A 52,500-nucleotide genomic window follows, 5' to 3' on the forward strand; every position below is an offset into this window, starting at 1 on the left:
TGTTTGCTCTGAGAAGCTCTCAGTATCTATCAGTATTGCAGGCCAGCTGTGGCTTACTGTGCCTTCGCCCTCTATAGCACGACCTTTGGCAAGGGGTTGCAATGTGATGGACAGCACAAAGCATGCAATAGGATGAACAGCAGAGCAGCGAGGACCAAAAGCAGATGATCAGAGTCATAGTGTTTTATCTTCTTACCTTTGGAGTCTGTTCTTGGGTCTGTTTGGAAAAAAACACAAACCCTGTTGAATATTAACACAATTGATAGTTTATCAGTACAAGGGTTGAATGCGCTGCTATGGCTGATTTGCAGCCTTTACTATATGAATAACAAGCTGTTTCGCACAGTTATATCTCCACTCGACCCACTGTTAAAAGAAGAGTTTTGGACGACTGTGTTTGAGGGAGTGCCTAGCGCCGACTGTTTTAAATGACATATACATTTCCACAGTGGGCTGCCAAGTGTAACTGCCTCATAGGTTGAGATGGAGAAGCAAACGGGGTGGGTTTTCATTACTAGCACCAGTGTGTCAACACTGGCATCTGTGTGGGGTTACAAGACAAGACTGATGTTTGAAAATGCATCAATACAAATGATTAAAGTAGACAAGAGAGGACTCAGATATTACTGTAGTCTCAGAAGGAAAGCTCAGTGGACTGTTGTTGCTTTATTTTTGACAGGCAAAGTGTCTTAGTTTTGCTGGGAAATTGTTTATAGAACATTCAACATGCTTATGATGATATTACAATACAACACAAACTTCTAAGAGTTGACAGTTCATGTACTGTGAAAAAAAAAAAGCCAAGCACAGTATGCAAAACCCTTATTTACCAATCCTGGAATTTGACATGGAGGATTGTGTTCCTCTCAAACCAGAATCGTTCTTTCTGTATGTGTTAAGAAGTAATCAGTCATGCCTCATATCCCTCATTCAGTAACAATGACGTAGTGTTTCTTCGGCAGCACATGCTGTCTACAATTAAATGAATGTATTGTAAGTCAATGGAAGGGCTTATGGTTCAACTTCTTTTTGCTTTCTCTCTCTTTTTTTTTTTTTGTCATATAGAGACGATGTTTACATGTGTCACCACAAGAGGACAACATGTTTTTGTACTCTGTCTTTTATAAAGATTTGACATCTTAAGGTCTAGTCTAATGACCCACAGTGCAAGCTTGAAAATCAGAAAACCTGAAAACAATGGCATTAAAAACAAAAAATGCAGCAAGGAACTTTGCACATATTTATATTTATAAAATATTTCGATAATTTATATTAAAGAATACTATTTTTACAAAATGGATCTTGTGTGCTTAACTTTTTTTCAGTCTGTTACTACATTATTACATGCACATTAAAAAAAAAGTGCTATTTAATGATTATGATGCCCATGGGCATGCACAGTGACAAATATAACCAATCACCGCTGTCTATGATAAACAAAAGTCTGAGGCTCACATCATGCCTATATATTCCACAACTCTGCTCTCAGGATGCCACATTTTACATTTTGTTCAGCCCTAATCCAAACTCTTGACACTTTTTCATGCTGAATATTTGTTTTATAGCTTAATCCACATCATACATCATGCCACAATGCCTGTGTAATGTGAAAACATTACAATATAAATTTGAATATTATTTTCATGACCATAAAATGTGAGTATAGCATGGGCTTGGTGTATTGTTTTGTTTACAGGTCCTAGTCATTCTGTAAAGCATTAGCTTTAAGGATGAGACTCCAATTCCTGACTCTTAATGTCTCATTGATTACCCATTCGTTGATTGATTACTTTGCACTGTAAGTAAAAGCTGTTATTAAAACTCTTTCACTTCTTATTGTAATTGACACACAATAAAAGAAGATGCAGATGAAAAAAAAAACGCAATGTCAAATCGAAAATTAAATAAATGATCCACACTGAATTGTCAAATTAAGCTAGATGTTTGAAATCGAAAGATTTTTTTGTCATTATAAGTGTTAGCATTTGAGCAAATAGAAAAACATAATTTCCCTTCAAATGAAGAGTACATACAGAGGCAAGTGCTATTATTAAAGTATTATTAAAAAAGATTGTAATGTGTGTCTGCGCAGTCTTCACTTACTCAGTCATCAAGGCTTTAGTCCTTCTGTATGACAAAGAAGGCGTTGGGAGATATAGATTACATTTTTTATTTTTTAAACATAAATCATGATGATTAATACACACATGCAGACCATAGAGTAATAGTAGAAATAGGTCTGGCCTGTTGAATCATGTTTTCTTTTAAATCCTGTAGACAGCCAGGTGTGTGTGTGTATGTGTGTGTGTGTGTGTGTGTGTGTGTGTGTGTGTGTGTGTGTGTGTGTGTCACTTTCCTTGAAAAAAGATGGCACCAAGATGCACATGAGAACAAGTCATGCCAGCAGAGCAGGATGATGCTCTAATGAATGTACTGCTGGGAAACCTTGCTTACTAGCAATAATGTTCTTTGACACATAGTACCTACCTAAACATTGCTGCAGAAGCTTAAAATCCGGTCAAAACCAGATCTCAAGCCAATCAAACATCTGTGATATGCACTGGACAAACAAGTCAGATACACGGAGGCCCCACCTCATAACAGGACTTAAAGGACCTGCTGCTAAACTCTTGGTGCCATAAACAATAACACACAGTGTTCATATTCAACCATGCAGTTTTTCTGTCAGTGTTGACCAAGTTTACCAGCTGTTGTAGAATTCGTAGGTTGTTTCTTGTATTTGCGCAAGCATAATTTGAACTTGAGGCATCACTTATCCATTTGCACAAAGTACAGTGGAAGTGTTCATCTCCTTCAATTATGTTCCTGCCAGAGCATTGTGGGTAAATTCCATGCTCATTAAAACCAGACGTCCAAACAAAAACCATGGCGTGCTTTTATGAATGAGATGAGAGGGCCTGGGGTGTTATAGAGGGAAAAGAGGTACATTAAGAAACTGCTTATTATTATGGGAAATGCTTGGCCAATGAGGCATACACTTGCTATCCCGAAGACACACACAATGGCAGCATCTTATTGTAATCTAGTGTATTCCGTTCATGTCATATGTCAAACACTTGTTTATGCCTGTCCTTTCTTACATGCATCTCCTTCAAAGTCCAGAAACAAAAGCTGTAGTCACCAGGTCCACAGCTGAAGTAGTCAGAGCCAACGCCCACCAAACACAAAGCCCCAGGGCCTTTGAGTTCCCGAAAACCACCCCCCACTTCACAAATAAAGCATTGTTTGTATGTACACAAAATATCTCACACACGCACACACCAGTTTTGCTCTACATATGAGCCAGGATAGAAATTGTAGAGAGAAAGAAAAATCTTCTGCAATTCAGGAAGTTTACATTTCACAGTTATCAACACACAGTTTAATCAGGACTTTCCTGTAAATCAGCTTGCTGATCTCTTTCTGCTCTCTGAGGGGCCTATTGTAAGCCTCTTGATGGAAGATGTTCACTACTGCAATGCACACTACTGAATTTGTATTATGAAGATTTCTGCAATCACTGCTCATTTCCTGAAGTCAGAACACTTGAAGCCGGACGCTCCAATGGCTATCACGATTATAAGAACTGTTAAGTAGATATGCATTCTGTGTGAATGGTTGTAATTACATTCACCCAGACAGGCGTAATAGATTATACTACTAATGTAGTACTGTACATGGTATCAATAAATGTGCAAGATAAGCACATAATCACTGCCTGTTAACTTCAACTGATGTAGATATTTTGTACACTGAAGGCACAATGCTTTTTTAATAGTTGATATGAAATAAAAACTGGTTTATGGTGTTACACACATTGTAGATACCGTATCTATTTACGTCAGTGGATGTGTAAGAACAAAATATAAATGGGTTAAAACTCTCAGAAATTTACAAAATTGATCTATTTTATTTTTTAATCTTTTTATTTTTTAAATATTTAGAAACGTCTAAAATTTAGATGTTGAATAATACACAGTTTGTCTACAGAGTTTGAATCTGAAGAAGCAGTGTTCTCACTTTTGCTGTGTGCACTCAAAAGAGTGTGTGTGTGTGTGTGTGTGTGTGTGTGTGTGTGTGTGTGTGTGTGTGTGTGTGTGTGTGTGTGTGTCTGTATGTGTGTAGAAGCCTCACTGAGTGACTGGGAGTAACAGGACTCCAGAGGGCTGGTGTGTGCTGGGAAGCAGTCCAGTCCTCTCGTGTGTCAGTCCCATATTGTGGTTGACCTAACAGGAAAGGAATGTGAGGTCATTTTTTTATACATCCTGTACGACTGCAGAGGCTCAGGGAAGACTGTTTTGAGTGTGTGTGTTTGTGTGTACATATGGCAAGAGTGTGAGAGGATGTGTGAAATGTGGAACGTATATGAAAATGAATGCTTTGCTTGTGTTGCATATTTATGTGCATTCAAGAAGAAGAAACTCACTGTATACACAGTGCACCATATGATTTAAAGACACAGTCATGGATTTTGGTAGATGTTTGAAACAGTACATTCAAACAAATTCAACCCCTCCCTTCAGTGTTGTCTCTAAAGCCGCACCCCCAAAACACGTCAGCTAGAACCATGAAGGTATTAACCAAAGAGAGTTGTTAGCATTTGCCCCTATTCATTTTTGTGTGTTTATTCATTCATCACGGCAGTGTTCACACGGGTTCTGGGATGTGCCATCTCTTGTTTTTTGGGATTACTTGCTAGGAAAATAATTTGAGCCAATAAGCCAAGTTTCTCATGGAATATGATGCACAACATTAGAACCAATTAAATATAAGGTGCTAAATCAGACTTGTTCTTGAATTATTATGTCAAAGCTCTTAGAAAAAACATTTTTCTAAGCTTGTTATGTGGCATCCCAACTCAATGATTTTTCATAAAAGAATTACTATAATAAAGTTCAAAGAGACCAAAATGCCGCTTGAAATAATAACCTCAACAGCAAACAAATATCTATGGGAAAACATGCTTTTTGCCAACATTATACAGTTTGATGGTTAGGGTTAGCTGGGTACACCCAACCAATTATACTGTAGTACCACTGGCTAAAGTGACTGAATGCTAATGTAAGAGCGGAAGCTTTCTGAACTAAAAAACAACTTTGATTAGTAGCAAGAACTGCTCCTTGTCCTTTGTCCTTTGACTAATGTTTATTGAAGCTTGAGTCCTTTTAACAGATCATTTATTTACTGACAGTAGCCTAAAGAGGAGAAGAACCTGACCAAATATTGCAAAGACAATCATGAGAGGATTCTCCAAATTCAGCCATGCTAAGCTACTGTTCTAATCTACCGTCTCAGTTCCCTCAAGCTCATTTTGCAAATGTGGCTAATGTGAATCTGCTAAAGCAGTTCAGCTTCACCATCATTTTTGCAGACTCGGTGACATCAGCATCAGGAAACTGCTATGAAAACAGTGAGGAACTCCGTGACACTGTCCAGACAAAACGTGCACAGTGATGCTCACACACCTACACACAACCAGTACACAAATGATTTACATGTGACTAAAATTAGCCTGTTTATGATTGTTTTCCCAGGGGCCTGTGATATCCGAGTGAAGGTCTGTTGATTGTTGATTGTGCTGGTTCTGTGGGAGGTCACCATGTGCAGGTTAGGATGAAAGATTGTTTATGGGAAAGATTTACAATAGGATCTGTGTGGCCAAACAATTAATGGCTTGGGGCCATTATATGAGTGTGAGAAAGAAATGTTATGTATAATGTATAAGTAGTATATATATATATAATCTAATATCTAATGACAAATTTCAAGTTGAATATACTGTATATAAATTTCAAGGTGAAACTATGTTACTCGCACACTGTGTTCCTCTTCCTATTTCTCATCATTTAACTCCTCAAATGCAGTCTATCAGTGTTTGTTAATTGTAACCTGTCTCTCAACGTCTCCCCACCCCAATACACACTTTTACACACACACACACACACACACACACACACACACACACACACACACACACACACACACACACACACACACACACACACACACACACACACACACACACACACACACAAACCCTTCCCCAAGTAACACATGGTTCCCATTCCCTACATACCTCCTGTGCCATCAGAGCCTGGTTTCCAGGAAAGAGGCTTTTTAATTGAGTTGACTCTTTACTGCTTGCATATTGTTTGTGTGCCTGTGAGAAAAAGAGGCTGATTAAAGTATACATAATTTGTATTTGCACAAGTGAGCAAGAAAAAGAAGCAAGAGAAAGAGGTTAAAATTAGTGTGTGTTTGAGAGAGTTAAAATGTGTGTGTTTGTGTGTGTGTGTGTGTGTGTGTGTGTGTGTGTGTGTGTGTGTGTGTGTGTGTGAGAGAGAGAGAGAGAGAGAGAGAGAGAGAGAGAGAGAGAGGACACAGTTAAGTCAAGAAGGGGAGGTAGGAAGGGGAGGTAGGAAGGCAGGAAGGGGAGGTACAGAGCGGGAGCTCATGCTCTAACTCACGTTCCTTTACTGTAAGAACTCATTTCCCCCTCCTTACCACTCACTTTTTTTCTTACTTACTCCCTGCTTTCTTTTCTCTCTGTTTTGAACAATGTCCTGACAACGGATATGTTTTCACTTTAGAGTGTGTATCACAATTTAAAAAAGGTTCATATTTGTGAAGTGTGTAAGCCTGCTATTATCCATTAATGTAATCCACTGTGACAGCCTAAATCAATGATATTTAATCAAGGTGTGAAGATGCAGACATGCATATTATTGTCTTTGTGGGTCAAATAAAGAAATAAATAAGAGAATAAATTGTTTAAAAGCACATGAACTCAATGTGGTGAAAGTTAAAAAATCTAGTGAATTTCACATGATGGAAAAATAAACAGAGTGTCTGGCAAACTAGTGCCATACTAATTGTGCATAGAAATCCTCCAGAGATGTCCATTGTACACTTTGTGAACTTGCACAAAAACTGTCTGTATGTATACTGTCACAATCATGATTTGTCAAAAAACGATATGTGTTTCTGACTTCTATGCTCATTAAATTAAGCCATGATGTGCAACAACTTCACAAAGATGATACAGCTTAACAAAGATATTACAATATAACAACCCAGGAAGGCCTGAGTCAGTGGAATAGGTTGCAATCAAAATATCAAAGCACAAGAGTCAGGAAAAGCTGGCAACTGGCAGAGACAAGAAGAAAGATACTGCAAGCACGGTGCATTCTAGACTTGAGCGGACAGGAAACCAGAGAAATGAAAGGGGCTTCCTGTCTGCTCAGTTGAAAAGAATACAGGTAACACCTGAACACTTGAGTAAAGTTCTTCACACATAAACATGAAACCACTTACCGCATACACCTACAGCACCATCAAAACAACATATGCTAGCTGTACCAAGAAACCTAGTGCAAATGTGTATACAAGCACAAAGCCACATGCAATGAACACACACACACACACACACTCACACACACACACACACACACACACACACACACACACACCTTTGTGCACTGTTTTAAAAAAGGTGTGTGTGTGTGTGTGTGTGTGTGTGTGTGTGTAGTGTGTGTGTGTGTGTGTGTGTGTGTGTGTGTGTGTGTGTGTGTGTGTGTGTGTGTGTGTGTGTGTGTGTGTGAAATAAAAGTGTCAAATTTTTGAACAGATTCATGCATAGACAGAAATGATTTTTTAAATGATGTTTTAAGAGACAAAAGCAAAAGGAAAATATGAGAAAAGAGAAAAATAAATAAAACACTTCTTGAATAAATAGTATGTGAAAAAGCTGTTACTTTTTTTAACATCTGCTTCACCTTTATTCCTGTGGTGGGGGTGATTCAGCTTACTGGAACACAAAGAACTTACCTCAATGTGTAGTGCACAGCTTTTCTATTCAAACTGATATGTGACACGGTTTTTCTCCTCTCTCATTCCCAAAGATATTCGTATAACAGTAACCACAACCCCCATTTACAGCTTTAAAGAAAAACTTGGTTTAGGCCACATCTGAACCCCCGTATTTCCTGAAAATGGAGAAGCCGCAACACTGTGCTGCTTCCTAGATATATGTGATGGCTAGCTAAAGCTTGATCCCTTACAGGAATACTTGATAGTTTGCCGGAATGGGATATGTTTAAACAGCTTAATGCCTTGAAAAAATATTATGAAGGGTGTATCGTCTGAATGCCGATCCTTGTTCCTAGAAAATGTAAAACTGATAACATATCAGAAGTTTGAGACTTGTGGATAAGTCTGTTAAACTGTGTCTTCCTACATTTATGCATCTTTATTAAAAAGTATCTAATGTCTTAATATTCACAGCATTAATTTAACTCCAAACTATATAAAAAGAATATTTAGGTCATAGTGTTTACTTGAGCCAAGTAAAAATATTAACCTGTGCATTTCTGCAAATTAATAATACATTTTTAACATGAACTGTTAAAACTACTGGCAATGTGTCAGCTTGATGCCAATGAAGTGAAATGAATTGTCACCATGTTTATAATTAGCAAGAATAATGCTAGCCAGTGCTAGCCAGTGAAGTGAATTGTGTGATTAGTTCATTAAATCATGCTGTAAGACACCACTTTTATACTTAGTGTTTTGTACTCAGATGCTCACTTCTGCATCTTGGCATAAATAACATTTTGGTCTCTTATTAATTTGACTGGTTTACTCTGCATATCTAAAGAGGTATAAATATTAGCCGCAGCAATGCATCTATAGATTTGGACACTAGCACTAAATGATTTGATTGTCCATTTTATATAAAACCAAGCTTGTGGGTTGAATCATTAGGGTGTATTTCTGGGTATAGAATTTAGGGTTACAAAAAGCACAATAATTTAAGTAGACATATGCACATCAAGTCTAACTGGGATGTAACTGGAATTTGTTTATTTAGATTTATAATCTGAGGAAATATATTTAAAATGGATATAATTTCCATTGCACTATCCAGGTAATACAAAACAACCACTGGTTTGGTGGAGAGCTTTTGCCTGTTCCATCAAACACATAAAGATAGACAAGAAGCAAATGTTGAAATCACACTATTTTTGTCTCTTACTGCTTTTCATGAAATCAACATTTACAATTGCACAAAAAAGACGTGTTTTCTCTGAAAGGTTTCACAATTTTTTGAAAGGTTTCTTCTCTTTTTTGCAATGATGCAAAAAAGTGCTGACGAATGCTGGTGTGGATGTAAGCAGCAACTGACGCAAAAGGAACAACTGTAAGACAATGTGCCTTCCTTCCTAAATACACCCTAAAAACTGTGATAAAAATAGAAAGGCACTCAGACAGTTGTGGATAACACTGAGCTCTTGAAAATAGTTGCATAACCACTGGATGTTGTAGTGTAAAATAGTGTAGTGTATAATACTATATAGTTTTTTTTTAGTTACAAAAAGTCTGTAAACCATTTGGAATTAACTAGATGTCTGCATTAGTCATAAAATCAAATTTTTGTTTTTACTGAACATGGAAATTAACCATCCACAATAAGTCTGTGCTGGGATGAGAAAAATGTTCTTGGCAAAAAATATACAATGCTATTTTTGGAAGAAAAAAAAGCCAAGTACGCTACCACCGAAACCTCTTGTCATCCTACCTATTAAGGATAGTGTATCATTTGGGGATGCTTTGCTGTCTCTGGGAAAGGACAATTTGTGGTTATGCAAATGTGGTGCAAACAGACAAGGACTCAAAACATAAATGCAATCAACACTGCAGTCTACTAAAATGAAAGAGAATTGTGAAGTTCTATTGATATGCTGAAGGAATCTGAAGAGGGTTTTACATACGAGAAAAGACAGACCTAAACAACAAATAATGTTGCAAAGACAACATGGGTAAATTTTGAAGAGAAGATCGCCATGAATGAGATTAATGCAAAAACGAATGCTGAATTAATGCTGAACTCTAAGTAAATACAATGTGCTATTAAGTAATTGTAAATACTTGTTACTCTGCCAGTTTTCCTGGAAACAGTTTACCCAGCATTCATCAGTCAGGCATGTTCCCAGATGCTATGGTTGTTATGTGACAGAATGACTAGAGGTCATTGATTCTTCCCTGTGGCGTGAGGGTGTGTTAGTTATTTAGATATAAGAAGCTCATTGTTGGGAAAATAAAACAAAGCACATTGGAAATGACTTGTTCAGTGAACAGAGCATATTTTCCTGGCTGTGCTAAATGGTCATTGTGGCCTTGGTGGTGATGAGTCATGTTAGGAGCAACAGGAAATTTATGCCACTAACTATGCTAATGTTTACATGCATTGTTTGACACTAAACTAGTTTATCAGTAACACCTCTGTAATTGAAACACTTTTTAAGGTGGACTAATCACATTTTTAATGGACGAAGTGAAGATTCTTGCAAGGTACAAATCTTTGCTGCAAATCCACACTCCAGAGGACACAGCCCCAATGACTCATTCGGTTTTGGAGAGCTGTTCCAATGGCAAAACCTCCATACTCTCAGTGTCAGTGTAGCAGGAGGACTGCCAAGAAGAAATTGTGAATCCCTCTGTCTGGAAATGTATAGAAACCTTCAAAACCAACACTGATTTCTATGGCAACAGCAGGGTTAGCGGAAACACAAATGAGCTCCAGGATGATGCATGATTTCCCGCACTGTAAGGCTGGATGAGTTAAAAAGAGAATGAATACATTGCATTCTGGGATGTTACACATAAAGGGCGTCATCCATGTTTTTGCAATAAAAGAAGAAGAAGAAGCATAAAATCCTTGTATGTGTTGATGCATTGGCATTATCCACATTTTTTTCTATCACAAGCAGTGTGTCTGGACTTTCCTTACATCTTCGAAGTGTTAAGTAAGTTAGTTGTTGAATAAGGTAGGAGTGACATAACTGTGCATTCACTTTAATACTTTTAGCTCAGCTTATTTTAGCTCCACTTTCTAGCACCTCCTATACACTGAGCTACAATGCTGTAACAGCAGATTAGGTACACTGGGCTGTCTGTCACCTTCCTGGTGACTAGGCTCCAGTTTACTTTGTGGCTTTAATTCCGAGTTTAAATAAGGTCATGGCCAAGACTGTGTGGGGGCCATGGGGCAGACTCACAGGCTCCCTCTGACTCACTTTCACACGTGTGATCCAGCAGTTGCACCTCACTATAAACTCCACATTCAGAGTCAGTTAGTGGCATAGTAGAGTACAGATTATATTTAAACCCAGTGAGCAACTACAGACTAACCACTACAGTAGGAAAAAGTAATTAAGACTCTCCAAAAAATGGTAAACTTCTTGCTTAATGTACATTTGATCTATTCATTCACACAAACTAATTGCCTACACTTATTTAGATACACAGGCTGACGCAGTGTGGAAAATTTTCCCTCAGCCTAAAGAGTAATTATTTATGTTACTGGAAATTGGAACTTGAAAGACTAAAGACAACAAAGTCTAAAGTAGCAGAGTAAAAAAGCAAAACCAGTGCTTTCTTGCAGCATTTCTCTTAGGATTATTAAGTTCTTCCAATGTGAAGATGAGCACAGCGCTGCTTGAGATTCGAACAGACTTTAAATGGCTATGAGAGAGAACAAGAATGGTGTGAGTCACCTTCAGGAGCAGATGTGCCCTCACACGCTACACTCAGTCTCCATGTGCGCACACCATGCGTCATTACTAAAGCCCTTTTACAACATCAACATCACTGGAATTTCAGACTAAACTCAGATAATTATTATTAAAATGTATATTTGTGTATAAGGCAACTTGTAAAAGGTATAACTTATATAAGGTAACACTGGTAAAATGCAATGGGTTAAGAACTATCCACTATATACGTATATATGTGTGTGTGTGTGTGTGTGTGTGTGTGTGTGTGTGTGTGTGTGTGTGTGTGTGTGTGTGTGTGTGTGTGTGTGTGTGTGTGTGTGTGTGTCAGACAATTTATTATTAACATGCGGGTTTCTAATAGAGTTTAACAGAATTGTATGAGTTTATACAGATTATAAAATAAACAGCAGTTCCATGGAAAATATGGGAAATATACAACCATATTGTTGTCATCTCAAAAGTCTGCCAATTCTCCTCTGACCTCTCCCATCAACAAATGAGAGAGGTCAGAGGAGAATTGGCAGTCTTTTGAGATGACAACAATATGTTAGCTCAAATAATCACCCTTTCTACAATGGGATGAGCACAACACATCAAACCTTGAGGTACAGTAGATAGACTACAACAAGAGAAGAACACTTTGAACTCCACTTCTGTCGGACGAAAACAGGAATCTGAGACTATCATAGACACGTGCTGACAAACTGGACAGCTGAAGATTAAACATTACATTAAAACCTGGTCTTTTGACATTTACAAACATACAGATTTGGTATATATGCATTTTTGGTATATGCACATACTGTATTTTTTTTTTTCTGTGAAATTTGAGAATTTGACTCACTTGAAACCTCTGAAAGTGACATATTTGTGGTCCGAGTTTCAGTAAGCACTATGATTTTTTTTTGTTATTTTACTGGTTGCTTCATATTAGTGTTACAGTTCTGTGTAAATACTGTATCCTGTTGCAGAAATTGAGTGAGGGGTCATAGATCGTTACTGGATTGAGACACTATTTTCAGTAAGGTCAGTCCATGTTTACTCTGCCAAAAAAGAGCTGCGATAGCTGACTGAAAATACAGAGTAAGACACAGGACACAGGCATTAATATGTCATGTACAGTACTACCAAAATGAACAAAAAAACAAAACGATACAGTGTGTTATTAGGTTTTCAAACTACAAGTATCACTGTCAAATCAAAATGGGACAGGTTACAGAGTGTTAAAAGTTTGATTCTGAGATGATTCATGATTCAAAGCAAACAACCTCGACTGGTACGGCTTAGTCTTGATCTGAATCATTGCCAGAATGAATAAAGCATTGTGTGTACACTTTGTGTTAGAATAAATGAATCCTAAAATTATTTTTTTTTTCACCGATAATCCTTTGTAGTGTTATTTATCTGCTATTTATCGGTTATGTTAAAAAAATCATTTAACTCTTTTTTTGGGAGGTCTTTTTACACTATAAGCTAGTCATTTATATGAGGCACAATGCATTGCCCAAGTTTAACAGCTGTTTCTTTTTGATGTCTGTGTATGTGTGTGTGTGTGTGTGTGTGTGTGTGTGTGTGTGTGTGTGTGTGTGTGTGTGTGTGTGTGTGTGTGTGTGTGTGTGTGGTGGAGAGGAGGGTTGATGGAGAGTAGGAGATGTTCTAACCAGTCATTGCCCAATCCAACCATTCAAGGAATTGCATTCAGACACTGAGAAGATGACTCATACTCAATGTCAGGAAGCCCTTTTCCTTTTTACCACAAAGTGCCTTGAGCAAGACATGTCCTGTAAGGCTAGATTGCTAACTTCAGGCTAGGCTGTGTGACTATCAGTGGGTCACCTTACACCTCCCCTTGTGGTTGACCACACTCCTCCCTTAGCTCTTCTCATTAGGATGATGTCAATGAAACTATACATGGTATAATGCATAGCGCTTTCTATGTATATGCTGCTAATATTTTCCCCAATGTTCATGTATTAATCTCTTTTATTATCACAATATAGATACGGCTGGCATTAGCGGAGACTGAAAAGGCATCTGATGGGGCAGCCATTGGCTTAGCCTTTAAAAAGTCTTTATGAATGGAAATCTGACATACTGTAAGTCTCTCAAGTGACTTTTTGAAAGAGGGTTTAAAGGAAGAGGATATCTGAATCACACCATCCTTTGACTCACATTATGATGTGGAGTTTATTCAGTTATTCTCTGGAAGTAACACAGTATGTATAAATAAAATTAACTGCACAATTAACTGCGTTAATGTGAACAACAACATATCATAAAATCAAGGTTTGTTACAGGAAAACAAAACGCAATGCATAAGATTTACTGGCTGATGGTTTGATTAACATTCGTGGAATGTAGTTTCAAGTTCTCGTTAATCGTTAGATGTTCATTGTGGATGTGGTTCCTTCTCAATACTTGCTGTTTATTTAAAGTATTTCTTTGGCCTGTACAAACAGGATTTGGATTTAAATTAAAGGCAATAAATACAAATAAAATTTGTCCCCATAGCAACATTATTTTCCTGCTGTGCCTGAAGTAATAAGAGATCTGCTGAGAATAAGAAATGTAGAGAGGAAAAGCCACCCGTCCAGCTCAAGCCAAATAAGAATGACTCATGGCTTCCCTGCAGTGCAAAACTATGGCAAATTCCTCCCTCAGGCAAAAGTTTCAGCTATGGATAAACGTTTTTAGCCTGACTCTCTGGTAAGTCTTTAGGAAACCTGTCTGAAACACGTTCTGTTACTGTAGATGGTCAAGATTCTATGCTTTTTTTTTGTTTGGTTTCGGGTGTTGCACTTTTTGTTTTGCTCCATTTACCAAAAACTTTGTCAAATATGTATTTTCATTGATTAAGTAAACTTCAACAAAAGTAATATCTTTTTAGTTTCCAAAGGCTTTTATTTAACCTGTTTATTTATTTATTTATTTATTTATTTACTTTCGAAGTTTGAAAGAATGATCGAGAGCTTGGCTGTGAACTTTCACACTTTAAATCTACGTTTTAGTTTTAAATGACTCAAAGTCTTAAATGTCTCATATCTCTGGCTTTAATAGAGGGAGTGTGTGTTGTTGAGAGTTCTCTATGAGTATGAATTAGTAACTACCATAAAATTGAATACTGCAGACAGGTGTACTTATGTTAACTCAGTAAACCTGTCATAACAAAGGCCCCTCTGGAGTTCCAGGAAACCCTCTTTGTGAGCCCGAGCTGAGGTAATTACATTAAAGTCACTGCAGATAAAGCCAAAGGCATTCCAGGAACCAGAAGTACTTTCAGCCACATTCCTTCATACAGCATCAGCATCTGCCAGAATGACTATAGCTCTGCTGCCACGGGACTCATACTGTTCAACAGAAAAAAAAAGTCAGAATTAAAGCAGAGCCAGAGACTCGGTTTAAAAGTGCACGATCAGCTCAACTAGTATATGTGGAGTGAACTGTTAATAGATATTGATTTAACGTTTTAAATATCATTTTACATTGTTTATGATTTTAACATTTTAACCCATTTCTGCCACATACACTATACTACAGTAAACCTAGTCACAGCTGCTATTTAAATATAAATAAATAAATAAATAAATAAAGAAAAACTTAAATTGGGGGGGCACACCTCCAGGGTTGGGGGTTTGATTCCCACCTCCGCCTTGTGTGTGTGGAGTTTGCATGTTCTCCCCGTGCCTCGGGGGTTTCCTCTGGGTATTCCAGTTTCCTCCCCCGGTCCAAAGACATGCATGGAAGGTTGATTGGCATCTCTGGAAAATTGTCCGTAGTGTGTGAGTGTGTGAGTGAATGAGAGTGTGTGTGTGCCCTGTGATGGGTTGGCACTCCGTCCAGGGTGTATCCTGTCTTGATGCCCAATGACGCCTGAGTTAGGCACAGGCTCCCCGTGACCCGAGTAGTTCAGATAAGTGGTAGACAATGAATGAATGAAAATTCAAATTGTACAGTTTTTTATTGATGTATTAACTGATGCTAACAGATCACAGTCTCTCTAACAGGTTTTTTGCTTGATCGTATAGATAACTTTTTTTATATAAATTACAAAGCACTTTAATAATGTACCTAATAATAGCAATGTATGTTAACATGAAAGCATAGATAAACACTTTTCTACAAACACCTTTGGTGGCTTTATGATGGCTATGATCTTGCCAATAATTCATTGTAATTTCTGTATATTTAAAAAAAATACATTGATGCAATATAGAGAAGTTCCATTTATAAAATATGCATCTAAGAAAAATTAGGATTGAAAGAATGAATAACTGAAATAATTTGGCTGTTAAATCAAAAAGTAAACATGCAGTATGAATGCATATCTCTTGTAGTTTTTGTGAAGAAAAATATTTCGTGCTATTTCCTCTGTTAGGTTGATGTATATACCGTACACCACCTGGGGCGTGAAACTGTCCTCTAACAGTGATCTGTCCTCTAACAGGCAATCATTATATTAACCAATATGTGTAATATTTCAATAGGTCCTGCCTCAGACAGTGTGATATTTAAAAACATCAGGACGAGTTAGAGGTTAAACTGTGTTCCCATTGATTTTGTCTCAGTCATCATTTCAATCATCAATCCTTTATAGCTCTGTGTTAGAGATATTATAGTGCATCCTACTTCCCTGTGCTATAATGGCTAAAAGTTTTATAGCTACCATTTTTGTGCTGCACTTTATTTAGTATGACATTCTTTTGCAAATATGTAAAGATAGGTTTGCAGGCAGGCTTAGACACTGCAACATCGGGACCATTTGGAAGGCTACTAGTGTTGAGTTTGAAAGCAATGCTGCCAGTGAGACCCCCACCGATCCCCCCATAGTCAGTGCTTTATGGTGCACGACTTCACGGAAACCATGTGACTTTCCCACATAGCAAAACAGAAGGAGAAGAGGGGGAAAGGGGGAAGGGGATCAATTTAGGTACAAGGACGCATTTGACAGCTTGGTGTAGAAAACAAAAGAATAGATTAAAATGGTGAGAAGAGGAGATGAGACAGGAGAATCACAGTGCAATACCTAATTTAGAATGAAGGAAGGAAGACAAAGAGACTGTGAGAACGGTGAGTGTAAACTGGAAAGGAGCACAGCTAAGAGATATTTTCAATCCATCATGTTATGGCTTGGAGGATCATGATATGAAAACAAAAAGAGAAATCAAATATTTTTTCAGAATATTTTAATTATTTATTTTACGTGTGTGTGTGTATGTGTGTGTGTGTGTGTGTGTGTGTGTGTGTGTGTGTGTGTGTGTGTGTGTGTGTGTGTGTGTGTGTGTGTGTCTTAATGAGAAGTGTTGAAACTGGAATTGGGGATAGAAATAAAGTGATTACAAGAAATTATACTCCCTTGAGTAGGTAATAAATTAGCACAAGCTCCTAACCAAATGCAATGAATTTAAAATTTAGGTCTGCTATATGAATAAATGAATTCTAAGGCTTTACAGCAGCTATTTATTTTTTTCGTAGGTGAAGGAATGTAAATGTTATAGGAATTAGGGCTGAGTGAGCTTTTAAAAATATTTAGGAATAATTTGGTGGATGACCGGTCTTTTGAGTGCTGCTTGTGGATTACTGAGGAAAAATTACAGTAGAAAAATATAACCTGTAGGAGGACTTAATATTTCTGTTGGGCTAGTAATTACTGCTATATATAACCACTTTAATTTATTAATAGCATCAAAACCTGAAACTGGTTAAACTATTCTGAAAAACTGACAAATAGAAACAACCCTCAGTAACTCAGTAAGCTGAGCTGTCTGCATATTTGATTAATAAAAGCAGTGCTTAAAAATATAATATGAACATTCTGTATAAATGCAAATATTTGCATATTTTGCCTGGCAGTCACATGGATCTGTGCTGTTCGCACACAGCTGAGAAACAATCCTGACTGTAAACCTGTCTGCAAAACAAAGCTGGGTTTGGCACTGCCATTGTCCTTGGAGATTGACTTCCTGCTCGGAACCAATAAAGAAGGGGGAAAAAAACAGTAAAGGCTCAGCAGGTCCTAGCAGATGGCTAGTCTTCTGTTTGTAAAATCCCTCCTGTTGGAAATATATTAAAGTGTTTGTCCCATAAAGTACAGACAAAAGCATAGCAACATGGTCATATTTTTTCTGTTGGATAACAAGTGCATCATACAAAAAAGTTTATTTGTCCAACACAGAAAGCTGTCTATCTATTTACAGTCAGCACCGATGGACAACATTACCGATGAACAGCAGGTGTCAAACAGTAGCAACAGGCTTGTGTGTATGTTCCAGTCTGAGGAAAGGGGTTTTCATTATGCAGGTGACTGACTGTGATGCCTCAGGGTTCTACCGGAAAACCTAGATCTGGTTAATGGCTGTGAAGTAACTGAGAAATGAAGCACAGTATGATTGTGAGATAAAGAGTAAGAGAGCAGATGTCTCACACATTGAACATCTATTTACGTTTACTAGAATATCACGTCATTGCTTTGTCATGTGTCTATGTAGACACACAATGTGTGCTTTCAGAAGGTTCCCAACGTCACTGTTCCGATCATCACATTCACAGTTTAAAAATAGCCACATAGTTTATACTATTATTTTTATAACCATTCATCAGCAATGGAAATGTTAAGCATGCACCCTGGTGCACTAGGATTAGTAACTAATTATCATATTTGATTTTGTTTATCAGCACTACTAGGAGTTTGTTAATTTAAAACTTCCTCATTGATACAGAAAGTGGAACAGCACCATCTTCCATCTGCAAGTGCTCATGTGTGATATATACAATTGTATGGTCTATTTTCAGCCCTAGGGTTTATGGTTATTGGAAAGGCGTCATCCCTTCTCTGCTTTCCGAGAAGGAGTCAATATTTCTCTGTCTCTTCTGTTCACAGTTAATCCAATTTTGTGTCAGAAAAAAACAGCACAGCTGAGAGAGGTCCAGCACATTTCTAAAGCATGTACAGAGTAAGCATGTGGACAAACATACACAAACACATAGGCACACACGCACGCACACACACACGTACACACACACACACACACACACACACACACACACACACACACACACACACACACACACACACACACACACACACACACACACACACACACACACAAATACAAAGACAAGAAACTGTGTAACTGTTGGTTTCTTTCCTCACTTATATAACAGATTAAAAGGAGACTGTCATCATCTTTTACCTCTACCTCAGCAGGCTGCTTCTGTACCTTCTGCTGCTGTGGATGGTACCAAATAACTCAAAGATTGCACTCCTCAGAAAAGTCCAACCCTTTCTTCAATGGATAATCTCATGTGTATACTGTAGATTTGTGCCAAAGAAATGCTTCTGTTAACATAAAGACTCCCCTGTACTCAAGTCAAGACTTATTCATATGTTATGCTGAACTTCCATCCAACACACTTATTGCTGTTTGACTTTCCTCTTCTACAACTGTATACTGTAATTATTTATAATCCAAATTTCTGCTGTCACCCTGTAGAGGGTGGGTGATCTTTTGTGCCTGTTTCCTCTCAGGGTTTCTTCCTAATGCTATCCGAGGATGTTTTTCCATGCCACCGTTGCTTCTGAGTAGAGATCTAAATGTGAATCGTTTACTTTATGATTACTTTAAAGCCCCTTGTAAGAATGTCTATTCAGAAAAGAGTCATAAAAAAGTGTTGCAAATAAAATAAGATTGAATTGAATTATCAGTGTCCAAATTAAAAGTACAAGTTAGAACAGTAAAACAAGAAAGATTATCTGCAATATACAGTCTACATAGTATCTTGAAAAAATATATGACATTGCAGAGAAATTGCAAAGACATTGCAAATTTGTCAATACATTAATAAAGGAATTATAAGGGAATATTCATTCATCTTCAGAAACGGCTTCTTGGAGTCACGGTGGATCCAGAGTCTATCCCAGGAACAGTGAAGGAGATGAATTTTGAGTTGTATCATCAGAGATGCAGATGTTTTCTGCAGATGTTTTCTGTGATGAGACCACCTACACATGCAAAAGTACACAAACCCACACAGAGAAAGGAGAAAGGACTAGAGTTTTAAGAGAAGAAAATAACTGTGAAAAGTCCTAGTTACTTATGTAACATTCCTGGAGAGCTCTGATAAAATAAATAGTCTGAGTCTTAAAGCATTAGTCTGAATTGCTATCACACTGGGCTTTACTATAACTATAACCCTGAACAATGCTGTCCAGCCTTTACTGGAATACCTGTTGTGGAATCCCGTGTACTGCCAGGAATCAGGGCTTGAGGGAGAAAAAAGTGAGGGAAAACACGAGAGAGAGAGAGAGAGAGAGAGAGAGAGAGAGAGAGAGAGAGAGAGAGAGAGAGAGAGAGAGAGAGAGAAAGTGGAAATAGTTCCTTGACGGAGCAATATGACTGGAATATTTTATTATTGTTTTTTAAAACTTGTAAGCAGTGTGACAGGAAATTATTTTGATCTGATAAAGCAAAGGTCCCTCAGTAATAAAAGAACCATTCTGCAGCTGTCTTCTGCAAGTCATCTACTACAAGAGAAGAGAATAAAGATGAGATAAAATGAGAGAGGAAATAAAATGTATGTCGCTCCGGATAAGGGCGTATGCTAAATGCCATAAATGTAAATGAAATGTAAAGGAGAAGTACAACAACGTGCATATGCAAGTTTTGTTAGAATATTTTTTTTAAAAAGGTATTCCTCTTTTACACCATGAACATTGGAGGCACTGTAAAAAGCATAGCACTGTTTTATGGCCTTTTGTTGTGGTGTTGTGAGTAGATATATGTTGAATTGTGATGTTTCGTATCATTATAGCAATGATCTGACAAATTTAAAATTTTTGGATTGTGGTATTAGAAAGGTGGGTGGGTTAAATTTGTGTGTGTATTGTCTTTGTGTTGCTGCAAACACTCTGCAAAAATAGATCCATTAAATTCCATCCACTGCTATGTCATGATCTAGAAAGTGCTCACACATCTTCTCTATGTTTAGCCTGTATTAGTCTCTAAGTGGGAAATGATGCACCACAGAACACGTTGTCCATTTTGGGTTTCACAGTGCTGGTCAGCTATAACAGCTAACAAAATCAACTAAACATAATGTCTTCTTCTGTACAGATTAATACAGTCTACAATCTAGTCATAGCTCTCATGTTGGTTGATTAAGAACAAATGAACAAATAATTATGCCACTGGAAAAAAGGAACTCACCAAAGGCTAACTGCTAGCGCTGTGCAAATCTTCTGTTTCACATGTTCTGTCTTCTGCATTTATGTGTGAATTAATTTGACAATGTAAAAAAAATATATTTTTATAAACAACAATCAAACAGAAAAAAACAACCAAACTATATTTAAGCAAAGGTGCTATAATGATCATGTAGACATAATGGAGAGACCTACGTATATAGTCATACAGCACTGTTGTTTTCAAGCAGCCCGTCATTTCGGAGCCTATTTCAGGCAAATGAACTTTGGTCAGTGGTAAAAAACAATGTGCAAAGAACTTTATCTTTTTTTCCTGGATGCTCTTACAGTCTCCTAAACTGTAACCCCAAACAGTTTAAAGAGAGTATGCTGAGGTTAAAAAGTCCTAGAGGAAATACATTTACATTGCTAACTAAAACTGACTATTTGTACATTTACACTTGCTACAGTACCTGTCATTTATAGACCATGTCATTTTAAAAAAGAATTTATCTCACTGCTAGACATCATTCATGTAAAAAGCTATTTAAAGTTTTATGTTGAAGTTCTGGGACATTTCCAGCCTACAGACACAGGAGCAAATGAGCTTGCCCTAGTACTGCACCAGCGGGTCACACATTGTCATTAGAATATAATCTGTGTAAAAGGTGCCAGCCGACACACCCACTGCTCCACTCCCCTGTCGTCATGCCTCTTACTGGAAACCTGGGCTCGCATTTACTGTGGAGGCTGACACCTCCTCTCTTTTATTAGAATCAAACAGACAAAGCTCTCCTGTGAACACACCGCCTCTAAAGTCCTGGAATCCTTCACTCCAGGCATTGTGACATCACTGTAACAGCCGGGTAGGCCTGACTGGCCAGTCTGCTTGTAAATAAGAGCACATTACTTAACCTATGTAAACCTGTCACATGACTGAGCTCTGCTCTCATACGACCTGTGACGTGATTACAAGAGGTTAAGACTATAGTGTCTGTCTGTCTGTCTGTCTGTCTGTCTGTCTCTCTCTCTCTCTCTCTCTCTCTCTCTCTCTCTCTCTCTCTCACTCTCTCTCTCTCTCTCTCTATATATATATATATATATATATTTTTTTTTTTTCTTGTATACAACTAGATACAAAAACAACGTTTTAAACCAACCTAGGCGTGCTTATCACTGAATAGGATGGCTGTAATGCATATCATTTTACAGTATATGTTATTGCAGTTACAGTACATGTTAATCACTGGCTTTAAGAATAGATGGCGAGAATAAGGTTTGAAAATGGACTGATGGCGTCACCGTGTGGACAGAACGAGAAACACTCATCCACTGTCATTTCTCCACCAAATGAATCATTTAGACACAACATAGTTCGATTCATTTACTCGATTCACTCAAAAGAGATTCAATCTGTCGAGGATCTGAAACCGTTATTATCGATGATTCACGCTCCATTGTGCATGTCTTGATTTTTAAACGGTGTGGTAGTGAATGATTACTCAATGTAGCAACACAAAGTGCAAGTGTTTGGGACAGAGTAGATTTTGTTCTGTAACCTTTCTATAAGATGTCCGTTTTAGTTCGGTCTGTGGTGCGTTGTGTAACATTCCGCCGGGTCTCAGAGCGAATCCGACATTATGGTGGTTCTTTGCATGCAGCGGATCAGGTCAGTTTTTACCACCAGAGCAGCAGCTCGGTGAATCGGGGCTCCGCGCGCTGGCACACGGTGGATCTGCGCAGTGACACGGTGACTGAGCCTGGAGAAGCCATGCGCAATGCCATGGCACAGGCCAGGGTCGGTGATGATGTGTTCGGTGAAGACCCCACCGTTAATGGTTAGAGAGATGGCGCTTGCTTGCTTATTTATTTATTTATTTATTTATTTATTTATTTATTTATTTATTTATTTATTTATTTCTGCCTAAAAAATATACCTTAAATCAGATCAGGAAATGAGATTCGATCCTAGCTGATATAATGACAGAATAAAATATTTATTAGAGCAAAGATCTATTGATGAACAGATTTATTAAAAGATTCCCAAGATTCTTAATTTTTGGTATTTATTTTATTTTATTTTATTTATTAGTCGAACTGAAACATAACAGTCGAACTGTTATATCATTATATAACAATAATGATATGATCATACGAGTTTATGATTAATCCAATTAAATTCCAAATAGACAGGATAATAAATATGAGAACTTAATAATAACTAGATTTGTAAAGTTCGTCGTGACAAACTTCGATGTTGGCTTTGACGATGCAAGTATTCGCAAAGGCCGGTGCTTTTTGGAGGCGAGTGGTCAGTGTTACTTTTGGAAGCAAGTAGACGAGCATGTGACTCATCAGGATACCCGTGAGGAAGTTCCCCTCGTTGTTCTGAGTGGTTTGATATGTCACATGTCCATGTTGTAAAAAGTTTTTTGATTTTGCATATTTTGGGGGCGGGGCTGTGGGACAACCGAAAGGCCAGTCGGTACACCAATTTAAAAGTTTATTCAGAGTATCACCCAAAAGGAGCTGGCCAAGTTTGGGGTAGATAGTTTGAAAGCTTGCCGAGTTATAAACCTCCAAAGTTTATAATGGGAGTCTATGGGAAAAAAGGCCAATTTGAGACCCGGTACCGGAAATACCGGTACTTGGATCGCTTAGAAAAGTAATAGCAACAAATGACAGACCGGGGTCTACAACATATCCGAATTTGGTGCATGTGGCTCCAAAGCCCTAGGAGGAGTTACTCTTGATAAATTTTTTGTCTAAGCTAAAATAGGAAAACAGAATGTTGGCTTCTACAAAGCCAACGTAATTATAACAACATTTATAATGGAGGGATGTGATTTCCAGCTTTTTATTATTATTATTTATTTATTTTTATTATTATATCATAATAAATTAAATAAATAAAATTCATTATTTCAGTAAAATAATTAGAATAACACCACTGGATTACAGGATTTGCTAATTATAATAAGATTCAGTATACAACATATGGTCTTATTGTACTTATGTACATTGTACATATGTACTCATATGGTCTGTATTGTATTTCTAATCATTAATGTGGCCTATTGGTCATTTAATCTGATACACCTTTCATATAAATAACCTTTGAATACAGTTAGCGACTCCAGACCATCTTTTGCTTTAGGCCCTTCTCTACCCTATTTATCAGTTTTAAGAGTTAATCATAGGACCAACGCTGAGCAGATGTTATGGATCATGGCCCACCTAAGAAACTGAGAGGAGTCTTGGTGAAGGGTAATAGACACATAAGATTAAAACTTACATGTAGTGCTACAAGTGTACATGTGCTTACAAGTGTTTAACTGTACACAAACAAATAAAATACATAATAAGGTATACTACTACTGTATTCTATAGTACATAAAATATAGTATATATGTCTCTCGGCTGGCCTGGGAACGCCTCAGTATTCCCCCGGAAGAGCTGGAGGAAGTGTCTGGGGAGAGGGAAGTCTGGGCATCCCTGCTTAGACTGCTGCCCCCGCGAGCGGTAGAAAATGGATGAATAAGCGGTCCCGGATAAGCGGTAGAAAATGGATGGATGGGTGGATGGATGGATGGATGGATGGAATAAAGCACCACCGAGCATGTCATTTTAGGATTTTAGAATGCCACCTTGTATTTGATTATTTTATTATACAATACAATTATTACTGAGTTTTATTTATACCTCAGCAATTTGCCAACATTATCTATTTATTGAAGAACAAGGCATCTTAATTTTTTAACCCATGTTTATGTACGTGTCAAATGATAGATATTATAAACCCTAATTTGAAAATGGATGTGTGCATGTAACTTGTTGATTTATTTATTTTCTAGAACTGCAGAAAGTGGCAGCTGATATGTTTTGCATGGAAGCAGCTTTGTTTGTACCCACAGGAACCATGGGCAATTTGATTGCTGGTAAGCTGTACAATGTATGGTTTAAAAATGAAGTATACAGTATATTCCTGTTTTTTTTCTTTTCTGGAAGTTAAGAGACATTGAAATGAAATATTTTCTTTAGTTTAACTTCCTTTGTTACTCTGACTACATGTGTATTTTAAACTTAACAACTCTTTAAACAACCCTTGTTGCACATTATCTCTCTTTCCATCTCAGTCATGGTGCACTGCAGAGAGAGGGGGGATGAGATGATACTGGGAGATCTCTCTCATCTGCACATCTATGAGCAGGGAGGGAGTGCACAGGTATGCTTCTCACAGACTATATAAATAAATAGAATTGAATGTGTTTTCTGAAGTATATATTATCTGAGTGTGTGACTGCTGTATATTGGATGCTGATGATGTTCTGATGCATTTCTCTAGCTTGCTGGTGTACACTCCAGGACACTCACGAATCTAGCTGATGGAACGTTTGACCTGGAGCAGCTGGAATCAAAGATCCGCCATGGCTACCCCGATGCACACTATCCCCGCTCACGGCTGGTTTGTGTAGAAAACACACACAATATCATGGGTGGACGTGTTCTCCCTGTCTCCTTCCTACAGCAGGTTAGAGACATTGTATTTCAAACTACATGTATATTAGTCAAGCTTCAATGGCATTACCATTAGTATTGAGTTTTAATAAATCAGTTTATCCTTGTTGTTATTAACATGGTATGAACTGCAACACCGTTCCTGTTAGGTGCGCTCTGTAGCAGATAAGTACGGACTTGCTGTACATATGGATGGTGCTAGGTTGATGAATGCAGCAGTGGCACTGGGTGTGCATCCCTCTGTCATACTCAAACACTGCCACACGGTCAGTGTGTGTCTATCTAAGGTAAGAGCCATACTCACTAACAGTGGATTCTAAAATATAAGTTCAAATATAAAAAAGGTCATTATTTTTTGTTTCATAAAACCTTGGTAGCTATAAGAATAGAATAGAACGGGGGGCATAGAAGCCTTTATTATCGCCACATATACATTACAGCACAGTGGAATTCTTTTTTCTTCACATACCCCAACTGAGGAGGTTGGGGTCAGAGTGCAGGGGCAGCTGGATACAGCGCCCCTGGTGCAGGGAGGGTTGAGGGCCTTGCTCAAGGGCCCAACAGTGGCAGCTTCAGTGTCATTTTTAAAGTCCAACACAAAGCTGAGACACCTTTTAGCTAACTTTCTATGGGAAATGTAAGATATTCAGACAGATTTCTGGATTTTTATGTTTTTTGTTTTTAAAATAATTGTGATCTGTTACTTTCTGATACACTCAGATTCTGTCTGCACAATTCTAATCTGTATAATATAACCTATATTTTCTTTACAATGTTAACTTGCATCGTCCGAGCTGCCATCCAGAATGTGGCCGTACAGTTCACTCCCATCTGAAGTAAACCTGCCTTCAAATGAATGTCGATTAGAATCCGAGTGACAGTAAAAATATTTGCATTTCAATTACATGAATTACACGACTGGTTTTATGGGGTTTTTTTTGCTGACAGATGCAAATTAAATAAATTTTTGCACTTGTCTGGGAAATGCAAAATATGTCAGCATGTAGACATGCCTTTTCAGTTTATAACAGTATGTTTAGAATAGTACTGTAATTATTACCAGTACCACACATGCATTTGTGTCAGAAAGCCTAAATAACAATATCGTGTAAACTTTCCTTAAACCGACTTTAATTTAATACTATTTAAGATTACGTTAAGTTGTCGGTTTACTAGATATAACTGTCTTGTACCTGCACTTATTGACTATTTAATAAGGTAACACCATACTATATGTTCTATATGTGAATGTATTCCCACTGATTTGTCAGTGACATCTACTCTCTCTATTAATGGAAAGAGAGCAAAAGAACACTGCTGAGACCACCATGTGGGTGGTGGATCTACGCAACATGGCAGTGACACAAAAATGAGTTTTATTTCCAGTAACAGTATACCTATAAGATGTACCATCAACCTTACATCACCAGATATAAAACAAAATGACAACAAAACAGGTTGAAAAACATGCGAGAAAAATATAAAAAAAAATCTATAGAAAATTAAACAGTGAGAGAAGATCAATTTCAATGACAAGGACGATTCTAGAGAGAAAAGTATGCTGATTAGCAAAGATTGTAAGGGAGAGATGAATAGTGGTTCTAGAATAAATGTAACATTGTTCCAGTATACTTAGCAATCATTGCTTACAGTCTGTCTATGAAAGGGTTTAGGAGCACCTGCTGGAACCATGCTTGCTGGGTCTATAGAGTTCATCCAGAGAGCACTGCGTGCTCGTAAAGCGCTGGGAGGTGGAATGCGTCAGTCAGGCATTTTAGCTGCAGCTGGAAAGATCGCCCTTGTGGACATGATAGCTAGACTGGAGGAGGACCACAGAAATGCCAGAACCTTTGCCAAAGGTGATGTATGAGCTGCAAAGCTATTTATGTGGCTTTAAATACATGCTTTCAACTGCTTAGGAGACATTTATTTACAATTTAGGTACAGTTTAGTAACCATTTATAAAAGGAATCTTCTGATTTAACACTTTTTAAGATCAGGTTTCAACCACAGGAGAATCTTCAGGATTTAAATTACATTTATATGACAAGCTGTATTAAATTAAAGTTGTGATCATTGGAGAACAGTTCAGGACATGCTGTTGTAGGACAAGAAACCATTTTGGGGACTACAGTACATATCTGTTGCTTGCTGTGACCTTGACCTCAACCTATTGTGATTACATCAAACTGTCACACAGTGGCACTGATCTTCACAGTGTTCTTTGCTTGAAGTGATATCATGCAGGAAAATATCTCATCAAACAAATCAAACAATTCCCTGTCTAATTTGAAGTCTTTACGTTTCCTTACAGCTCTTACCCAGTGTGATCCTCCTTTTTACCATGTGGACATGTCTTCTGTTGAAACAAACATAGTACGCTTCGCTTTGCGAGTTCCTGGGTTGAGTCCAACACGTTTCTGTGAGCTGATGGAGGAGGTGAGCGAGGAGGAGATTGCCGCTCTGAACCAGGGAGTACGAGTGCTCATGTTCCCTCATGTCGGGGGTACAGTGAGAGCTGTGTGGCACCTCAACGTCAGTGAGCAGGACACCCAGCTAGCTATAAAGAAAGCCCAGTTTGTGGCCCAAAAGTTTGGGTTGAAATCAGCAAGAAACAGATGAAAGCAAGTGCAAAATCATCAATCATCATCAATGTCTACTTTAATCATAAAGTGTTGCAAGACATTTTTAACCAAATCAGGAAAACATTTATATTACACTCCAGTACTTCTTTAAAAATTGTGAGGCCTTATGGACACTGAAGCTTCCACTAAAGGTTCAACATTAAAGTTACTACAAGACTTGGCTGGAAAAAAAAATGAGATCAAGGGTCTGAATGAATGCAAAAAATTGGAGAGAAAACCCTAACCAGGGATATTGCTGTGTGAAAGTCAATGTTTTACTTGAATAGACTTCAACCCAGCATAAAAAAATAGCGAGCACCAGCACATACAGTTCTCTGTGTGTGTGTGTGTGTGTGTGTGTGTGTGTGTGTGTGTGTGTGTGTGTGTGTGTGTGTGTGTGTGTGTGTGTGTGTGTGTGTGTGTGTTGTAGTCAAACTGCAAGTGTTTTAACAGTTCTGAAGGTGCTTGGGTATGAACTGTTTTGTTAGCCTGGTGAAGAACACATTTCACACATCAATTGCACGTGCATGGAACTGCCATGTAAAAGAAAACAGGTGAACATTACTCTGAATACCCACTTGACCTAGACTGTGAATTTGTTGGGCTAAATATGACAAAAAATACCTCAAGAGCTACATAATGCACCAGCAAAATCTACACCTACACCTGGATACTGAACTTCTATCAGTCACAGTACACAAACAGAGAACATAATTGTCCCACTAGAGTCTGCAAAATTATTGTAAATCTTTATGGATGACCAATAAAAATACTGCAGCCTCATCAAAATTAAAATGACTGAATAATCAGGAGAACAAGAGCCAGATTATAATAATTGCATGCACAAAGGCAACCAGGGTGTTCTATAGTCTGAATATAAGTTGGACACAGCAGGCTTTAATACAGTATGTGCAAGAGGACACACACACACACACAAAACATATAATACCCAAGGCTAAGGCAGGAAAAACTACTTGAGCATGAAGAGTGAACAAAGACAATTACAGACATTAAATTGAATTGATCTTAAAATTAATAAATAATAATTACCAGAATATATTACAAAGCCAGAAATAATATAATAAAAACAGGAAACAATCCCACAATGGAATACTATAATTTGAGATAACTATAATACCCAATTATAAAGCACATTATATACAGTATTGGTTTGAAAGTGACAGCCACATCCTATTATTACTGCAAGCTTGAAATTCTATTGGTCCATGTTTTAGATATATAGTGAGGACCAGATGTCAGACCACTAGTGAAAATGCTTATATTTTCATTATTTTCTAATTGAATACAGCCATTTTTGTTACAAATTATACTGACGACATCAACTCGAGTGAAAATTAGAATCTTTGTAAATATCTGGATGAATTTCATTTATTTTCTTTGTCTTAAAAATTCTAAAACCTGTTTATTTTCAATGTGGTCTCGGGTTTTAGATCACTTTAGATACTCATATAAAGTAATATAAACAATGTTTTCTCTAAATTTCTGCTGGTAATAAGATTGTCCTTTAGCACACATAATGACACGTTTTTCATTTTGGAATAATGAGTCTGTAACCAAGGTTTGCATATTAAGTACATGTAACACATGCCCCATAAACACACACACACTCATTCTGAAGATGGATTGCCTTAATGACCAGAAGGATATTGCATTTGCTGTGCTGCATCTCAATCCAGAGCCCTAAGCCACACACTAGTCACAGTGTTTGAGAGCAGCTACATAAAGAGGCACTTTACAAGTGTCAGCGTTAATATTAATGATATATACAAAATGTTGATAAATAGTATTGCACTGTATCTTTTTTTCTAAGTGAATACACCTTGGATGTATGAACAGAATTCAATTAACTTGATGGTTTGAACAATAGTTGCCTATGGCAACAATGAATGTCACAGCAAAACATTGTTCTAGTGTTATATTCAAGTGAAACATCTCTTTTAATATAATTGAATTCATTCAACATTTGAAAAACATACATTGAAAAAAAAGCTTGTAGCATGGATGATTTTATGTTATAAAGTTTTTACTGATCAAGTTATTGAGATTAACCGTATGTAATACTGCAAGTAGACCAAAAAGCATGTGTAAGCCATTAGAAAATATCTCAACCACTGTATGTTTAACAATAATTATTGAATGGGCAGTTATAGATGATCTGAAAAGATAATGAAGTAAAATAATGTCAAGCACATTAGGTAAAGCACAAAATTATAACCCACTGTGTATTTCCCCTGGTATTTACTGTGCATACATTTTTACAAATGTGATACTTTAAATGTTCTTTTGGTTGTTAATATCGATAGTTTTCATTGATAGATAATTTTCTTAACTTGTGTTGTATTTTAACACAACCGGTCCAGGAGGTTGATATGAACCACTGCTGACAAGACAAGTTCAGAATAACAAGATCTTGAATTATTATGAAGGTAAATTGAAGTGTAAAAAAAATAAAGGAAATTTTTGTTCATTTAAAAAAGGTGTCATAATGTATCTTTATGGTATAATTATTGTGTAATATTCTATGTACATGCTCTTGGTCAACTCTTCACTTATGAATTGTTCAAAAGTACAACTTTCACAATTACTATTCAAGAATTGTACAACTTTCACAATTACAATCCAGTAAATTCTATAATTTAAATAAAGTATGTGTAAAGGTCATAGAAAAAACTTATCTATTAATCTATAATAATGAAACAAAATTACTTTATAAAAGTACTCCAGTAAAATAAATAATGGGACGTTAACGCTATAGGAATGACAGCAATATTGATTTTTAATTTGGCAAACCCATGCATATGAATGTTATATAGGGGCCACAGTCTCCTGGTATTGGGCTAATTGGACCATCCAGGCAGCAAGCAGTAGAAGAAGACCGGTTATCATTTCCAGGGTGAAGGAGAGCCAGGCCAAGGCCATTGACCAGCCGAAGGACGTGTGAACCATGGCCATCTGCTCCAACCCAATCCTTATCTTTGCCTCCTCCAGAGCTTTTTGGGAATAACTGATATACAGACTTACACCAGAGAGAGTGAGAAGGCCTGAGGAAAAAAATATGTAGAGTGTATAGGATAGTGTATAAGAGAGTGTATAGGATAACAGCAAGAATTATTATCTATGTTAGTTTTAAAGAACCATTGGGATAATCAATTAAGTCTTGTGTTAATAAAAAAAAAAACAGAATTCATGAGCTAATATCCTGACTAGAAACAGAAAAGTATTGACACTCTTGTCTCACTCTCCTTGCCTTTATGCCTAAAGATTATGTAATGTCGCATATGTTTAAATCATGAGGAAAGTGCGCCTCCTACCTTCTGCTGAACACTAACACTATTAGGCTATTAAACCATTAGGGAATGGAAGAATATGCCAAAACTGCATAATCACAAACCTGTTTTAAACACTGTTGTCTACAGGAGGCCTTACCAAGTAGGTTTGCATATTATTGCTTTACTATTGTTGGATCAGCATTGCTTGCTTTGAATCTTTATAATATATTATTAAGATCTTAATATGGTAATTCCTTGTAAAACATTAAAGTATCATTAAAGAAGATGTAATGTAATTTAGAATGAATATAATCTACCTGTGACACAGTAATGGATGTAAACATGCCTATAATTGTAATTCTTCATTCCTCATTTCATTGTACTGTTTAGAGCATGATGTTAAAGATAAAAATATAGTGTGTAAATTCAATAAATCTGTACAGCATCTGTACAATATTGTGAAAAGCTTGAAACACATCTCACAAATCTGAGACCTACAGTAGGTACGGTTTGCTCTGTATGCTTAAAAATGGATTTAGATTTTTTATATCTTTACTGAGCCACATGGGTACAGATACAATCATCTTCAATCCAACTTATTACTCTGCTAAATTGCCAGTTATCTATGTTTAATAATTACACTCAGGAAATGGTGGTCTCGGTGGTATGCTGTGTCACAAACAAAACAAACAGGTTTACCGCTTATTAATAGAAAATGACTAAAGCTTTAAACCAGGCTTGTACAGCTGCAATCACATGCACAGAGACTCTTATTGGCCCATCGCTAAAGCACTCAGACAGCAGGCATTAGAACCAAATCAACATTAGTGCATGTCACTGCAGGTCTGTAACATCACCAACAAAATGAGACAGAATAAGTACATAACCTTAATTGGCAATAAAGAGTCAAATTAATGCAGATTCTAATTAGCAAAAGGAAAGAGAGGTAGACTTTTAGAACTAGTACTGTTAAACAGACAGTGTGTGTGTCTATGGCATGCTTTTATACCTTAGGTGCAACAAGAAGGCCACGGAGGCCATAAAATGAGGAATATTTGAAAATATTTATCCAAATGCCCAAATGCTTGATATACACTGCTAACATCAGCATTCTGTTTAAATGCTGAGGAGTTTCACACCTTCATATTCATGTTTTATGATAATGCAATGGTATGTTAAGTCTTTTGTAATCAAAAACCGCTTCTGTTTTTATTACAAGGCTAAACCACCTCCTGCATACACAGTAAACACTTTACCTAAATCACAGATAGAAAGATTACCGTGATCATTCAAATTCAATTTAATTTTTACATTTACAATGACGGTATTTGGTAGATGCCGTAAATTTAAATGTTAAAATGAAATTGGATTTGAATGATCACGCTAATCTTTCTCTCTGCGATTTAGGTAATGTGTTTCATAAATTACTGTTTACTGTTGATCTGCTGTGTCTGGAATAAATAGATAGGGTTGAAATATTTGACTAGGAACTTAACTGCTCACCTAAATTTAACTATTAAATTCTTATTAGGTGTTCTGGATTACAAGTGAAGTATAAAGGATTATTTTCTGGCAGTTTCTCATGTTTCAAGGCAAGGAGACCTTTATACTGCATGTCTCATGCTTTTGGACTTAATAAAGTTCACTGTGACTTTTCCCCTGGGAAAGAACATAAAACCAGAGACTGTTCTGTCCAAAATACTGACATCTAATTATCTCTAGAGTTTAATATACACTTACAACATTTAAACCCTTCTGCTTTCCCTTGATTTCTGCATTACGTATTCATAATATGTGGCATGATCTTCAAAAGTTGCATTTTGACATATTTAAAAGTACTGAATTTGACTTATCTGGTATGATGAACAGCCACTTCTTGCATCCCTACAGTTCTTATTTTAAGGGTCCTAAGAATGTTGTTTTGGGAATGGTTTACTGCTTACATTGAGTTTTAAGAACTATTGTGCTTTTTTTTAATAGGGCAGGACACTTAACAACTTACACCTGAACAATTGAATTTGTGTATACAATTTTGCACAATTATCACATTTGTTTGGTAAGGATAATCTAGTACCTTCTCTGGAGCATTACAGAGATGTCCAAGAGGAGCACCAATCACCTCACTTTTTCATCTACTCAACTCAGTAACACTAATACAAAAGCTGTAGGGGAAAAAAAGAATTCAATAAAGCTGTTAATTCTACCCATAGGTATTAAAAGATAATGTACTGTAATAACACTGGTCCCAAAACACCAAAACACAGCTCTCAAACTGCCAATTTAATCTTTTGGTTTCCTTTGAGTTAGCCAGCAAAAGCACTATCATCATAAAGAGCTCATGGAAATGTGTAGCAATTAAAACATACAAGATGCTGCTGTAATTAGACAACCATTTCCTTTAAAGGCCAGTTATGAGAAAGGTTGCTCTCTGCAGTTATACGGTTTGATGCTTTGCTGAACATCAGCAGTTGCACCAAATAAATACATCAGTTACATAAAACAATATTAGTCTATCCAGGACATGCAGACTTGTACATGGAAAAAACTTACTGCAAAGAAGAAAATAGGATGCGGTTCCCATAAGGAGAAGTCTGCTCCGGGCCAGAGAGCTGACCATACCACATATTCCTCCAAACACTAAGAGCACCAGACTAAGAGGCAGCACGACAGCAATCACATTATGAATATCTGTATAATAGAAAATCACGACTGATTATTAAACATTTTATTATTAAACACGTCCAGCCTATGAGGAACGTATTTGTGTTCAATTACTGTTTCTGTACATCAGTGACGGGATTGACAATTAAATGAATTCAATTGCAGTCATTTAATTGCTTGATAAAGTTGGATATGAGGAAATGCTTACTTTGCATGTGTCTTTCTGAATCTGAAATACTTGGCAGGTCTCCTGTAAAGGGTTGTTCATCTACAATCAGAGACATCACCACTGGAATAATTTGACTTTATTGTAAGTAAATAAATCCCATTAGACTCCCAAATTAATTAATATATTATATCTTTTTTTTTTTTTTTGGACGAATAGAAATGTTCCTTACCATTTTCCACTCCCCAAAGTCCAGAATGCACATGCTGTAGTTCTGTATGATTCGTCCGTTTATCCTCCATAATGTACCAGTACTCGGTTCCGACGGCGAGCGCCAGAAAGCTGAAGCTGAGAATTGCGCTTAATCCAGCGCCCAGGACCACGGAGCCGAACCCAACTCTCATATCAGTCAGTGTAGCAGATAATATTTAAAAAGCAGTGTCAAAACTTCAGCACTTCTTATACACAAGTCAGTCTTAGTGCATTTCTTAGTAAAGAAGATGTGGTAAGAGGAGGATAAACACGTCATACATCTCGGCGATAATGAGCACCACCTATCGAAGGCTTTCTGGTGCTGAAACACGGGGTTTAGTCCGATGTTGTGCATCTTTAACGTGAGCAATTTAATCGTGACAACGTCATAGAAATCACTTCATCGTCTTCAAAGCTCTCCGCTAATAGTAACCATTTAATTCGTTTATATTAATGGTAATATATAAAAGCATACATATTCCTAACCGGAAGACATTTATTGCATTGTCTCTGTAATTTAAAGGTGCCCTTCCACACAAAACCGTTTTTACTTGTATTTTTTAATATGTGTTAGGTCCATATGTGTTATGTGTTTGTGTTGAAAACGATCTGTTACCTCCCCGATCAGTTCTAACCACTTATAAGAAATAAGGGGAGAAATCAGGTCAGTTGTTAAAGCTGGTCAGTCTGACGTCGTAATGATTGAGCTCATTACTATTCATGAGCTCTCCAACTTGAGACCACGCCCACAGAATTCGTGTAGCTCAGTGAGTTTTCTATACAGCAAGGATGGCTGAACGTCAACGGGCTTGTGAAGAAGCCATTCTGCCGCAATTCAATGTGATTGTAAACAAAGTTCCTCTAGCCTAGGCTACTTATGAATAGTGAATTGAAGGGTGAATGAATAGTCATGCTCTCATATCCTAGCGGTTAGCCAATCGGAGCCAAGCAGCATAGCTAATTTGAATATTCATGAGAACTGGCACAAATCGAGCTGAGTCTTCCTGCAGGCTTTCTATACCACACTAAAATGGCTTGAAACAAGGTAACCAAGGCATTTTTTCCACAAAAAAATTTTTTAATGTTAGAGTCCATGGTAAACTTCAGGCATTACCACAAAAGTAATGAAATACGTGTGGCAGGGCACCTTTAAGTGGAATATTTTAATTTCATTTTTAGGCTTAATAACAGTTTAATACTATGCTTTAACTTTACTTGTTTAGTGTAAAATGTTATGACATTGTTCACACACACATATATATATCCAACTAAATATTCAGTTCTTTATTAAGAAATGTCGACGTCAATTTCTGATAGTTTTACTTTTATAAAGACTCAAGTATTCCCATAGGTCTACCCCAAAGTGGCCCCCAAAGTCTACCATAACCCTATAACCACTGACCAGCCATAACACAATGTCACACGACAATAAAATGTGCACACATTTTATACAGTATAAACTTTATTTATACTTATGCAATGTGACTCACTAAATCAGTCACGATTTTAAAATGAAGGTTCATTAGTGGAAGAACTGGAACATTCCAGTGTCCGGTCCAAATAAAGTCTATAGAAACAGACTATACACATACATATATACAAACTTTACATACCCAAAGGAGTTTATTTTCCCAAAATAGATTAAATTATGGACATTTGGAAATAACGTGTCTTGTGAAAAGCAAGAACGGCAGCAAGGTCTTTATCCTCCTCATTCTTCACCCATGGCAGACTGGATGATCTGTCCTCTTTTCAACTTCACAGCTTCTTCAAATTTTTCAATGGCCTGGCCACACATATTTTTCTATGTTAAGAAAGAAAAACATGCTTTTTCTTGATTTTCTTTTTTAAATCCTGCAACAGTAATTCACAGTAAGCACTGCAACATGTGCTGAAATGCAGTTGGGTCAATGACAATTTTATTAATTTTGCTTCTCGGGATGTTTTCACTGTATGTTTTGGGTCATTATCCATCTGTACTTGCAGAATTGGACAAAATAGCTTTATACACTTCAGAGTGAGGGCGTAACAGTAAACAAAAATAATGGAAAAAAAAAACCCCAATGAAATACTCTAACTAGCAGGAGAATCTAGTAGTAGTTTGTGTAGAGTATCGTTTGTGTTTTTCACCAAAAATGGTCAGGATCATTTTTTGCTGGTGCATCTTATGAAACTGTATGGACACATCTGGACCCATACAAGAGCCAGTGCAGTGGATGTAGTGGACTTATTAAAAAATATGACCAATTGTTACTGTGCCGTGTTGTATAGAGAATATGAGCAATAAGAGAGAGCATCTAAAACAAATCTGAAACAAACAAAAAAAATCCTATAGTTCTTAGCTGCTTTCTTGGGTAAATGAACCTGGGCCTGATTTTAGGACCAGAGATTAGATATAATCACTGATATTTTTAGTTTCCAAAAAATAAAACCGAAATTTTTCTTGCTCCAGGAATATGCTTGGTGCGTTTACCTTAATACTTACAATAATACATTTCTGCCTCTCTTTCTGAAGCCTGAGAAACTCCTCCACAGTTAGACTTTCCACAGGCTTCTTCAATGTGATGAAATTGCAACTGGATGAATGTGCTTTATGCTCCTTCCTAAATATAAACAAAAACAAGCACAACAGCAAATTTAAAGCAGGAACCACACATAGAATGATGGCAAAGAATTAGGTTTGCTATCAAAACACCCCCTATATCCATCTCATGCTTCATTTATGTTTCAAAAATACAATTTTATCAAATGTATTTACACAAACATGTCTCAGGTTAGTCAGACACAAAATTGTTTTTACCCCAAATAAATAGAAAGACCGCGTTTGCAGAGAGGACTTGCACATTCCTTCTTCTAGGTCTGTGTTACTTCAATTCTTTAAACTGATTCAAATATTTAGTAGTGCCAGCCAAATCAGATGTAGGGTTTAATGATTATTTTGTTGGGTATTTAAAAAGTATTTACTTTATTAAAAGAAAAATATTTGGTACAAAGGCCAGCAATACAAAACCACGGTCACTTTCTACTACATTCTGCAAATAATTCATAGAGCTATAATGCTTATTAGACAGACAGTAAAAAGTACACAGCAACAAAATGGCATCTACCAGAAGTGCAAAGAGTAGCAATTGTGCAAATAAATATGCAGCATGTAGTATATATATATATATATATATATATATATATATATATATATATATATATATATATATATATATATATTAGTACAAGAAAGAAAAGAATTCTGAGGCTGTAGCATTGAAGCAACTAAAAAAACTAAAAGGAACAAGTAGAAGGTTCTAAGGTTATGGAATTAAAAAAATGTGCAAGCTGAATAAACGCATACATATATAAGGTGTATACAGATACATAAATAAAATAGTACAAATGTATGTAAGGCACAATATGTGTAGAGAATAAGTAGTATAAAAATTATACATGGTGTGTATAATTGTACAGACGTTCTATACAGTATTATTACCATAAAGTTTACTCTCTGACGGTGATAGACATTGTGAAAGGTGTTGTAGTTGTTGTAGTACTCACTCAGGATCATCATCTGGTTCCCAGCCTTCCAGCTCTTTAAGACAGAAGAAACACTGTGCAAGATCAGGACAGTTCTCAGAGGGCACATGGATGAAGCCTGCTTTAGCCATCTACAACAGGAACAACTTTAAACCTTCAGGTTCACTCAAACACAAAGACTAACCAAACATATCTTATAATAAACAAGTAAGCACCTACATCATCGTTAGTATACTTACGTTCTCAGGAGTACAAACGCAGTCTTCCTGAAATGGCCAACCATCGAAAGTTAAAAGCCTGTTTTCATAAAAATACAACTTTGTGGGATCATCGTTAATTTGGTCCATGTTTACGACGTAACTTCGTAACGACGTTTCGCAGAATGACACAAACACGTGTAACGGTCAACGTGTAAGGTTTAAATTTTTGTGCGTACGATTTCATTGGTTAAGCTGAGACGCATGACACGCATGCGCAGAAACACCGCGGGACACAGCGACATCTAGTGGAGCTGTTGCAAATTCGTCCTGGTGACGTGTCAGGTGACATCACATGGAGATCTCGGTTTTCTTATTATACAGGTTATTATGCAGGTTATTATACAGGTTATTATAAGCGAACGGATGTATAGAATTTTTGAATCCTTTTCTTTTTTGGAACACTCTGTAAGGTTTTTCCACCCTGTATATATACAGTTGCAATCAGAAATATTCGATCCCCAAAGAGTTTTAAGGATCTATGAATAAATCCCCCCCACCCCCCGACCATGAAGATGTTCAAGGTGAGTTGCAATCATGGGAAAGATAAAGGAGCTTCCACAAAAGCTGAGAGAGGAGATTATTTCATCACATCTAAGGGCCTTTGGTATAAGAAGATTTCCAAAATATTCAACATTCCAAGAGACACCATTGGGAGCATTATAAGGAAGTTTAAAACTTATGGAACAGCTGCAAACCTTCCTGGCCGTGGAAGAAAGCCCACAATTTCATCAAGGGCCCTTAGCAACTTAGTCAGGACAGCTAAGAAAAACCCCCGTGTGACTGCAAGAAAGCTACAGGATGACCCGATGAGAGCTGGTACAAGTGCTTCAGTGGTGTAAGTATAACTATAAGGCGTGCACTGAATAATCAAGGACTTCATGGCCGGACCCCAAGACGCACTCCACTCTTGACCTAAAGAACATCAGGGGTCGACTAGAATATGCCAGGAGGAATTTGGATAAAACTACAGAGTTCTGGGAGACAGTTCTATGGACTGATGAAACCAAACTGGAACTTTTTGGACATATGGACCAGCGGTACACCTGGCATGCAAAAGGTCAGGCTTATGACCAAAAGAATACCATCCCCACGGTCAAGCACGGAGGTGCTGTTTTTCTGCGGCAGGAACTGGCAATCATGATCGTGTACCTGGCATCATGGATTCCCAGAAATACCAGGTCATTTTCAAGAAGGCATGATGCCTTCTGTTGACAAATTAAACCTTAGTGATCATTGGATCTTCCAGCAAGACAATAATCCCAAGCACACCTCCAAATCAACTAATGATTGGTAGTGGAAAAGATGCTGGAGCATCCTGGAGTGGCCTTCTCAGTCACCAGATTTAAATCCAATTGAAAATCTTTGGTGGGATTTGAAGAAGGCAGTTGCAGCACGGAAGCCATCAAACATCACTGAGTTACAGACTATTGCATATGAAGAATATGCAAAGATTCCAATCGAGAGGTGTAAGAAGCTTGTCAGCACTTATCGAAACCGTTTGTTAGAAGTTATAAAAAATAAAGGACACTCCACAAGGTAATGAAGATGGGGGTTGAATAATACTACACATGCTCATGTGTTACAAGAGGTACGATTTTCATTTAAACTTTAAAGTTAAAGTTAAGTCAAACTAACTTGTATGTATCACAAAAAATTTTTGTTATTTCACGAGGTTTTTTCCCCCATTGATTTTCATGATCTTTTATCATATGAATATTTCTGATTGCAACTATATATTCTTTCTGTTGAAAAAAAAGCACAAAAATATACAGGTTATTATACAGGTTATTTATGATCTTATGATCAACAACAACATTATTAAAGAGAGACATGGTTAAATAATATTTGTCTGAGAAGTTTCAGTTGGAAAAACATGTGAATACAGGTAATGGTTAAATAATAATATTATTAAATCATTTATTAATCTTCATTATCTTCAGATAATGAAGATTATCTTAATTAATCTACAGATAAATTCAGTTGTCTAATGAAGTACTAACAACTTATGAAATCCATTCCAGTCACAGATTTTCTTTTTTATTCTTACCTAGGCAGAAAGGAAAAGCAGATGACATGCATTTACAGAAATCTTAAATATAGTTAGAAGGGAAAAGTCATGATGGTTAATGAAATTCAAGCTAGGAAATCTAGTTTTGATCCTAGTTTTGTCTGTAACAATTTAACCATAGTGCTTTCAGTACAAACATGACAAACCCTTTAATAAAACCATTTTTCTGTGAGTGCTACATGCCATAATAAAAATATTTTAAACAGCACTCTGTATCTCCAGTACTTAAACTACCACTTGTTGAAGGATTGGCAAGACTAAAACAAATAAGAAATAAGCCTGTGGAGGAAATGATTAAAAAGAGCAATATTAGTTAAGGCCTTTTGGCAGGTACCAACATAGGACTTAAGATTTTAAGACTGTATAAACATTTGGGAAGAATAATGAGTGCTAAAAATCAACATGTAACATGTAAATGTAGGATAAAAGCTACATTAAACAATTTAATACTTTATATTTTAGAAATATTAAGCAGAAATTAAAAACTTAATATTTCAATTTAAAAGTCTTTGGTTTTTGATCTATCATGTTCAGAATCTGGGAGATTAGCATTTAGCTATTGAGAAAGTATTGACATATGCTAATATACAAAGAAAACATCTGTTTTAGCCCTCGTGTGTATTATTTCAACAATCCATGTTCAAAAATACCAGGTCCCCTGAGCCCCAAAATAACCAATAACAAGGGACGAGAGAATAAAAAGTCCTTAAAATGACCACTAGGTGTCAATATTCCCAGAGAGACGAGCTATCCGCAGTTTCTCCATCACATTTCAGTGTGCCGCCCTGGTCTCCACGCAGGTACTTGCCATTTGTCCCCTTTATTCCAATGCGGCCATGCTCTAAAAACTCAAAGCAGAAGTCTTCAGGTGTGTCTCCATCTGAACAAACCATGCCAGTGCTGGACACATACCAGAACTGGTCTCCTGCACCTGAAAGGGACATATATACATCACACCTGAAATCTGCCTGAAAATTACACTGGCAAACAAGTCAGAACCCTGCATGTTCAATGTATTATTATTATTTTTATTATTATTATTATTATTATTATTATTATTATTATTATTATTATTATTATTATTATTATTATTCATTCATTCATTCATTCATTTTCTACCGCTTTATCTGAACTTCTCGGGTCACGGCATCAAGGCAGGATACACCCTGGACGAAGTGCCAACCCGTCGCAGGGCACACACACACTCTCATTCACTCACACACTACGGACAATTTACCAGAGATGCCAATCAACCTACCATGCATGTCTTTGGACTGGGGGAGGAAACCGGAGTACCCGGAGGAAACCCCCTATTATTATTATTATTATTATTATTATTATTATTATTATTATTATTATTATTATATATTTTAATAATATATATATATATTATTATATTATATTAATAATGAGTTATTCTGTCTTCACTGTAATGGAAAGAACCAAACATTCACCTTTCACATGGTATGCCCCATCACTGAATTGTACTGTGAAGATGTCATAAACCGAGCGGTTTGCATCTAGCGTGTTAGCGTTTTTGTGATGGCACACATATCCATTCTCACCCCGGAGAATTAGGATGGGCCTATTGATCAGTTTCAGAATGAACTGTTCATCATTGCCTGTGAGTAATAAAGATAAAAGAAATTCATTTGTTCAGTTCTAAGGGAATAACATATTATATTTACTTAGTAACAACACAAACATGTCTTTGGCATTTGCCAGCACACACCTATTGAGTCGCTAACTGCAGCAAGCTGTCCATTTTTCTTGGTGCACACATATTTCCCATTGCTAGCTTGTAGTGCCACCCGTCGTCCAAGCCACACAATATCAAACATGGTGTTGGCACTTCTGCAAAGGCAGAGAAAGAAATAAACTTATTACAAATTTACATTTAGGAGCCATTATTGGAACAGCTTTGTAACAAACCATGTGCACAGAAAATACACAAACAATAACCAGTGATTGTGGTGGCATATTTTTTATTATTGAAGAATTATAATAGTCAAACAAATGTTTGACTCATTTGTTGTTGTTATCATGTTTGTTAAAAAGTTTAAAAGTTGCTATAAAACACCAAAAATCACCAGTAATTAAATTACTGACAAACTGACAAAAGTTTTCACTCCTAAAGACTTTCCTGTTCCATAAAATATAATAAAATATCAATACTGTTGACTGTTACAAAGAAGACTAGTGACTGCTGACACATCAGACTCCTTCAGTGATTACAAACTTTATCTGTTTATGTGAAGTATCTGCCAAACAAACCTGTCTAATCGACTTAACAACACAATCTGATTAATTAGAATATAGATTTTGGGGCTTCTAAATGATACATATAATAATAGTGAACTCTTCTCATGCAAATAACATAATATTTTCAGACAGCTATAAATAGGTAATAACTACACTTGATGACCGACTGACAGGAATCTGTCTGTGAAAGAGGGCTGTTTTTAATAATAGTAGTCAGACTTACGCTTCTTTGGCTGTGGACTGGATTCCTCCGTGAGCTACAAGTGTCCAGTAGTTGCCTTCATTTGTCCTGAACTTGCACTTTTTGCTTTCTCTATCAATCTCCATTTGGAAAGTCTCCATGTCTGTTTCATCATCCTGATTTGCAGAGATGTTCACCCCTGTCAAAAAAACAAACAAACAAACCAAAAAAAAAAAAGAAAAAGAAAAAGTGATAAACAATTTACCATTTGATTGAATTTTTATTATTATCCACAGGGACATCATTGCCTTAATCAAATTTCACAGAGAATACACAAAAATTATAACATTTTATTTTTGTCTGCAATATGATTTTTCATTGCTCTCGACCTATCGTCTGTAGTTTAATTCTGAGAAAGTAGATTAATCTGCCATAAAGTTGCTTTTTATTATCACCATCTTAAGCCATGTTATCTGTGATACAATAAATAGAAATAGAAATCCAGAAAAATGAATCCCCTGATAAAAATCCCAAATTTGAGCATATCTATGACAATTTATAATAAACATATAAGTGACAGTATAAAATACTATTTATATATACTCCCATTTACCTTTATTCTTTAGCTGTGATGTTGATTTATTTATTTATTTGTTTGTTTGTTTGTTTGTTTGTTTGTTTGTTTTTGTGATGTACAAGTGAGGAAGCTTATTATTAGCAAGCCTTAGTATTGTAAAACATAATTTTTTTTTAACAGGGAATTTTTTTTATTTATTTTTTACTTTTTAAAAACTGTTTTCAATAAACTAAAAAACAAGCTCTGCATGAGATATTTATAGCAGAAGTTGTCTGAAATGACCTGTGCAAACATCTAGCCTTATTCTAATCAAGTAGAATATGTTTCTCTCAAAATCTACTTCTGGACATTTTACTAATTTGTTATCTATTAGCAAACAATACTAAACTATTATTAAGGAGTAAAATTACCTGCTAAAATAGTAAAATTACATTAAAGAGTATGTTGAGTAATGTAAATATATATAATATATATCTTTAAAAAAAAACCCTTATTTTGAAGAAATAGAAGAAGCTCATGTATTAGAAGCAAAGTGTCCAGAAAAACAAACTCATATACACACTCAATGTCATACACAATCATGCGAGTGTATTAATTCTACATAGTCCATTAGGGGATTCATAACATATCATCTGATTTGGTTCCCTGATTTTTTTTCAAAAGCTTTACACATGAAAAGGGACTTCAGACCTTGTTGCACAATGGATTTCTACTTTTATTCTGCTGGTAAACAAAAGACTTTGGTAAAAATGCCCCAAATAGATTGCAATTGCTCATGCCTAAAGTAGATGCATCCTAAAAAAAATCCCTTGATTATTTCCTTAATCCTTTAACAGCCCAGATCTTGAACCTTACTCCTCCACTCTTCAATCCTCCCCCTCTCCAACCCCTCCCCTCGTCTCATTCTGTGCTCCCATAATGCCGTCTGTAGAGAAATGCAAAGCTGCACCATGGGGCCAAATAAGCAGCTTTGAGTGGCGTATGTACAATCCTTCTGCTCAGACACTCAGGTTCCCAAGCAGCATAGAAAAGAAAAGAAGGAGGCTCAAGCAATGCCTGTGTTTTGATGGGGCACAGCAGGCTTTCTGAGGCATGCTGGGACAGAAACCACGGCTATCATCACAACCTGCGGGCATCTAGCGCTCACCCATGGAATGCCTTTTTACAATTCACGATTTTACGTTTATGTTTCATGCATGTGTGTATGCTGCTTCCTGTATAATTGCTGCCTAGCAATAAAACACAAATTATTATATCATGCAGGCTGTTACCCAGCTTATTCTGATTTATGTTATATTTTGCCAGAACAGAGAACATGAACTGCTTATTTATCATATTTATAATAGACTGCTTGTTTCAACCACAGCCCAGCTTTCAATGATATCTGAGTGAAAAGTTTTTTGATCTTTTTGATCATTTCACTGCAGACTCTTCATCTCAGTGTCCCGTTACACTTCATTTTCCAATTTCATGTCTGATTCTGCTTTACTTTTACACATCAGATAGAAAGTGAGAGCCCAGCTGTGACTGGACTCTCCCCTTATCTACTCGTTTGATCAGTTTTCCTTCACAATGTGATGACCACAAAGCTCAATCCTGCACGCTTCAGAATGACCTCAGGCCCATCACAAAATACTCCCTCTCAATTTACTAGCCCTTTTCTGAGGAATGTAACAGTACCCAAAGATACCGAGACACAGAGAGAGCCTTCTGCAAACTAGGGCAGGTAGAATAGTAAATGTGGATCTTTTCAGACATCAACTTGATTAAATGAAGAGAGTGAAATAATGAGCATACTTGGTATAAACCAGAGCCCGAATCAACCACTGAATAGAGTCCATTCTCTGGACAGACATCTTTCGCTAGAGTAGTTAGTGGTCTCAAATACAATAATAACTAACTGGACAATAGGCACAGTACAAAACAGTGCCACACTGACCACTAGAGTTCTAGTGTGAATAAAATACCAGATGTAACAGGGTGTGCAAAAAGATGTAACAATGACATAATTAATAAAAGAACTCTGTCCATAGTTTAGGATACTTCTCTACTATTTACAAACAGCCAGGATGTTTCATCCTTGACATTTACAGCATTTAGCAGACACTCTTATCCAGAGTGACTTACGCTTTTTTTTTTATTATTTCAGTTTATACACCTGAGGGCCTTGCGCAGGGGCCCTGCAGTGGCAACTTGGTGGACCTGGGATTCGAACCAACGACCTTCCGATCAGTAGTCGAACACCTTAACCACTGATCTACCACATCCCTGCTTAAGAAGCTGCTTTTCAGGTTTCTGATGTGGTAAGGGGCATTAAAAACAGATTTGCCTGCTAGAATATGTGCCATATTACGCTGTCACCTCACCGACAAACCCACTTCCTCCTAATACTGGTTACGGTCCAACACATACTAGCAAGTCTCCAGTAAATTTCTTCCAAATGATCAGAGAAATGGTTGAGAAAAAAAAAACGCCCTGTGTCACTCCTCATTATTGATTACAAGATCATCTGGGTTTGTATTGCATCCTAGAGTGAGACACCCAGGGCTTAATGAACCCCAGACCCGCAGTGCTGATTGGAGGACTTGTCGGAAGTCATCTTGGCCTTCCTTCATCATGCACAGACTCTCTGGGAGAAATGAACTGCTGCATCCATTAGCAGAATTACTTTGCTTAATTGCTTTTTGTATGGGATGAATATGCAGTAGATGGATAGAGATGCTTCTTTTCCATTAGCTACAACTACTCCATCTGCTGTGTGCCATACTCCCCCCCTCTCTCCCCCTCTCTCTCACTCTTTCTCTGTCTCACCTTTCTACTACCAAAACAACTAAACTTTGGCGATGCATCTCTGCCTCATTTTTCACAGCATAGGATTTGTATTCATTGTCAATATCTCAAAAGAATTTGATCGTTCGTATGTATACACAAGTTTAATGTGAACAACCCTTAATAATGTATCCACAATTTTATTTTTTTATATTTCCAATCATGAACTAATTGTGTCAACACTAAGGATAGTTTGTGGCTTAAAGCTAATTCTGCAAAAGTAATATGAGCATCACATCTGATCTTAGTAGAAAGAAAAATGCAGTCATGAAAGTAATGGGTTGAGGAAGCCATCGACAGAAAAATGTATTAGAAAAATTGCTTGCAATTTGTAAACTATAAGTAAACCTCAGACACAGCGACAAGTCTCCATGTATGATTTCCATGTCAGCTTTACCCTCTAAAATGAATGGTGTGTTTTCACATCCTGGCCTCTGTATGATATGCAATCACACTTTTCATTGCCTTTCCTTCTCTTTTGTTTTATTTGCTTGTTGGCTTGGAAGACCAACTCTCCCTGAGGATTCTCTGATTTGCCTCCCTGTTGTGGCCTTTCTTACAGCATGGTCCCCAGATAAAGAAAAGCAGTGAAAGGCTTGTGTTTCTGAAAACTGACTCCACCATCATTGAAATGACCCTGTCCACTCAATTATTTATTGCACCTTGCCACTGTCGGGTGTCTGTATGCCAGTGTCTGCATCTTTTGTACGTGTCCGCATGTGCAGGTTTTTATCTATTACTGTGTCCACGGTCATCATCCTACTGCTGATGTAAAAGGAAAGGCGACGCCATTGCTCTGTGAGGCTCTATTAGATGAGTGAATTAGAGAGAATGGAATCAGCTTCTGTTCCCTACAATGCATATTCAGAGGCAATGAGTTGCTACAGTAATTTATCTACTGCAGGTGGCTCAAAGTGCTTACCAGGAACACTATTCTGGAGATAGTGGAAACCATTGCAGCATGCAAAGTATAAGTTACACTATCGCTGCAACAAACAAGTCAGTGTAGATGCCTGGTCAAAGAGGAAAACCAAAAAATATGCAGCGTGCTTGCTATCAGTTTACTTAGCCAGCGAATATAAAACAGCAGCATCTGGCCAAACAATAAAGCAATGCCCAGCTGAAGAGACAGTTGCAGTAAATTATATTGCTAAGGTCAAGCTCATGCACAAGGCTTTTTCTCCCCACCAGCTTTATAATATCATTACAATTCATGAAACTGCAACATTTGTCTTGCACTAATGTGGTGATATATTTCTTCTAAGAATGCTTGCTATGAAGATTTAGTATTATTCTTTCTTCATTTCTGTTCTCTAAACCCACGCATTCTGAAGTAGTCATAAAAACTGGCATGTAGAGTGAGGAAAGTTGTTAAACTGATTAGAGTATCATAAAATGATTTTGGTAACACACAGACAAAGATGTCTATCAATTATGCACTTTCAGAGAGCATGTTAGTAATACAATTTCACTTCTAAAGGCCATGAAAGAAAATTTTATTTATTGTGTGCTTGGAAGGCTTTCCAAGAACCGATTCAGTATACCAATTCTAACTTTGAATAAGTAATGGTACCTGAGGTTCCTGTACTGGATGCAACTAAAGGACAACCTCCTGTAAAGCACCTTGCAGCACTTTACTCTCAGTTACACAGTAGGTTGGTCAGTTAACACTGGTTCACTAGTTTACACACTTTTATCATCATGTACCTTCATTTATAATCCTGCTACTATATTTAGCAGAATGTAATTACCTGAATACTCTATTTAATTTAATGTTGCACAATGCCACTATCTAAACTTGGTTAGTGCTCCAAATATTCTTATTAATATTTGTAAGTAGGTTTTTAATATATGAAATCTACCACTACGAAACAAACACCAAAATAAATTAATAAAAATAAATCGAAATACCAGCACGGTCTGTTAGTCTTTACCCACTGATGTACGAAGGGTTGGTTTGCTTTAAATCTCACCCACGCATTTATCGTTCATATTTGTACCTGCTTGCAATATTTCCAAAATATTTCCCAAAATACAAACAAACTAGTAACCTAAATTAAACCACTTCACCCAAAAGTTTTATTCACACTCACTAGGTTCATATCTGACCAAACACCCACATTAAATAACTTCCCAATTCCATTCCTGATGCAAACCATGCAGCTCAGACATTCTGTTTGAGCAAGCTTTAAAAAAAGAAAAATTATATATATATTATATAATTATATATATATTATATATTTATATATATATTATATTTTTGTAATATAAAACATATCTATTTGTAGCTGATTAGAATACAATATCCTTCTGCTCCAAATAATGCATTAGATTTGGTTGCCTAATACTAATCCCTAATACTTTTAGAACAAGAAAACAGCCAGCACAACTTACCTTGTCGAATGGAGACAAATCTGTTATTGGCAGCTTGAAACACCACCTGTGGATGACTCTCTTCTAGGTCAAACAGCTCATCCTTGCCTGGTTTGGAGCAGCGTCCTGAGCGTAGGGTACCTGTTGGTCCCATTGGGCTCAAGTACTTTCCTTCACAGTCCTTAAAAGCTAATTTTCCAGATTTAAGCTCCAACGTGTATACCGTTCCTCTGCCATTTTCAAATAACAGTTTCCCATCATTGCTTAAAAAGCGGCTATCACTGGTCTTTAGGCAGTACTTGCCATCCACATAAACCAGTGTTAGAAGAGCATCAACACCCCATGGAATGTTGCTGTCCACAGCTATTTCACTGTCAGGTGCAGACAGATGAGCATAACGTTTGCGGGCTACACTTAACAAGTTGGCTTGTGGATGAAGGGCCAGGTGCATAGTCCAGAGTTCTGGCTCACCAATGGTCTGAGCAAAGCAGGATAGGTGGTCTTTCGATCCCCCAAAGAAGCGCAGATGTGGCTCAGACTGCAGGGCCCAGCGGCCATCTGACTGTGCCACAATTATGAACCTGCATGCATTTTCCTGTGTCTCAGCTTCACAACTCACCTTGCCATCTTTGTCAGAGGCCAGATAGCGGCCCAGGTGGCTCTGCAAGTACACCACTTGACCATCAGTCTCATCTTGCTCAAGTGTCCAGATCTGCTTTTTCTTGAGACTTGGAGCTGAAGCGTTCACTTTGAATCCAAAAGCCTCTGCTGTCAGGTAGCGATTTTCATAATTAATCAGCCCAAACTGAAGCTTTAGGGCTTTATTGCCATTTATAGGCATTGTGGCGTAGAACTCAGGTGAAAGAAGCAGAGTAACAAGAGTTCAGAGATGAAACCAATTTCCAAACTAGTTACCTTTCCTCCTTTTCCTGAATAGCTCAATAAAAAAAAACTAATTCTTTAGCATAAAGTCTTCTAAATCCTCCTAAACAATCTAATGTACTTTTTAACTTTTCTAAATTCAACAGTTATATATTTATTCTTTTTACTCGTTGGTCAATTGAGTTTTCTTTTGGTGATTTCATAAAGTCCGTTGTGTCTCTTCCCAAGAGAGCTTACCAAGGCTCTGTTTTTCTGTTTCCTAATCAGCTCAGATTAAAATCAGCAGGACTCAATACCTCAATCCAGTGAGCTTCTGACGTCACCTTGATCCCACCAGTTCCTTTTCTTCTTGACTCACTCACTCCCTTCCTGTCCTTTTCTCCATCGTTCTAACTCTTTCTCAATGCATTCACCAACCTTATCCTGTTTGTCCTACCAATAATCACTTGTGGGATTACTGAATCCTAAAGACACATGTTCTGGGGCTATTCTGAACAGTGTAAATACTTAACATCAAGACTTCTTGATTAATTTCTGCTCCTTTCCTTTTTGCAGACCTTCTCTTTTATTCATATCTTAGTTTTCCTACCAGTCTCAAGTTAGTCTTGAAATAAAAGCATCTTTTTTTTTTATCTCAACAGGAAGAACTTTTTCAAGATGAACAGTTTCTGTTCTCATGAAGATGGCTAGGCAATTTTGTTGTAACTCAGCACAAATTTAACCACTCGTATAATTTGTATTACCTGTCAGCCTTGACTCTTCATCTTTTCCCTATTAATATTTCTTTTTGTCCATTCTTTCCGCCTTGCTATTCTTATTCCACAGACACTTTTGGGTTCTGTAATCCATCCTATCCGTGGTTCATGTGTTTTTATTATGTTCCCCGGTCTTCAGCTCTTTGCTGATGGTGATTGGATAGAAAACTGGGTAACCAGAGCCCTCCCGGGTGGCCAGAGTATGTGATCGGTTTTCCAGAACACACTTGATATAGAGTTACATACCTTCTCTGATTTCAAGCTCCATGGTTCTTGGTTAGTGGGGCTTTATGTGTATGTGTGTGTGCACATTTTGATGGCATTATACAGAAGGAGATTCAACAATAACTAAAATGCAGAAAGTGAAATGCGTGTTTTATTTAAATTTTTAATGCCTGTTGTTTTTATGCCTCTTACAGAATCAGTAAATTGCTACGATATTTATTGAATGATGTGATAGGACAATTCTGAGATTCTTGTCCATCTATTTAAAATCCAAAACATTAGTTTGGGGGAAGAAAATATGGTATAGAAGACAAACAACTTCTTCAACTCGTCCTTTCAATGATATTACTACATTAATAGCTCATTCTAACCCACTAATAGCCCTCTACTCTGGCCTCTCTTCCCTAGTCTGTCTATTACAGAACCTTTTGTCTTCAGGTGCATAAGTAAGACTGAACCATGTGCATACAGGCAAATTTCAGGTTTCCAATTATATAAACAAAGTTTAATGCCTATCAGTATCCTATGGGAAAGCCACTCTTTTGGCTTACACATTTCCTCCAAATAGCTAATACAGCCATTTAATGGTGAAGTGTATTGTGGTGCTAATGACTTGTTCATGTGTCTAACTCTAATTGTGTGGGTTAAACCAGGGTGCACTTGACAGACCTTGTTTGACAAGTAGGTTACTGTGACCGGTAATCCAGATTACGCAGTCTGAACACACCACCAGGCACAATGCCTAAACTTTCTGTTAGAGCACTTATTAGCACTAATTCGATGTAATGCATACGATTATGAGAAAGCCTACTTTTCTGAACTTAGTTAATGTCATCCATGTGAGGCTTCAAATAACATTTGATGTCATCTGACTTAAAAGGTTCACACTCACTGACAAATATTTGAGAAATAGATCTATAGTCTATGGTTTTATAATGATTATTTATGTATGTATGTATGTATGTATGTATGTATGTATGTATGTATGTATGTATGTATGTATGTATGTATGTATGTATGTATGTATGTAACTGCTGGGTATAAAACCCAGCTCAAGTATATACTCGGTATAACCACTAGAGGACAGTAGAGTTCTAGGAGTAGCAACGAGTAGAGTTAATTTGGCCTCTAGGTTTGGCAACATTTATACATTTTGTCACGGAATTAAATCTTAAAAGTTAAAAATATAGTATAAGTTTTTAAGTATTTAAGAATATATTCTTAACACACAGCACGGTTGTGTGTGTGTGTGTGTGTGTGTGTGTGTGTGTGTGTGTGTGTGTGTGTGTGTGTGTGTGTGTGTGTGTGTGTGTGTGTGTTAAGAATATGTTTTATCTAGTTTCCCTCTTAAACATAAGTTATGTTTATGTCATACAAGGCTTTTGTCATGTATATAATGTACATAGAAAAACATACAGACGGGCAAACTGGAGCAAACTGACTAATACACTCATACGATACAACATATTTAGTTACTCCTATGAGTACAAACACAACAACTTGAGGGGAAAATTAGCTCTTGGAGTTGTGAACCTCTCAGTCCAATGCTCCCCCCAACACAACAGACTTGTACAACTAAATTATTACCAGCATTGTTCTATTTGTTGATGTTCTGCAGCAATGCATTGCCATGGCCCATTACCTAGACTTGTTCCAGCATGGTGCAGAGTGGTCATATGTTGTGATGTGTATGTATGTGTGGTGTGGCTGCAACAGCAGTGGCTCTTGATAGGCAAGCAGATGTTTTTGGGAGGCCAGTCCTGCCAGGTTCACTCTGAAATGGTGCTTTAGAGCCCATTACCCTGCTCCTCTGATGACACTCAAATAGCTATCATTACCACGGAGCCCAGGGAGGGAGTGTGACTGTTACAGAGTGAGAGAGAGAGAAGAGAGAGAGAGAGAGAGAGAGAGAGAGAGAGAGAGAGAGAGAGAGAGAGAGAGATAGCAAGTGAGAGAGAAGTGGAGGAGTGAATAGAATGAAGCTAGAAAAAAGGGAGTTTACAATGAACATTTCAGAGAGTTAACAGCCTCCAGCCTTTTCTACCCTATTAACTGCTATGCTGCTCTTTCTCTGCACTGTTGGGAGTGACGCACTATCCTCAACACTACCAACTCATGTATACCTCTCTCACGCCATGTCTCTACGTCAATCTCTCCATCATTCCATCTCTTCATCATCTGCTTCATTTTCCTGTCTCCTGCATCCCCCTTTACCCATGATCTTTTTCTCCACCCTCTGACAACCTTTCTTTCTTTCTTCCCCTCCTCCCATTTGCCCCATCCTCAATTTTTCTCACCCTCCTCCCCTCAACCCCCTAT

General features: G+C 37.1%; 5 protein-coding genes and 2 long non-coding RNA genes across 9 annotated transcripts in view; 3 read left to right on the forward strand and 4 right to left on the reverse strand.

Moving 5' to 3' along the window:
- socs3b (suppressor of cytokine signaling 3b) overlaps positions 1-1,298 on the forward strand; it is a 3,752-nt gene extending 2,454 nt beyond the window's left edge. Inside the window, exon 3 of the mRNA XM_027140622.2 lies at positions 1-1,298. This exon is cut by the window's left edge and continues 983 nt beyond it. The gene's annotated coding sequence lies outside the window, so the exon portion shown is untranslated.
- A 14,455-nt stretch (positions 1,299-15,753) lies between these two features.
- Positions 15,754-18,921, forward strand: LOC113638989. The gene is made up of 3 exons (XR_003439738.2): positions 15,754-16,622; positions 18,433-18,505; positions 18,717-18,921. It is a non-coding gene; the product is annotated as an uncharacterized LOC113638989 (long non-coding RNA).
- A 496-nt stretch (positions 18,922-19,417) lies between these two features.
- Positions 19,418-21,364, reverse strand: LOC113638990. Its single transcript, XR_003439739.2, has 3 exons — positions 20,950-21,364; positions 20,759-20,811; positions 19,418-19,554 (listed from the first exon to the last, which is right to left on the reverse strand). It is a non-coding gene; the product is annotated as an uncharacterized LOC113638990 (long non-coding RNA).
- A 778-nt stretch (positions 21,365-22,142) lies between these two features.
- On the forward strand, positions 22,143-27,948 carry tha1 (threonine aldolase 1). Its single transcript, XM_027140610.2, has 7 exons — positions 22,143-22,571; positions 24,588-24,671; positions 24,870-24,958; positions 25,079-25,264; positions 25,401-25,538; positions 26,918-27,110; positions 27,566-27,948. The coding sequence occupies exons 1-7, from the start codon at positions 22,304-22,306 to the stop codon at positions 27,871-27,873; spliced, it is 1,266 nt and encodes a 421-aa protein (XP_026996411.2). The 5' UTR covers positions 22,143-22,303; the 3' UTR covers positions 27,874-27,948.
- A 1,948-nt stretch (positions 27,949-29,896) lies between these two features.
- tmem235b (transmembrane protein 235b) lies at positions 29,897-34,827 on the reverse strand. 3 transcript variants are annotated; one of them, XM_047817629.1, is made up of 4 exons: positions 34,225-34,827; positions 34,035-34,115; positions 33,716-33,853; positions 29,897-30,937 (listed from the first exon to the last, which is right to left on the reverse strand). In XM_047817629.1, the coding sequence occupies exons 1-4, from the start codon at positions 34,394-34,396 to the stop codon at positions 30,702-30,704; spliced, it is 627 nt and encodes a 208-aa protein (XP_047673585.1). In that variant the 5' UTR covers positions 34,397-34,827; the 3' UTR covers positions 29,897-30,701. The 3 variants fall into 3 exon arrangements, with proteins under 3 accessions (XP_047673585.1, XP_026996413.1, XP_026996412.1); XM_027140612.2 differs by having other exon boundaries at positions 34,035-34,076; positions 34,225-34,825; XM_027140611.2 differs by having other exon boundaries at positions 34,035-34,094; positions 34,225-34,823.
- Positions 34,828-35,688: 861 nt separating this feature from the next.
- On the reverse strand, positions 35,689-38,189 carry birc5a (baculoviral IAP repeat containing 5a). The gene is made up of 4 exons (XM_027140386.2): positions 38,009-38,189; positions 37,791-37,900; positions 36,730-36,847; positions 35,689-36,048 (listed from the first exon to the last, which is right to left on the reverse strand). The coding sequence occupies exons 1-4, from the start codon at positions 38,114-38,116 to the stop codon at positions 35,956-35,958; spliced, it is 429 nt and encodes a 142-aa protein (XP_026996187.1). The 5' UTR covers positions 38,117-38,189; the 3' UTR covers positions 35,689-35,955.
- Positions 38,190-39,662: 1,473 nt separating this feature from the next.
- fscn2b (fascin actin-bundling protein 2b, retinal) lies at positions 39,663-49,262 on the reverse strand. Its single transcript, XM_047816989.1, has 5 exons — positions 48,341-49,262; positions 42,583-42,739; positions 41,830-41,951; positions 41,552-41,719; positions 39,663-41,028 (listed from the first exon to the last, which is right to left on the reverse strand). Exons 1-5 carry the CDS (start codon positions 49,158-49,160, stop codon positions 40,823-40,825), a joined length of 1,473 nt encoding a protein of 490 aa, XP_047672945.1. The 5' UTR covers positions 49,161-49,262; the 3' UTR covers positions 39,663-40,822.
- Between the last annotated feature and the right edge of the window lie 3,238 nt (positions 49,263-52,500).

The sequence above is a fragment of the Tachysurus fulvidraco genome, chromosome 8, assembly GCF_022655615.1.
Source record: "Tachysurus fulvidraco isolate hzauxx_2018 chromosome 8, HZAU_PFXX_2.0, whole genome shotgun sequence".
In the NCBI taxonomy this organism is placed as follows: Eukaryota; Metazoa; Chordata; class Actinopteri; order Siluriformes; family Bagridae; genus Tachysurus; species Tachysurus fulvidraco.

Excerpts from the sequence above, each read along its gene's own strand:
- tmem235b (XM_047817629.1), bottom strand. The coding sequence starts at position 34,396 with ATGAGAGTTGGGTTCGGCTCCGTGGTCCTGGGCGCTGGATTAAGCGCA. Across the intron at positions 34,116-34,224 it reads ACTTTGGGGAGTGGAAAATG|TGGTGATGTCTCTGATTGTA; the intron begins GTAAGGAACATT and ends AAATTATTCCAG. Across the intron at positions 30,938-33,715 it reads ATCCTATTTTCTTCTTTGCA|GCCTTCTCACTCTCTCTGGT; the intron begins GTAAGTTTTTTC and ends TTTTTTCCTCAG.
- tha1 (XM_027140610.2), top strand. The coding sequence starts at position 22,304 with ATGTCCGTTTTAGTTCGGTCTGTGGTGCGTTGTGTAACATTCCGCCGG. Across the intron at positions 25,539-26,917 it reads TCAGTGTGTGTCTATCTAAG|GGTTTAGGAGCACCTGCTGG; the intron begins GTAAGAGCCATA and ends TGTCTATGAAAG. Across the intron at positions 27,111-27,565 it reads TGCCAGAACCTTTGCCAAAG|CTCTTACCCAGTGTGATCCT; the intron begins GTGATGTATGAG and ends GTTTCCTTACAG.
- birc5a (XM_027140386.2), bottom strand. The coding sequence starts at position 38,116 with ATGGACCAAATTAACGATGATCCCACAAAGTTGTATTTTTATGAAAAC. Across the intron at positions 36,848-37,790 it reads GAACCAGATGATGATCCTGA|GAAGGAGCATAAAGCACATT; the intron begins GTGAGTACTACA and ends GTTTATATTTAG. Across the intron at positions 36,049-36,729 it reads AGAGGCAGAAATGTATTATT|AAAAATATGTGTGGCCAGGC; the intron begins GTAAGTATTAAG and ends TTCTTAACATAG.
- fscn2b (XM_047816989.1), bottom strand. The coding sequence starts at position 49,160 with ATGCCTATAAATGGCAATAAAGCCCTAAAGCTTCAGTTTGGGCTGATT. Across the intron at positions 42,740-48,340 it reads ATTTGTCTCCATTCGACAAG|GGGTGAACATCTCTGCAAAT; the intron begins GTAAGTTGTGCT and ends TTTTTTTGACAG. Across the intron at positions 41,029-41,551 it reads TGGGGCATACCATGTGAAAG|GTGCAGGAGACCAGTTCTGG; the intron begins GTGAATGTTTGG and ends TGTCCCTTTCAG.